This window comes from Bidens hawaiensis, unplaced genomic scaffold (assembly GCF_021521415.1).
Source record: "Bidens hawaiensis isolate Kalapana, Puna unplaced genomic scaffold, B.hawaiensis_p1.1 tig00037271_1, whole genome shotgun sequence".
Classification (NCBI taxonomy): Eukaryota; Viridiplantae; Streptophyta; class Magnoliopsida; order Asterales; family Asteraceae; genus Bidens; species Bidens hawaiensis.
The window spans coordinates 1,511-73,599 of record NW_027496508.1 but is presented as its reverse complement, the minus strand read 5'-3'; the positions used below and the strand labels follow the sequence as shown (position 1 = coordinate 73,599).

Genomic DNA, 72,089 nt, shown 5'->3' with positions numbered 1-72,089 from the left:
TTTGAATCGTGACGTTGTCCCCCTTTCGGTCACCACATGTCCGTCACGTTGAACTTAAACTTTGATGATATGAAAAAAAAACCCTGAAAATACCATATCTTAAAAATATATAAAAAAACAAGGTTTAGCTTGAAAAAATATATAGTTTTAGGTGTGATTTGATATTTATGAAAGTATAGGGTTTAAAGTGAAAATATTATAGTTTAGGATGTTTATTGACATTTCCTAAAGTATATGGTTTAAAGTGTAAATATTATAGTTTAGAATGTTTATTGACATTTTTGAAAGTATGAGGACCAATTATGTAAATATTATAATTTTTAGTTACGATAACATTATGAGTTTTTGAAATAGGAAAAGTGAATACGGTGCTGTTAACCCCCTAATCTTACACAGAAAACACAACAAAACTATGTAGTGTTGATTAAAACTTAAATAATCCATGTTTAACAAAACCTTAAAAAAATGAAATACATAATAATAAAAAAAAAAAAACAAAACCCAAAAAGAAAGCATTAACTGATTCATCGTTAATTCTTTCATCTTAAATCAATTAATATTAATTGCTTTCTGTCATAACTCTCCCCAATTTCATTTTTATTGCATAACCAATTTGCTGAACTCATCTATTAATTTAAAGAGAAGGCTAATCGTGATTTAGGTATGTCGTTTTTTAGAGATTTGTTAAACATGAGATGAGTGTACAGGGGCGAAGGAAGATACAGAACTTGATTTTTTTTAACAATATAAACTTGATTTAGGTATTTCAGTGTTTTTAGGGATTTGTTAAACATGAATTATTTAAGTTTTAATCAAAACTACGTAGTTTTGGTGTGATTTCTGTGCAAGGTTAGGCAGCTAGCAGTACCGTATTCACTTTCCTCTTTTGAAAATCATAAAAATATTCATAGTTGTTTATAGAAAAATTATATTTTTTTATCCAAGATCTTGAGAAAATAATTGCAATTTATTTGAATAGCATGATCATAATAATCCTTTAAAGCAAAAAAGTAAGATTTTTGTTAACAATTTATGATAATTATGATCAGAGTATATGAATAACTATAAAAATTCAAACGAAAACTCAAAAACATAGGAAAAAATAGGAAAAAAAATTCATAATAGAAAGCAAAAATGTATAACGAACAATGAAAAGCAAAATAATTATAAAGACTTATTTATTTATGCTTAAAAAGTAAAGAAAGAATGAGAATAAGAGGATCTAGTTATATACCAAAAGTTGATGTTTGAATACGATTTAGATAGAGATAAAACTTGTTTAAAAGTTAGATGATAATTATAATGATAAAAGAAAATCAAAGGAAAATGGTGAAAAATGTGGCTCACGGCCAAAAATTTTCAAATATTTTTTTTTCTTTTTCAAATTAAAAGAATAAGATAAACTAACTTGAGGAACAATGTTAACTTGTTAAGTTAGAATGTTTTAGAATATTCTTTTATCTAAATTTCAAGATTAATTAAAATACTTAGGATAAAATTAATAATAGCAAAATATTTTTGTTACATGTTATAAAATATTAATCTAGGCATTCTGGTTCAACGTGTCATATTACGATTTACACATGTTTATGATGAAATGAACATAGGATCATAATTATGCACACAAAGATAATGTCATTCAAGAAATAGCTTATGATTCAATATAATTAAATGTAGATGATGAAATATATATGATATCTTCATTAAATACGAGTATAAAAGACTAACGTTTTTGCAAGAAAAATCCATAGATGTTACAAATGGCGTAGTGTAGAAAGTAGATCATAGAGCATATACTCAGCTATGATGTGGCTAGAATTTATCACCTTTCTTCACTTGCAACATGGGATAAAAGTTCACATTTTTCTCATGTTAACAAGTTATCAACAATGCTTTGGTTAATCTCTAAAAACACTTTCAATAGTACCATCTTACTTCCAGAACCCACTTTAGATACAAGTCACATTCTATGTGAAATTTGTAATTTGGTTTACTCACTAATTTTACACATCGAATACCCGCTATCGGTTTTATATAATGTTCAAAGGAACACTACAGCTTTTGAAAATATGTGTTATTCTCAATTTCATAATGTAATTCTATGTTATATATTTGGTCTAATTAGATTGACTTGTCTACCAATATAAACCGTAATATACATTAAACAAGTCATGAGGTGCGGAGTGCACATTTATTTTGGTTTATTACGATGTGTTTCACCCCTAATGAACAGGGGTTCCAAAGGGACGACACCCCTCGTAGCTGTAACATTCGTTAAATTTCAAACCCGATTCGTTTTAAACTTTCGGATTTTCGTATTTAGTAAACTCTATTATTAACTCATAATAATATTATTCCATCTTTACGAGTTTAATCCTAAACTGCATCTTATGTATTTTATACGTTAATTGCCTTTTATTCAAGTCTATGGTTATGCTACATGTTTTCATGTTTGAACTTCCGTTAACTTGTTTTAACACCATTTTAAATTATTTCAAAATGTTTCAACTCATTTATGATAATAAACTTATTTGAATATATTCCTTATGTTTCAACTCAACTTTTATGATAATTTTAAAGGTTTTGAATGTTATTCAAGTCCAAACAAGTCTTGATCAAATTTAATTATTTGTTATCGTCATCTTTGGCCATGCTTACCTATAAATAGTGCTTCATTTCTCTAACCTTTTCACAACTTAATTTATGAAATTTCTTTGTTATTCTTGCATTTTGAAGAGTTTTTACTTATTGTAACTATCCAAAATCAAACCGATCAAGTTCAAGTTTTCATCTTTTATTCTTGTGTTCAATCATCGTGTATGTTTGAGTTATTTGTTTGCATGTTTTTATCGTTTAGAAGTTAATACTATGTTTAAATAATTTAATAACAATGTTAGTTTATAAAAAATGAACCCGACTCGCTTATATATTTAATCGGTTCAGTTTAGTTATTTTATTATGCAACATCTAAAAACTAATTCTTTTCATCACATCAACTAAAAATAATATTTTTAACAAGTTAGAAACGAACCCAACATAAAAATTGAGTTCGGACCAGACCAAAAATGAACCACTCGTTTTGGGTCCGTTTAAGATTCTTCTCGAAACGAACCCGACTTAATAACATGACTGATGTGCTAAAAGTAGTTATAAATTTATTAACTAAAATTACGCTAATCTAGACACTAAGTAATAATTCTAGACTCTTAACTCGACTAAACCTACTAACCGGCAAGTGAACCGGTCGACTCTAGTACAGCTAAGTAAGTCAGGATATCGAACCCACGAGACTTTTTAAATTACGTAAACTGGCTAAATTAGACTTAACTAGAGACGCGACTATTAATTTATTGTTATTGGGGGGGGGGGGGGGTTATTGAAGACTAGTTTTAAACTAATTAAGAAAAACAATTAAAATAAACAAAAGAAAATTAAAGTGATTTGAAAACAGATGACGATGAAAAACCACCTAGGCTAGAATCCCCAAAGTTCCGTTATTAAATAATCAAAAAATGCTTCGTTATGGAACCGGGATCATAAAATAATCATGTCAGGACCGTCTATCGGGTGCAACCTTAGCAAAGGTTTGACAAGAACACACCGACTTAATTACTCAAAGACTGATTGAGTATCCCGGCGGAATCAGGATATTCAATGATTGAGAATGAAAGCTTGTGGAGAATTATCAAACACAAAACAATAAATGATAATCGGTAAAGACTATTTTAACGACAAAGATTCACTATATTAAATGATACGTCAATGATAAAGTGAATGGAATGTCTAGGGTTTTGTGTGACGGCGGCTTTTGATATTCGTCTGCAAAGATTGTCCATATGCGTGCCCAAAAACCATAAAAAAAACCTCTTCTAGTCGTACCCTAGGATTTCTATATATAGACCCTAATATTCCATGTATACGTCCTAGACATTACATAATGAAAGATAAATCTAATACAAGTGTTTCAGACCTCGAGCAAGGTATATACCTTGCTCGAGCAAGCTTCCTATACAAGGTGTGCTCGGAGAGTGTCCTCGAGCATACTTTACTTAGAATATATTCTCTTTCGGAGAATACATATTCTCTTCGAGTAAGCTTCATTCCTCTTGACTTGTTCAAACTTTGCTCGAATAAGTCAATCGAGCAAGCTCATTCTTCTTGATGTCTTCAGCTTTTCTTATTCAGCAATCTTTATCATGCTCGGATGTAAAGCTTGCTCGGTAACTGAACTGTGCTCGAAGTCTTTGCTTTGATTCACATGACATCCTTTTATTGCATCCATGCTCGTCCCCATGTGCTCGATCATCCTGTGCTCGTAACACTTGGCTGGAACTTGTATGATCAAGCTGTTTGCTCGATTGGCAATCCATGCTCGATAGAAGAATACCCTTGCTCGTTGAAGTGTGGCTTGCTCGAAGCCTTCAACACCTAGAAGAATCAACCCTTTAAGATTCAGAACCTTGCTCGAAGTAGTAAAAACCATGCTCGATCGTCTGGGCTTGCTCGTATTCCATACTTAGCCGTTTCTGAGGAGGTTGAGAAGATTCCAATCTTCCTTATCAAGAAATCCGACCCAACAATCTCCCCCTAGATTGGAACAAGCTCAGATGCACCAAAACATACCTGCACAGAGTTACACATGTATCAAATTTCTAGATAAATCATTTAAGAACGTGTAATTTCATTACATAATTGGAATTTTTGCCACATAGGCATTTCACACTAAATTTTTACAACTCAAACAAAATATAAAGATAAACAGAATTAAAAATCAATCATCCATTAGCTCCATTTTGTTATCTTCTTCCTCTGTTCTTGGCTTCAGCCCTTTCTTTTAGTTTCTTCACATATGCAGCTCTTTGCTTCAGCATGTTAAGTTCAGAGGAGTCAGAGGCATCACTTGGGAATCTTGCATCAATCAAATCTTGTAAATCTTGTGGATGCATATAATGCAGATCACCATCCTCTCTTATGACTGCAATAGGTATACCTGACTCATTTCTCAAAGTGGTCGAATCATCATTTTGATTGTACATTATGTATGTGATTCTTCCAAATTATTTCACTATTGAGTTGGGTTCCTTCATCTCTTCTCTCATAGCCAAGCACTCTTTTAAGGTCTTCCTTTTCTGATAAGAGCTGCTTGCTAGAGTTCCCCTTTTCTTTGATTCAGAGAGAGAAAACTCAGATATGTGAACTTCACTTATTCTCTTCCTCCTATTCTCTTTTTCTGCTTGGCTCCTGATTTCTCTCTTCTTCTGCTGCAGAAATGGGAATCCCTTTTCTGCTTGATCTTTTAAAAACTTTGAGAGATCATTCCTTAGTTGACCAGATGGCTGACTCCTTACCTGATTGTCATATAAAGTCAGCTCAGTCATCTTGGTCAGTTGTTATGTTGTAAAGTTTCTCAAATCATCTCTGAAGATGATGAGATGTTCTGCTTCATCTTCAATGACAACCCTTAAGGTCTTCGATCTTTTGTCAAAGTAGAGATGTGTGGGAAAATTCAAATTTCTTGGCTGCACAGTCCTCACACTCCCTGACCTATAGGTTCCACTTGAGCTCCCCTTTTCAACTTTCTTAATCTTATCAAAACCCTCTTCAACATACCATCTCTTTATCGTTTCATCTGTTTGTACCAACAACTTTGACATTCTTACTCCCTTTTTGTGGAGAGTACCCATCATTTCAGCACGTACCTCCTCTTCAACTCTCCTCCTTTCCTCCTGTAATTTTCTTTGGGTTTCAAGATACAGTTTCTGCTCTCTATTATATATCTCCTTTAATTGTTCAAGAGGCATGTTTTGAAACTGTTCTTCTGACACACCCTTTTCCATCACAATTCCTTTTAACAACTCTACCCTCCGAGGGTCCTCAAACCACTTCTTTAATTCTTGATTTTTCTTTTCAGCTTCATCATTTTCCCTTTGTAACCTCATTTTCAACTCCTGCTCTCTTTCAAATTTTTCTCGACTTGCTTGATCTTTGTGAGAGTCTTTAATTTGTTGAATTTTTCTTTTCAATTCTCCATGAGAAAGATTTATCAAAAAGTTGTAGCTATAGCCATACAGCTAAAGGAATTTGATATCCTTGTGTTTGGCTTTCAAAGATTCATAATATTCTTCATTTTTCTGTTTCCTTTCAGTCTTCTTCAATTTTTCCTCTTCTTCATTTTCCTTTTCGGCTCTCTTCAATTTTTCTTCATTTTCACTTTCACATCCAATTCAATTACTTCTTCAAGGTCATGAAGAGCCTCAATCATTGGTGCATCAGTTTGTTTGGATTGATCTCTTCTACCTTCTTCAAGTTTGTCTAACCTCAATTTGTACACCATTTTCTTCACAGACTTTTGTCTTTTGGATTTTGGTGTCTCAATCTCAGTTATGTCTTTTCTTTTTAAACTTGATTGAGTTGGAGTGGATGTATCGGGCTGCTCCATTTCTGTTTCTGGTTCTTCAATAACTATCTCCTCATCCACAGACTCGGATTCTTCAACAACATCTTCATTTCTATGAGTCTCTTCAGTTTCTTTAGTGGCCTCTTGAATGATGGGTTCACTTGGTTCAACATGTTCTTTAGGTCTTGATTCTCCTTTGCTCAGATTTATAAATTCTAATTGAGCCTTTCTTGCTGCCATCACAATCTCTGGATGATGTCTCTCTGGATTATTCAGAATCAGTGTAAGATCCTTCAATATAATCAACTTAACCATAGTGCTTGCTGAGACTTCAATGGTTTCATCTTCTTCATGAATACTGGTCCCAACCCAAGTTCTTGTTCTTTTTCAAGATTTTCAGGTTCAGTCACTGATTGTTCTGGTTCATTGGTTGTTGGCTCTTCAGTCTCAATTGTTGTGGTTCTGCAGCCTTTCCTTGATCATTATTCAGACTTTCATTGAAGGCATCAATTGTAGCCTTGATTGCTGCATCAACTTCCCTTAACCTCCTCTCATCTTCTTCATCTTTGTCTTTCATGTTTATCAATGCTTCAATTACCTCTTGAGGAATTTCCTCCGCTTCTTCCACCATTTGTTCCCTCTCCAGAGCTTCCAGCTTTTCATTCATTAAATTAATTGCAGTCTTTACAGACTCAGCTTCAGCTACATCCGGATCAACAACATTTTCTTTAAACAAGATATCTTCTGATTGGATTGGGTGCTTAGGCAAGGGATGTAGATCATATTCAGTAATTGCAACCCCTTTGCCTTTTGCTTTTCTTTTTAAACTTTCTTCCTCAGTTTCTTTATCTTCCATATTCTCCCCCTCAACTTCTGACTCATCATCATATAGCTGATTGATCATGTTTAGTGCATCAGATGGTCCAACCTCCTGTTCAACATTAATATTCTCCCCCTGTTTTGGTGCATCTGAGGTCTTCTCAACCTCAGACTGACCCTCAAGGGTTTGAATTTTCAATAAAGCCTCCTTCAGTGCAGCTTCCAATGCCGAGTTCTTTGTAGCCAAAATGGCATTTTTCTCTCTTAACATTATGTTTTCAAACTCCAGTTTGGCATTTTCACATACAGTATCATAGAGGTTTGGAGTTGATGGTAGGGTTTCAGCGGTTGGTTTTGGAACTGGGTCAGTGGATGGTTCAGATTGAGCGGTAGTGTCATGAAAAGTGGAGTCTTGCGTTGGTGAAGTAGGAATAGGTTCAACAAGCACATCTTCATCCATAGGCTCAGTTAACTCTCCCTGTTCATGAATATCATTAGTAACCCCCTCATCTTCAGCTTGTTGAATCAACGGTCTCTCATCACAACCAATCAACGTTTTAGGACCACCATCATCATTATCATTATCATCAGTACCATCCTCTTCATTATCATCACCATCATCATCTTCCTCATCACTATTACCGGGGGTCCTTGGAACATCAATCGCACCCAGTGCAAGTAGGAGTAACCATGGGAGTACATCCCAGTCATCATTTTCAATGAACTTACTTTGAGCATCCTTCATCCGTTTGCGTATATTTGTGTCTTGTAATTTCAAAATCTGCCATGTCCTCTGAATTTCTGGTAAGTCTCTGTTTATTAAGATCTGCAGAAAACGTGGGTACATTAAGAATCTTTGAGCGAGTGGCCTTTCAGCATTTGAAATCAACCCTTGAAAGATGAGTCTCGAAACATTGAAGGGTTGCTGGTAAAGAATTGCGACTGTGAGTGTCCCTAGCTCTCTGCTCAACAAAGTCCAAGTCCCTCTCCGAGGAGATAAGGATTGGATGACATGATGAATCAAAAACCTGTATAATAAAGGAAAACTTCCTTTTTGAAACTGACCCTCCTTTACTCCTCCCTGATAGCCCATTGTTTCTTGAAATACTCTTAGTAACCTGGGGACAGAGTAGGACAGTTGAGCCACAAAATTGTCATCAAGATTCAGTGCAGCTCTGATTGAGGCTCTGTTATCTCAATGTCATGATTTAGTATTGATGCCTCAATTATTTCCCCATTGACATCATTCACATATTTTGCAAACCCCCAAAAATCCGTAATATGATTCCTGTATATTGTGGGGTCATTGGTTAAAGCCACCCGTAGATTGGAGTTTCTCAAAAAATTTATCATTGGCTCTAACTCTCTGTTGTCATCGTCTATCTCCAATCGAGCAAACATATTATGCCGTTTTTCGAATTTGAATGCCATCAGTTCTGCAAGAACAAGAAGAGTTGTCAGTACACAAAGTTGCAGAACTAATATATATGAGAAAAGATAGATGATGAATGGCGTCTTCAATTAACCTGTTTCGTAGTAATATGCGTACCTGCAAAACAAGTAAACAGTTAAGTCAGTTTGTTCAATTGGAAACCCTAATTTCAAAAACGGTGCGATGATTATCGAACAACAATGTCTTACCGAAATCGAAACAGAGCTAATGTCAATTATCGAAGTGAAATTGAGTGTAAAAGATCAGCGAGCAAGAGGACTACAGGACGAGCAAGAGGGTTTTCATTTAGGTTTAATTAGAGAAGTGTGAAAAACTTTCTTAGTCCCCTTTTTATACCTAATGAGTTGGTGGTATAGTACGTTGTTTTGTCGTCTAGCACACGACAGTAGTATTTAATTTCAAATTCACATTTACTACACTTGCTCGAGTATACAGCCAAAATAAAGGTTGGGTCCCCCTGTACACAATGCTTGCTTGAGTATACTTAAAAATCAGTTCCCTATGCTCGAGATGCATTTCTGTGTGCTCGAAGAACATTGTGCTCGAATACCTTAAATAAAACTAAGTCATTACATTTCCCATACTCGAGCACAGTAATCTGGTACCCTAATGTGCTCGAAACACTAAATAATCACCTAGCACATACTTTGCTCGAAACACTTAGATGTTTCCTATCATTCAGTTGTCGTGCTCGTAGACTTGAAATCATACTTATGCACTCATGCTCGAAGATACTTAGTAAAACAACAAAGTATATCTTCGTGCTCGAAGATCAAAAATAACAAAATACATCAAAAACAAGCTCGAAGTACAGTCTAATTCCTAGATCATACTCGAAAATACTTAGAACAAACACAGATAACAATGATTAAGTCAAAATCATTTGCCTAGAAGTGAAGACAAAATCACACTCAAACTTCGCAATAATTAAGATTACAATTCCGTTTGCTCAAGTTTGGGTTTAAGGTGAACAAGAGATCAAAATCCAGTTCAAAAAGTTATGTCAATTCATTGGAAAGATCTCAACATGGGATCAGATTGTCCAATAACTTTCACACCACTTCATTTTCAACCGTATTATAACTTAAGTCAGGCTGACATTAGGTGTATGCTCTTAGCATGATTTTTATGACTTTTGTGATATTCTTAAGGTTCAATTAGTTGCTTGAGCAAGAATGGTCACATTTTAGACTTTAGTTGCTCCTTATCTCTTCTCAAAGCTTATTTAGCTTTCTCCAAATCACCCCGAATTGACTTCGACCCCCTGATGCGTTGGTCAAAAAATTTCAATTTTTCGAGCAGTTTATTGAAAATAAGATACTTAGTTATCAGACCATAAGGTTGAACGTTGGACTTTCAAGCCATCCGGACTTACATGCCTTTCATTCAGAGTGTTTAGGACTTATTTGGATGCCCCACTCTTGTAGTTCGTTTAGTGCCCCTTTAGGTCATGATAATTTATTTATTATTAATAATTTTGAAGCATATTTCATTTTCTTTTTCATTTTTTTTTGCTTCATTATCGTTTGATTATAAACTTTCAAATATATATATATATAGCTATTTAGTAGCTGCTCATAATTTGACAAACTGTTTTTGGTAGACCAAAACATCAACAGGCTCGTGTGGATAATTGCCTTTCTGCCTATCATTCGGAGAGATGTGCAAGGAAACATACCTTAGTTTTCAAATGAATCACCACATCAAACTTAGCATGATTATTGTACTTGTATCACATAGTTCACTGCACTCATGAGAAGAAGCTACACAAATTGTCAGTTTACTGAACAGAAATCTTTTAAGCCTATAATCCATGAGTTAGGTGATTAGAAAATATACTATCATTTCTCATATTAGTTGGATTCAATCTCCACCTGAATAACAATATTCATTCTGAATATGAACTTGGATAATATTATCATCTCTCAATGTTTGATCACCAAAACAGTGTTGCTTATCATAAAACATGTTACATTTTCAAAATCATTTATTTGATAGGTCATTTTTAAGGTTAGATTCTGAAAATAGTATATTCTTGTAGTCACATTTGACAAGCAGACACTTCACAAGTGTCACACACATAATACATCACACATTTCAATCAGCAAAGCACACAATACCGTGGAACATGCTTAGAAATCCATCGAGCATACTCGGAAGTCTGTAGCAACCTTAAGATGTATCATTACAGAGTTTGTGCTCGACAGAGTTGTACATTGTGCTCGAGCAAGAAACTTGTGCTATGAATAAAAGTTTTCCATAGTACATGTCCATGCTCGAACATCGAAACATATCATTTGTGCTCGAAATATGGTTTGTTTGTGCTCGAAAAACAACAGACACACCATAAGTACAGAACCATGCTCGGAATACTTAGAAAAGTTTTCCAAAGCAAGTCTGTGCTCGAGCAACTAAACAACTGACATCTGTGCTCGAATGAGTTAGAATTGTCTTTGAGAAGCCTATGCTTGTGCTCGAAGAGCAATAAGCACAACATCGAGCACAGATTCATGCTCGAAGTACTTAGAATCATAAAAATTTATCATGCAAGCACAGATCAAAGTACTAACAGCTGTAAATATCAGATTTAACAGAAATTCGACATACACACATTCACAAACATGATTATGACACCTAGAACAGTCACACACATGATGAAGGCAAACAGAAAATTCAGATTAGCACAACTATCAATCATGCAAACATTCACAGTGAGAAACATGGATCATCAGTAAGCACCTCACTGAAGCACACATCCTAAATCATACTTCATCAGCATTAATCATTCCTAGACAGTTTAACAGAAAATGAAATCTGGTCTTATCTAAAGGTTTGGTGAACAAATCAGCCAAATTATCAGATGTATCTACCCTTTTCATTTCTATAAGCCCTTTTTCCTGACAATCCCTAATGAAATGATGTCTAATTTCAATGTGCTTTGTTTCAGAATGTTGAACTGGATTCTTAACAATGAACATAGCAGCCGTATTATCAATTAAAATAGGTGTGAGTAAGAAATTCAGACCATAATCTAGCAGTTGGTTTTGAATCCACAGAACCTGTGCACAGTAGGCAGATGCAGCAATGTACTCCGCTTCAGCAGTAGAGATTGACACTGTGGTTTGCTTCTTGCATTGCCATGACACCAATCTGTTTCCAAGAAACTGACATCCTCCTGAGGTTGATTTTTGACTCATGTTGCATCCATCATAATAACTGTCAGTGTAAGCCATCAAATCAAAGGAAGAGTTCTTTGGATACCAAATTCCCAGGTCTGGTTTTCCTCTCAAGTATCTGAATATTCTTTTCACTGCTAGCATATGTGACACCTTTGGATTAGCTTGAAACCTTGCACAAACACACACAGCAAACATAATATCTGGCCTAGATGCTGTAAGATACATCAATGATCCTATCTTGGCCCTATATTCATGCTGATCAACTGGCTCCCTCTTTTCATCAGGTACCATTTTCTCATGTGTGTCCATTGGTGTTGACACTGTCTTGAAGTCTTGACACTTGAACTTGGTGAGAATCTCTTGAACATATTTTGATTGATTAATGAAAATTCCATCTGGCTTCTGTTGCACTTGCAATCCAAGGAAGAAATTCATTTTTCCCATTGAACTCATTTGGTATTTGGACTTCATCACTTGCTCAAATTCTTTGCACATTTGTTCATTTGTTGACCCAAAAATGATATCATCCACATATATTTGCAGCAGCAGCAGCAGATCCTTTCCTCTCCTTTTGTAAAACAAAGTCTTGTCTATGGCTCCTCTACAGAAACCATGTTCTAACAGATGGTTAGACAGCTCATCATACCAGGCTCTTGGTGCCTGATGTAATCCATACAATGCCTTGCTGAGCTTGTAGACTTTGTTTGGATGAATTGGATCTTCAAATCCAGGAGGTTGAGTGACATACACTTCTTCATCTATCTTTCCATTCAGAAATGCAGATTTTACATCAAGCTGATAGACTTTAATGTTCATTGATGCTGCATATGCCAGAAAAATCCTAATAGCCTCTAGTCTTGCAACAGGAGCAAATACCTCTTCAAAATCTACTCATTCTTCTTGTAAACATTCTAGAGCTACCAATCTAGCTTTGTTCTTTATCACTATCCCCCTTTCATCCTTCTTGTTTCTGAAGACCCATTTTGTACCAATTGCATACCTTCCTCTGGGCTTGTCCACCAAGTCCCACACATGTAAGTCTCTGAACTGAGCTAATTCCTCCTGCATAGCTTCCACCCAGCTATTGTCCTTCAAAGCTTGATTGATGTTCTTTGGTTCAACTTGGGATAGAAAACAGGCATACAGGCAGATATTTGCTTTTTCAGATGCACTTCTGGTAACTCTTTCATGTAGATCTCCAATAATGTTCTCTGTAGGATGATTTCTTTCATTTGAGGTACTTTGTAGAACTGGAGGTACACACACTTCTGCTTCTAGATTTGACAAATTTAACTCAAAAGATTCATCTTCAGATGTGACTTGAGTCTCAGTAGAAGTTTGAAAAAGATTGAGTTCTGATGTAGATGCCTCATTTCCTCCTAGCTTCAATGAGTCAAACAAGGATTGTAACTGACACATTTCTTCAGTTTGAGAAGGTTGTTGACTTTGGATGGGTTCATTTTCAATAACACTTGGACCTTCATTTGAGATTTCAACTTCAGCCTCTTGTCCAACTCTCTCTAGATCATCTTCTCCTTGGATAGTACCCCCAAAGGTAAATCCATTTGCTTCAGACGCAACTGAGGTCCAAAGTTTGTCCAGATCAACTTGCTTTGCTTTTCCTTGTTCTTCAAAGCTGAGTCTGTACATACTATCATCCATGTCTTCACTGTAGATTTTAAATGATTTTATCATTTTCTCAAGATCAAATAACCATTTAGGACCATCAGTATTGTTGAACTGGTTTTCATTGAAGATAATGTCAGACGATTCAATCACCACCATGTGCTCTTTCACATAGACTCTATAAGCTTTTGAGTGAGATGAGTAGCCCACAAAGAAACATTCCAGTGTTTTGGACTGGAATTTATTCAAGTAATCCTTTGTGTTCAAGAGTGAGCATTTGCATCCAAAAGGCTTCAAGAACTTCACATAAGGTTTTCTCTTGTAGAGAATTTCATATGGTGTCTTGTTTTGAGCCTTGTTGAGTAGAACCCTGTTCTGCACATAACATGCAGTGTTTATTGCTTCTGCCCAGAAAGTAACAGGCAGGTTGGCATCAGCAATCATGGTCCTTGCAGCTTCAATTAAAGTTCTATTTCTCCTTTCTGCAACACCATTTTGTTCAGGGGTTCTAGGAGCACTATACTGCTGGAAAATACCCTTAGAAGTGCAGAATTCACTCATAGTCTCATTCTTGAATTCTAACCCATTATCACTTCTAATCACTTTCACTCTCTTCTCAAGTTGATTTTCCATCTTCAAAACATAAGCCTTGAGTAACTCTGGAGTCTCATCCTTGCTTCCCATGAAAAATACCCATGTAAACCTTGAAAAATCATCAGTTATTACTAGGCAGTATCTCTTCTTTCCAACACTTGGAACACTCACTGGACCAAACAAGTCCACGTGAAGTAGTTCCAAAACCTCATCAATTGTGTTCAGCAGTTTGCTCTTGTGTGAGGATTTGTGTTGTTTTCCTTTAAGGCAAGATGTGCATTTGTCTTCCAGCTTGAACTCTCTTATGGGAAGACCAACAACATGTTCACCTTTCACTAGCTTGTTCATGTTCTTCAAATTTACATGACACATCTTCCTATGCCATAAAACAGATTCATTCTCAGTTGCCTTTGATACAAAGCATGAACCACCTCTTGAAGTTGCAGTATTCATTCTCAGTTCATAGAGATTGCCATTTCTTGGAGCCATCATCATAATCATTTCTGTTGGTATCACAAACTCTGGCTTCAAAATCAGGCAATGTTCATCATTAAAGGCAACCTTATATCCTTTGTCACAAACTTGAGAAATGCTCAGCAGATTGTACTGTAGTCCTTCAACATGTAGAACATTCTCAAAGAATACTTTGCCATTTGTGAGTGTTCCCTTGCCAACAAATTTTCCTCCATTTTCATCACTCCCAAATGCAACTGGTCCCTCATACTTCTTCACATAATCTATTAATGCAGACTTGTCACATGTCATGTGCCTTGAACATCCACTGTCCATATACCATAAATCATTTTTGCTCATGGACTGATCCTGCACACACACAGAAGAAATCAGTTTGATTCTGAGTTACAAACTCCATCAGTTTGTAATTCAGAGAAAGTGGAGGATGTATCAGAAGTTGGAATTGGAACTGGTGGTGGATCTTCATACACAACTTCACACTCATCATCAGTGTCTAATTCTGATCCAATGTGCACTGCAGACACTGTAAAGCCTCCATCAACTTCCTCCATCACCTTATCCTTCCCACCTTCTACTTCCTTCTTTACTTTCTAATGATATCCTCTTGGTTCAAATCTTTGTTTTAACAGAAACTTCTCATCACCATTAAGAACGCCTGATCTCTTCTTAGCCTTTTCTTCATTTGGAGATATTCTGTTCTTGTCTGTTGTTTTCAGGATTCTATCATCTTCTTTAAGCTTCAAATTTGCTTTGAGTCTTTGGTCCAACACAGACTGATAGTTCTTCTCTTCAGATGGATTTTTTATTTCCTTCAAGTATCTCTCATACATTTCTTTGTAGCTTTTCATATCATAGCCACTAACCACATCTGGAATTTCAAAACTATCCTCAAGAATCCAGCAAGAGTCAGTGTGATGCCCATATGCATCACATTTTGTGCAGAACACTTTAGCAAAGTTTCCCAAATCCTCAAGAAGTTTCTTGTCCTTGATCTTATCACTTGGTTTAGGGAAATTAATCCCTAAAGATGTTTTTGAGTACAAAGTGTTGGAAAAGTCCATCTTGATTGGCTTGCTGAGATCAATTGGTTGGGAACATTTTTCTTTAACAAAAACAATCTTCTTCAGCTTAGATGGCAATTGTGAAGAACTTTCCTCTTGTTCTTTTGAACATCTTCTTTTTGGAGCATAGTCCACATCACCCACATCAAATAATTCATGATTAGAGAAAACTGGGTAGATAGGTGGACGAATTTGATCATAAGAGAATTTGCTTTGTGTTTCTGTTCTCTTCTTGATGGCTGGTGGTGATCTAGCACATATATCAAATGACACATGCTCTCTTTTCATTTTCTCATGATGCTCTCTCACCTTTGATGTCATAGGTGGCAGAAGAGGAATTTTGTCACCTTTCTTCTTCTTTGCTCCTTTCTTCTTCTTCCTCTTTGATGACTGAGAGCTTCCACAGCTACAATTGCTTTCTTCACTGGAGTATTCACTCCACTTCTTTTTCTCTCCTTGAAGTTGTTCATCCATCACAGTTTCTTACTTGTCAGTCTTTTTCATTACAAATTCTCCATTCTGATCTACCATCACATCATCATATTTCTTGATAAATTCTGGCTTATCATCAAACACATTTTTGAACTATTTGAGATACTCATTTCTGCTCTCTTTATCAACTTTCAATGGGTAACTATCACAGAACGGGGGTGGAACCTTCTTGTACTTCTCTTCTTCAGTCATCTTTTCAACATGCCCAACAATGTTTCCAGTAGAGACTAGGTTTTTTAAAAACTCAATTTCAATTAACAAATCCGCATTCTTGAGTTTCTCTTCAGCAAACATCTTTTTCGGTCTTTCTATCTCAATTCTCATTCTGGATTGAGCTTGATATGCTACCATGCAATCATCCTCCAAACCTTTGATTTGACTTTCATATGTAGCCTCACTTTCAGCATACACATTTAGAAAGACATCCTTCTTACCACATTCAGTTTTCCATTTTCCAACCTCCTGATTTAATTCTTCAATTTAGCAAGAAGATCAGAAATAGAAATATTAGAATGTACCTGAGTGTTTGAAGATTCAGCCTTCTCATTAATTTTGGCCATGAATGCAACATTTGCTCTTTCCATCTCAGCAGCATGATTACTCCAGTCAAACTGTCCATCCTGAGCCACCCTTGAAACGGCCACATTCCCTTGATCTCTTTGCTGGTTCACACCATTTTGAGATGGTCTGCTTTGATTTGTATGAACCTGCATTTGATTAGTTCTCTGAGGTTGAAATGTTTGTTGCTGGGTTCTATTCTGATTTTGACAGGGATTTTGATTGGACATTTGAGTCCTTTGCTGCTGAAAGTTCTGATTCTGATTCTGATAGAACTGACTTTGATTGAGTTGATTTCCAGACTGTCTTGGCATGTTGCACTCTCTTGCAAAATGTCCAGGTTGTTGACAGTTATAACAGATGGCTTTGGATTTGTCAAATCCAATTCTTTCATTTGGTCCATTGAAACTACTTCTGCCAGTTATGTTATACCACCTTTTACTTCTTATTGCCAACATGGCCGCTTGCCATTTGATGTCCATATCTTCTAAATCATCAGCATCAATTTGTTCTAAATCTTCTTGCACGATGCTTGTGTTTATCAGATTCTTGGCCAGAAAGGCATGATAAGACTCAGTGAACATTGAGAACAAGGCCTGATAGTCTGTTCCTTGAGTCTGGTTGTGATTTGCAAAATTTGATTGCCCATTTCCAGTAGATGGGTGGTCATCTTCAATCAGTTGCACATTGAATCTTGACTGATTGTTACATGAGGAGTGTGCATCTGATGATTCCTCAACAATAGGCTGTTGATTCTTGACAGAGAGGTTGCCCATGGGTGCCACAAGTGCATTGTTCATTTGGAAGCTTGGCTTATCCTCTCGAATCATGTGATTCTCTATCATTTCATGTTCAACAGCCTTGAGGAAGGCAATCACATCATCTAGTTTGAAGGTAGGAAAACTTGCCTTTTCCTTTATGAACTTGCTTGCAGTATACCATTCCCAGATAGAGATGATAAAAGCTTCTTGTTAAGCTCAATGTCGGAAATCTGCAAATCAGTGTTCCTTATTTCATTTACAATGGTCATGAACCTTTGTAACACTGACTTTAGACTTTCTCCTTCCTTAAACTTGAACCTGTCCAACTGCTGCTTCAGTCGATCTTTCTTTATGTCTCTTAACTCAGTATTACCTTCAAACATTTCAATCACTGCGTCATACATATCCTTAGCATTCTTATGATGATTTACAGTGGTTAGAATCTCCAATGAAAGTCCCAACTTCAGCATGGACAGTGCTTTGTCATCCCTCTTTTTCATTCTTAGATCTACCGCAGCATTGTTATTTGGAGTGGCTGAAGGAGTGTAATTCCCTTCAGTAATAGCCATCCAAAGTTCTGGATCGTTGTAGTTCATAACAGTCTCAAACAACACCTTCCACTTTATGAAGTTCTCTTGTCCAAGTAATCTTGGAATCTTGTTGGTTGAAACTTCTTGATCTTCCATTTTATCAGATCTGATGTTATCAATAGCAATGCACAGTTAATCTTCACTTTTCCTCACAAACCTTCAGTCCCGTGGTCTTCAGTGAGCTTACTCAAGCTCTGATACCACTTGTCAGGACCGTCTATCGGGTGCAACCTTAGCAAAGGTTTGACAAGAACACACCGACTTAATTACTCAAAGACTGATTGAGTATCCCGGCGGAATCAAGATATTCAATGATTGAGAATGAAAGCTTGTGGAGAATTATCAAACACAAAACAATAAATGATAATCGGTAAGGACTATTTCAACGACAAAGATTCACTATATTAAATGATACGTCAATGATAAAGTGAATGGAATGTCTAGGGTTTTGTGTGACGGCGGCTTTTGATATTCGTCTGCAAAGATTGTCAGTATGCGTGCCCAAAAAACCTAAAAAAACCTCTTCTAGTCGTACCCTAGGATGTCTATATATAGACCCTAATATTCCATGTATACGTCCTAGACATTACATAATGAAAGATAAATCTAATACAAGTGTTTCAGACCTCGAGCAAGGTATATACCTTGCTCGAGCAAGCTTCCTATACAAGGTGTGCTCGGAGAATGTCCTTGAGCATACTTTACTTAGAATATATTCTCTTTCGGAGAATACATATTCTCTTCGAGTAAGCTTCATTCCTCTTGACTTGTTCAAACTTTGCTCGAATAAGTCCATCGAGCAAGCTCATTCTTCTTGATGTCTTCAGCTTTTCTTATTCAGCAATCTTTATCATACTCGGATGTAAAGCTTGCTCGGTAACTGAACTGTGCTCGAAGTCTTTGCTTTGATTCACGTGACATCCTTTTATTGCATCCATGCTCGTCCCCATGTGCTCGATCATCCTGTGCTCGTAACACTTGGCTGGAACTTGTATGATCAAGCTGTTTGCTCGATTGGCAATCCATGCTCGATAGAAGAATACCCTTGCTCGTTGAAGTGTGGCTTGCTCGAAGCCTTCAACACTTAGAAGAATCAACCCTTTAAGATTCAGAACCTTGCTCGAAGTAGTAAAAACCATGCTCGATCGTCTGGGCTTGCTCGTATTCCATACTTAGCCGTTTCTGAGGAGGTTGAGAAGATTCCAATCTTCCTTATCAAGAAATCCGACCCAACAAATCATTTAAAAGAAAACTCGAACAGGACCCCTGACCTTTCTCTAGAAGACACCTATGGATTTATAGTAAATTTTTAAGAACACCAGTTTTAATATTAAACTTCCTTACGATTATCTAATTAATTATGAACTAGTACCTTTATAAGAAATCCTACCTTAGAGTGCGGAAATCAAAGGCAGTTTAATAAATTCATTCGGCATTAATAGACAAAGTTGAAAAATCAAACCTAGTCTGACTCCTTACGAAGAACTAAATCTAGAAATCTTAATCAACCAAGACCTATCAAATAACCTATCACCTTACAGTTTTTTAGGTTAGCAGCACACTTTTTTTTATTTGATTAATAATATTGTTTCTATGATCTTATTATAAATCAATCACAAACTAGTCAATAACACACAGTAAATGACCTAACAGAATCCTATTATATGACAGGCAATCACCAAAGACTCTGTGAGACAATAAAACTCACCAAATAAAACCAAGCGCACATATGCGTCAAATAAATAATATTAAACTATGTACTAATTCATAAACCCATAATGAAAAGCAAATCCCAAATAAAATAAAACGTCAATCAAAGGTTCATCATAAGCCTAGACGGTCTAAGGGTTTAGCCAACAACCATACTCAAAAACAAAAGAAAATAAATAGTTTCAAATAATAAATTCATGACGAAAATAATAAATTCAAACCAAATAATAATGTTTGGATGAGTAGGTATTACACCTTGAATGCTTTCTATACTCGAACACCGTTGCTCGCTCCTCTCTTGCGGCTACTATTAAACCTTCCGTCCGAATCCAACTTGTCACAGCCCCCGACCCCTATACCTCAGGAAGGAAGCCGTGAACGTTGAGTGGTGGTATCGGTGTTTATTAAAATAATTTGCAGCGGAATATTTCATCAGAACCGTAGTTAGTAAAAATTTTCAGAGTTATAAAAACACCATAATTCTTATTTCATAAACTAGGATTAAACCCGCTTTTATACAAACATAGGTTTTATAGGGTAACCCTAATTTACAAAACACGTTTGTTTATTCTGGTGACAAGCCACTTATTTAAGCTGGAACCCCGCAGGCATCATTCCTTTGTCTCTAACAAGTCACCTGAAACATGTTTAAAAATATTTGATTAGCAGGAAATACTGATGAGTACATTCATTTATAAATGACACATTTTACAGTTGCAGCATTAAGATGTTTTTACATCTGTCTGCTTACAAATTACCGAAAGGTACTTGTCACTCGACCGTATCTGTGATTGTGGTCATATTACTTATTGGCTAACACTTGTCAAATAAGTAATGTGTAATAGCCCAGTAGGCAAGCCTTGTATACAAAACCCCACAATACCAGTAGTAACCATCCTGTAAGTCTACAGAGACTTAATCACTATAATGTAGTTTAAAACATTTGAAACATCCTGTAAGTCTCCAGATCCTTCTTGTGGTTCAAGAACATAGAAGCAATCTTTTCTCTTTCATGTGGTGGACAAAATTTCCTTTCTAACAATTCTTTGAATTCTCCCCAGGTCATGATGTAAACTATATTGCTTCCTTTTGCCTGGAGGACTGTATTCCACCATTCTAATGCTTCATTAATAAAGAGATTAGAAGCATACAATATTTTATCTTCTTCAGCACATTTACTGATTCTTATAACAGCTTCTGTCTTTTCTAACCAATGTAATGCTGAAATGGCTCATTCATTTCCAGAAAATTCGGTTGGCTTACAGGCCAAGAAATCCTTGTAACTACAACCATTAGTTTTTTAACTTTTTAGGTAGTTTATTTTTATTTCCTCCATTCACTCTGCTACTAGCTTCAGTGTTAGATTTTCGTTTGTTGCTCTCGGTCCTATCTCTAATGACAGTTACTGGTTGTCTAATGGCTTCAGCAATTTGAGGGATTGCTTCAGCAATTCTCTTAGCTATCATATTGTCAATAGCATTCATATTCAGAGCATTTTCTTGATTGGAATTTTCATGATTATTTTCACGGTTGTTAACAGAAACTTCATTTGACATCTGAATTCCAAACAATGAAGGAATATTAATATCGTAATTAGATAATAAAATAAGAAAGATATTAATAAACACAAACAATATTAACACATAAGCACAGAATATGTCAAAATCGTCGAGCTTTGCGACATATAATCTTTTATATATATATTTATACATATGCATCACTATATTCTACGCCTAATCTATATATGCATCACTATATTTTATACATACACACCATTATTTTTTTTACAAGAAGGAAATTACGATAATAAATATATATATATATATATATATATATATATATTAGTTATATTATATATATGGTTCTCTATCATAATATCTCCATGTCATGCTTTCCCCGATGTCTCTCAGTCGGTTGGCGGTTTCCACAAGCTCTTCCCCATAATGACGGAGTTGTGTGATCATCTCCAGTGTCATCGTGCGGTAGTTGGCAGTTTCGGGCTGGAACGGTAAGTACAGATTCGTTGTTATCGTGTGAAATTGCCAATCGGTCATCCACCAATTTTCAAACTGAGATTGGTTTATGAGGTCATCATGGGGAAGTGGGTTTTCCTGGTTTTGGGGGTATAGCTGGGTTGGTTAAGGTTCCTGCCCCCATGTTATTAACTACATGTTGGAAGAATTCACGTTTCTTTATTCTGGTGACAAGCCACTTATTTAAGTTGGAAGCCCGCAGGCATCATTCCTTTGTCTCTAAAAATTCACATGAAACATGTTTAAAATATTTAATCAGCAGGAAATACTGGTGAGTACATTCATTTATAAATGACACCATTTACAGTTACAGCATTAAGATGTTTTTACTTCTGACTACTTACAAATTACTGAAAGGTACTTGTCACTCGACCGCATCTGTAACTGTGGTCATATTACTTATTGGCTAATACTTGTCCAATAAGTAGCGTGTAATAGCCCAGTAGGCAAGCCTTGTATACAAAACCCCACAATACCAGTAGTAACCATCCCGTAAGTCTACAGAGACTTAATCATTGTAATGTAGTTTAAATCCTTTGGAAATACATTCGAAAATATTTAGACTATCTATCATGAGTTTAATGGGTTTAGAAAAGCATCATGACAGTATTGAAAATCAATTGTCTCACGCAAATGTGAGTTGTGCAAAAACTCGAATGTCTCACCTTGCAAGTTTATCTTTAACAATTCTTCTGGTGTCAAGCATCTAGATTAAACATAATGTAGTATATCTATATTAGTATAAACCCATAATCATAACGATAATCACGAGACATGGCACTTTACACGATGGCACAATGTCTTACCTAGTTAAGGTAGAGCTTTTGGATTCATGTATAAGTTTCTTTCGATCAGAGAGGTACCGTTACAACTACTTGGGTATAATATTAGCCTTATATAAGAAATTCTGAGAGAGAAAATTTGATTTAGGACGAAGAGTGAAGTCCAGAATTCCTCCCTATTTGAATTTGAAATTGAGCATCTTCGCGTCGCACAAATAAACCTTCGCATCGTGCGAAGTTGATGTAGGGTTGTCGAGTCAGCCCTAGCTATGCCACGTAGCACGACACGTGTCAGGTAACGTGTCACCGTTGCGTGACTTCCACGTTGCGTAGTGCGAAGAACATCTTTGCGTCGCGCGAAGGACAAAGAACTTTCTGGATAACTATTACAACTTCGCGTCGCGCGAAGAATTTTTAGCGTACTCCTTCGCGTCGCACGGAGGAGCAAAAATACTAAGGCGGCCCTTAAGCGGCTCGCGACGATGCGAGTGTGCAAAGTGCGCCATCAAAGCGCCACATTGCGCCCATCGCCCGAGCCCGAGCGCGTGCGTCGCACCCTCCGCTAGGACTACTGGTGTGATTTGGTACACAAGAATATTATCTTGTGAGCTCTCTTCCTTATAAAGATCTTACAAATTTTGTAATCTAGAGATGTGGGATAAGAATTAGTAATCCAATTTATACCATGGTAGAAGCCTTCCATTTTCTTTCCTCCACCATTGTGGGATGGAATTTTTCTTTCTTTACATTCTCCATTCTTCCTTTGTTTTATTTCTTCTTTTTTTTCTTCTAATTTCTTCACCTCTTCTTCTAGTTATTTTATTTCTTTTTTGATTGTTTTATGGTTTGTTATACAACTTCACTAAAAGAATGAATTGACGTGGTAACCAAAAAGGTGCGCCAACTTCTAGTAATAGTAATATACTGTTGCTGCTAGCATTGACTTCCGGCTCTCAATACCCTCCAAAATCCCCCATAATCATAAATTTATACATTGTTTGAGTCGGTTAATAATTTAAATATGGGCCTAACAATCTGACATCACGTGGCCTTTGCTAATAGACCCTCCATAAACATATTTCTTAAGAAAGTGAAGTAATTTCACATTTTCACAACAGCCCCTCCATGTTTCCTTTCTTATTTATTTGGTTCTCAAAGTAATTTCCATTAATAGTTTTGTTTAATGCACCATAACCTGAAATTCAAAAGCATGCTTAAAGTACCCACTTTCTTACTAATAAACTAAATAAAACTAATAAACTAAAAAAGCTAAATACAATAATTATACACCACTTATTCATTCGTTGGTCTCAATATAATTAAAGTACTTTATTTTAGCTTATAGTCTCATGAAACCTTAAAACTTAAATATGAACCAATTAAGAATAACATTCAATAAAAACATGGCCCAAAAGTATATAAAAGTGTAGGGAATGTTTATATAATAATATGTATATTTTAGACCTCATCAAATATCCCAACACTTAAACATTTTTCGTCCCTGAAAAAGTTTTTTGCAATGGGATCAGAATCGGAGAAATACGGTCTTAAAAACATATGGGTTATCTTAAAATTTAGAACAACGCAAAAACTGCGATCACCGATATTGTTGTACACTTAAACCCATGCATTTGTCTTTACTGGGACAAGTAAGATCCAACTATTATTTATTATTATTTTTAATCTAGTGGAACCCATAGTCAAGACCCGTTTTATTTTAGATTTTACCGGATCAAACCACCACAACTTGACTTAAACCTCATATTTTTCATGAATAGCTAAGACAATCAAGGATATAGTTTATCCACCTAAGTTTAAGCATCAGAGTCTACCAAGCAGCCATTAGATACGATTAAGGTTCAATTATTCAACTAACTAGCCAGTGTTCCCCACTACATGACATACCTCTGTTTTCAAGCAACACCCCAAAGTCCAATCTCCATAGGTGAGTATGCACGAATTCATCTATAGGGATTACATATGACGTGTCTCGTGTGGTCTGTTTCTTAATGGTAATGAGACGCGAGCATGGGGACCCCATATGACTAACAGCGTGTATGATCAAGTCAGCAGTGAATTTGTACTTTTAAAGCGCTTTGTAATCATGTTTAATGACTTATAATTTGGCAGATAAACTACGGGTTTGCTCTTTTTAGGCTTTTTGAAATATCCATAAATCAACTTAGGAAATATGAATACCCATATGAATAACTGCACACAGACCCATGGTTTCTGAACCCCGGAGCATCTCATCAATACAGGATTTAAGGCTATAAAACCATACGCCTATGAAGTGTTAACCACTAAAACTAGAAGTGCAAGTTTTAAGTTTATATCACCAGCTACACAGAATACTCTAACGTAAACCTACCCAAGCATCGTATGATAATGTATTCAGATTTCTATAAAATTTATAATTTTCTATAATCAAACTAAAAAATGAGGCTTGATTATAGCCCGACCTTTCATCTCGTATTTTATATAGACATAACATGTATCCCACTAAAAATCATATTATATCGTTTACAGCAACTATCAAACTGCACTTTCATTCTCAAGGCTGAACCTACCGACACATCCCAAGTTAAGTGCGTACTCTTTTAATTATATCTTATTATTAGTAGTTTGAAAAATCGATTCCCGATAAGTATCTTCATGTCCCATTAAAATGCAAAAAGAAACAAATTCAATTGACATTTTTCAAAACTTTTTTTTTCAATTTTTTTAATAAATAGTTAACAAAACAAATTAAAGACATGTGTTCCTATCCCCACACTTAAAATTTGCATTGTCCTCAATGCAGGGACGGAAACATGACTCAATAATTTAAAAACAAAACAAAACCTAAAAATACAAAAAATAAATAAAAACAAAACAAAGCTAAAAAATTAAAATTAAAAACATAAAAACAAAGTAAAAAGGAAGAGACTTAGCCGGTAGTATACGAGTGAAGTATAAAGCTAAAATCTTCTTCCATAAATGCCCTCCATCTCCGAACGTGCTCAACAACTAGTAGCTCATTTCCCTCGTACATGAACAGAAACAACAACAATACACCAATATCTAAACATTCATCTTATCAATTTAATAGATTTTAATCATTCAAAGTATGTAACTAGACCACCCATCCCATCCAATAATAATAAACATGAATAAAAACAGCAAATAAATAATCATAAAAGTATATGGCTCCTGCTGCTCCATTCCCACACTTGAATTTTTCATTCTACTCCAAGGGGATCTCCGTTATATCTTTCCTCAAAACTTACAAAAACTTAAAAATAAAGAACAACTACAAAAAACTACATTAGTGACTCAAGATAAAATAAAAAATAAAATAGAAATAAAAATAGAAAAGAATGTACAAACTCTACACTCGATTTTTCACTCAAGATCCACGTGTGACAATTCAGTGCGATGCATCGAGAGGAGTTTCCTCCATCTCGATTGATTCCTCTTGCCTTCAAGATAGTGCTTCAAATGATGACCGTTCACCTTCCAAGATGTTCCATTATCTGGATTCTCCAACTCCACCACTCCATAGGGGAAAACTTCTTTCATCAAGTATGGTCCCGTCCACTTTGATCTCAAATTTCCTTCAACCAACTTCAAACGAGAGTTAAATAATAATACCTAATCACCTTTCTTGAACTCCTTGCCGCCTTTCAACCATCGATCATGTAGAGCTTTCGTCTTCTCTTTAATATTCAATGATCGAGAATATGCCGCATCCCGAAGCTCCTCCAACTCATGAATTTGAAAGTACCTCTTCCTGGCAGCCTCGGTGAGATCGACATTAACCGTCTTTAACGCCCAATAAGCACGATGCTCTAATTCAACCGGTAGATGACAAGACTTACCGTAAACAAGCATAAACAGTGTAGTACCCAACGGAGTCTTGTATGCGATTTGGAATGCCCACAATGCATCATCTAACTTCTCCGACCAATATTTCCGACTAGCCCCAACTGTTTTCTCCAAAATCCTCTTCACCCCTCGATTTGCATTCTCGACTTGACTATTCGTCTGAGGGTGATAGGCAGTATAGGTATGATGAGTAACCCTGCATAACGAGCTAACGCTTTCTCCATGACGGTATTACAAAAACGGGTTCCCCGATCCCTAATAATAGCTCTCGGAGTACCGAAACGAGTAAACAACTTCTTAAGAAACTTCACAACCACTCGTGCATCATTCGTGTTGGTACATGATGTCAGTAGTTCAGTGTCTAGTGTCTGTAATCGAGTTAGTTGAATTTGTATTTGGATGTAAGCGAAGTTCTCACAAGTTCGCTGATATAGGCGAACTTGTGGAACAACCGAAGTTAGGAACAACTTCGCCTAAACATGCTAGGCGAAGTTGTCGTGTTATATAAACTGCTAGGTTACGGCTGTGTTTCAGAGAATTAGAGGTAACGAGTTTACGAGTTGTGTAATCGGTGATCAGTGAATCACGTGTTTCCAGTTGCAATACAACGTGTCTTTGTTTATTGTAACGTGTGTTTGATCGTGTTACGTGTATCGTCTTCTACGCTCGTATCGTCTTACGTAGGGATTCCGCACCTACGTAGAACGAGATATTCCGTGTAGATCCGGCTGGGAACCTACAATTGGTATCAGAGCTTTTGCTCGTGATTGTGTGGTTCGGGATTATCACGCGGGTGTAGAAATCGTTCCGTTCGACTATTCGCGGGACGAGTTTACCGAGTTTTTGTGTCCTACTCACCTCCCACCATCAAAAACAACCCATTACACCTTCGCATACCTCGCAAAACGTCAAAATCAAACCTGCAAAATCATCGTGTTCATCAGGCGAAGTTGCCGCTAATGTTTGTAGGGTTTAGGCGAAGATATAAGGTTAAGCGAAGTTATCCACAACTTCGCCTACATCACAAGTTCGCTTATCTCAAGCGAAGTTATCCACAACTTCGCCTACCTCACAACTTCGCCAAATCAGGCGAATTTAAAAAGGAAAGCGAAGTTAAGAATTCAAGCGAAGTTAAGTCTTAAGCGAAGTTATCCACAACTTCGCCTAAAGTACTGTTAAGAATAAAATTTTTATTTTTCGGGTTTCTTTGTATTTTCGTTTCGTAAAAGATGACTTCAATAAATATTACGGAACTGGTGAAGATGGAAGTGGAAGCGGGTTCAGCTACTAAGGCACCGAAGATGCTAAAGGGTACCGATTTTGTGGCTTGGAAGGATCGGTTTGAGCAGTATGTTAAATACCAAGATGCTAAGATGTGGGTGTGTATTCAAGATGGATACATTCCACCAACTGCTCTGTATGAGGGTCGTGAACAGATTAAGAAATACAACAAGACGGAAGAGGAAGAAAAGAAAATGTATGAGGCTGAAAGCAAAGCTCATGCAGCGATAACAATGGCTCTTCCACAAGAGATTCTTCACACCTTCAGGAAGTATTAAACCGCCAGAGAGCTTTGGGAAGCACTTGAAAACCGATTTGAATGTAATGTGGGGATTCGTGCATCCAAGATTAAACTACTCAAAACCCAATTCTCGGTGTTCAAGTATTTGAAGAATGAATCACTTGATGATATCATCACGAGATATTATCACCTGATGACCAAACTCAGTAATTATTTCATTGCTTACAAAGAAGAGGAGATCGTGGAAAAACTCCTTGATGCTCTCCCACCGAAATGGGAGATGTACACTGTCTTGATGAGAGAAGACAAAGAGTTTGCCGACTATGACTTGGAAACAGCAGTCAACAAACTACGAACTTTTGAACTTAACATGGTTCGAAAAGAGACACCAACTGATCAGGTTCAGGATCCGGGAATGTATGGTGCAAAGGTTAACTTAAGTTCAAGTTCGAAGTCTGAATCGTCTGCTTACTACTCAAAGGGAGACTAGGGCGCTAACTCAACACATGAAGGTCATGTAACTCTCAACATGGATGGTGATGTGTGTTTTGTAGCTGGAGGAACAAATGCTTCTAAACCTCAAGCAACCAAGGGTAGTTTCTCTTCAAGTGTTCCTAACAACAACTACTCTAAGATGCCCATGAGTGTTAAATCTGCTGAACAGCAGTTTGCTCTCTATGCATCTTTCATTGCTTCGTATGAAAATTACATTAAAGGCAAGATTGTTGATCCTGCAACGTTAGACGAAGACTATGATCAGATCGATACTGATGATCTGGAAGATATGGATCTGCAGTGGCAGATGGCGATGATTGTGAGAAGGGTTAAAAGGTTTATGAAGAAAACTGGTAGAAATTTGTTGGTGAAAGACCAGGTTTTGATAAGTCAAAGGTGCGGTGTTATAACTGTCAACAGAATGGACACTTTGCTAAAGAGTGCACAAATGAACGTGTAGAACGCAGTCAAAACAGGTCTACACAACAGAGTGGGGGTGGTAATGAGAATAGGGCTATGAGATCCAGACAGAACGAGGAGTACAACTGGAATCTGCATGTGGAGGAAGTGTTCGAACAGGCCAATTTGGTGACCATCGAAACTGCAGGAAGTGAGAAAGTGACCGGAGAAAATCAAGCTTACATGGCAGAAGTGACAGACCAGCTCTCCGAGGTAAGTACTAAACTCCCTTGTACGAAATGTGAAAATCTGTCTGAACAATTGAAAACAATAACTGATCAGTTTGTTAGTTTGGATGCTCAGTTTAAAACATTAAAAGAAGATCATCATTACACTAAAGCTAGAGAAAATAGTTACAAGGTAAAAATAAAACCTAGTGAGAAAGATATCAGAAGTCTTAAAGCCAGTCTAGCTGAAAAAATACAAGTAATTGATCTTAGCTATGAAGTGTTAGAAGAGAAAACCAAACTAATAGCTGAAAGGGATAACTGGAATCTGCATGTTGAAGAAGTCTTCGAACAGGCCAATTTGGCGAACATCGAAACTGCAGATACTGAGAAAGTGACTGGCGAAAGTGAAGCTTACATGGCAGAAGCTCAAAATGAAGCTTACATGGCAGATGTGAAAGACCAGCTCACCGAGGTAAGTACCAAACTCCCTTGTACTAAGTGTGAAAATCTGTCTGAACAATTGACAACTATAACTGATCAGTATGTTAGTTTGGATGCTCAATTTAAAACCTTAAAAGAAGATCATCATTTCACTAAAGCTAGAGAAAATAGTTACAAGGTAAAAATAAAAGCTAGTGAAAAAGATATTAGGAGTCTAAAAGCAAATCTAGCTGAAAAAATTCAAGTAATTGATCTTAGCTATGAAGTGTTAGAAGAGAAAACCAAACTAATAGCTGAAAGGGATAAACAGATAGCTGATCACCAGGTGAAAGTGGTGGAACTAAACAGCAAACTTGAGCAATTCAGAAATTCATCCGCTATACTTGATCACCTCGTAAGTGATCAACGTTCCCCAGTTAAAAGGGGAGGAATTGGATATAATGAAGTTCCACCACCTTATAATCATAACTACACTTATGATCCTAGTAATCAGAAATCCGTTGATGTTGAAATTGGCCAGACAGTTCCGGTTAAGGTTACGATTAAAGATCCAGAAGTTAGTAAAGGCGAAACGAGTAAGCCTGTTTCTAATATTAAGATTTCTGTTCCTAGTCCTGTCTCATCAAATTCGGAGAAGTCATCCGAGTCGAGTGAGACAAAACAAGAGGCTGTGTTACCAAAACGTGGAGAGGAAAATAAAACAACTTAAAAGAATTCTCCACTAAACCCGTATGTCCCACCATACGTTAGACAAACGGGCGGTAATGCAGCCTCAACATCTAAAACAACTATTGATACGAAAGTTGAACACAGGAGTTGTTTCAGATGCAATCAAATAGGACACCTGGTTGCTGATTGCCCTCTGAAGCAGAGATTTAGAGGTATGAGGCCTTCGAAAACTGAGAATAGAACTAACAGTAATCACTATAATGGTAAAAATGAAAACTCATCAAAGTTCAGACATTGGACTAATCCAGGTTTTCAAAGAAATCGATCTCAGTTTTTCCCTGTTAACAACCAAACCATTAGTAATAATTCATTTAATTCACGAAGGTTTGGATGACCTCATAGTCAATCTACAAGAAGGTATCCTTTTAGGACTTACAGATATCATTCTAATACTAACTTTGGACAGCCAAAGTACGGGATGTATCGACCCAAGACCAATAGGTCTTGGGTCCCCAGATTTTAATCCTCTGCTTTAATCGTGCAGAAACAGTTGAACAGGGCTGCAAACAATCTATATGTTGTGGATAGCGGCTGTTCCCGGCACATGACGGGTAACAAGAACTTGTTACACGAATGGAAACCTGTTCAGGGAGGAAGAGTGAGTTTTGCTGGAGAGAGTGGTGGAAGGATTATTGGAATTGGGACGGTGACTAACGGTAAAATGACGTTAGAGAAAGTGAATTTCGTTGAAGAACTGAAGCATAATCTGCTGAGTGTATCACAGATCTGTGACAAAGATTACACTGTGCACTTTACCAAGAATGAAGCGATCGTACTGTATCCTGGTTTCAAGATACCAGAGGATTGGATAGTAATGAAGGCTCCAAGGGAAAAGAATACGTATGTTATAGACATGAGGTCGACTGAGATGGCAACAGAAAAATCGTGTCTTCTGTCAAAAGCAACTGAATCGGAGTCCGTGTTATGGCATCAAAGAATGGGGCATATTCATCTTCGGAAAATGAACTACATTGTCAAGAATGGGCTGGTGCTGGGTGTTCCCTTGAAAAATTTCAACTTTGAAGACCAATGCTTATCGTGCAAAAAGGGAAAGCAACACAAGAAATCCCATCACACCAAGAAGGTTAATTCAATAGTCAGTACCCTAGACCTACTTCACATGGATCTCTTCGGTCCCGTGAATGTAAAAAGCCTAGGTGGAACATCATACTGTTTGGTGATCACTGATAATTTCTCTCGATATTCTTGGGTATATTTCCTAAAGACAAAGGATGAAACGGTTCAGATGGTAATAAATTTGATTACCAAGGTTGAAAATATTATGGGGAAAAAGGTTAAATACATCAGGAGTGACAATGGGAAAGAGTTCAAAAACTATCAGTTGGAGATCTTCTGCTTACAGAAAGGGATAGACCACCAGTACAGCGCCCCGTATACTCCGCAACAAAATGGGGTGGCTGAGAGGAAGAACAGAACGTTAGTTGAAGGAGCCAGAACCATGCTGGCTGATTCGAAACTTCCTGTGGTGTTCTGGGCTGAAGCTGTTGCAACAGCCTGTTATATCCTTAATAGAGTGTTAACTGTTAAAAGATTGAATAAAACATGTTATGAACTTATGCATGGGAGAAAGCCTAACTTGAGTGGTCTCGAATCATTCGGGTCCCCGTGTTCGATATTAAAGACGAACTCAAAATTTGGTGAAGTAGCCGACAAAGGTATTTTAGTCGGATATGTTGTTGGGACTCCCAACAGACGAGTCTTTAATCTATCGACCAGCAAGATTGAGGTGGTGTGTAACACTGACATCACAAATTACAAATCACCAATACCAAGCACGGGACCCGCTGGTGCTTTCGACTATGATATGCTTTTTAAATCTTTTAACATGCCTTACTTGGATTGTGCAGAAGTTGATAAGAGAATAGCTACGAAGATGCTTTATGACGAGGAAGACAATTTTGTGCAAAGACCGCTATACGATGAATGTCAACCTTCCTCGTCAAATGCTGTCGATACCCCTGCTGCCTCTACTGAAGAGGAATTCTTCAATCCGTTTCACTCTCAACAACAATCACCCATTGATGAGCTACCTTCGAACCTGGAAGACAATCTGCAAGTCAGTTCGGTTCCGACTACGAGAGCTCACAAAAATCACCCTTTGGAGAACGTGATAGGTGATCTGTCCGACGGTGTACAAACAAGACAAAGCTTGAATGAGCACACCTGTGTTTACACAAGCATTAAAGATACATACATCATTAACGATTGCTTGTACACCTGCTTCATCAGCCAGATTGAACCAAAGAACTATCAAATGGCTCTCAAGGACAGCTCGTGGGTTGAAGCCATGCAAGAAGAGTTAGCCCAGTTCAAGAAGATGGAGGTATGGAATTTGGTTGCAAAACCGAAAAATGTGCATGCGATTGGCACAAAATGGGTTTTCAAATGCAAGAGAGATGAAAAAGGGATAATTATCAGGAACAAGGCGAGGCTGGTTGTAAAGGGTTTTAATCAGCAAGAGGGGATCGACTACAATGAAGTGTTTGCTCCTGTGGCGAGATTGGAAGCGATTCGACTGTTTTTGGCATTTGCGGCACACAAGGAGATGAAGGTGTTCCAGTTAGACGTGAAGAGTGTGTTTCTTAACGGTAAAGTCGATGAGGTAGTGTACGTTGAGCAACCTCCGGGTTTTACTAGACCCAGACTTTCCTGATCACGTGTACAAGCTAAGTAAAGCGCTATATGGGCTACATCAGGCCCCTCGTGCCTGGTACTCAACTTTATCCGATTACTTGCTTGAGAATGAATTTGAAAGGGGAAGGATAGATAGTACACTGTTCGTTAAGAGAAATGGAAGAGACTTTCTTCTGGTTCAAGTCTACGTGGATGACATCATCTTCGCTGCATCAAAAGTCGCCATGTGTCAGGAGTTTGAAGCCATCATGAAACAGAGGTTTAAAATGAGTGCTATGGGTGAACTAACTTTCTTTTTAGGACTGCAGGTTGATCAGAAGAAAGATGGGATGTTCATTCATCAGACTAAGTATGTCCATGACGTTCTCAAACGCTTCAAGATGGAGGACAGCACTCCATTTGATACTCCAGTTTGCGTCAACCATAAATTGGGTGCTGATTCAGACAGTGATGCAGACTTGGACCCCACCCAATATCGGGCAATCATAGGTTCTTTAATGTACTTAACTGCTTCAAGACCTGATATTATGTTTGCAGTTTGTCTTTGTGCTCGCTTTCAGGCAAACTGTTGGTGCATGATGTCAGTAGTTCAGTGTCAAGTGTCTGTAATCGAGTTTGTTAGATTTGTGTTTTTGTATGTAAGCGAAGTTAGCTCACAAGTTCGCTGATACAGGCGAACTTGTGAACTAAGCGAAGTTAGGGACAACTTCGCCTGAACATGCCAGGCGAAGTTGTCGTGATTATATAAACATAAGTTACGGCTTATGTTTTCATTATTCAGTCAGTTTATTAGTTTACATGTTTACGAGTCCTGTAATCAGTGATTGATATCACGTGTTTAAGGTTGCAATATAACGAGTATTTGTTTATTGTAACGTGTGTTCGATCGTGTTAACTCGTATCGTCTTCTACGCTCGTAACGTCTTACGTAGGGATTCCGCACCTATGTAGAACGAGATATCTCGTGTAGATCCGGCTGGGAACCTACAATTGGTATAAGAGCTTTTGCTAGTGATTGTGGTTCGGGATTATCACGCGGGTGTAGAAATCGTTCCGTTCGACTATTCGCGGGACGTGTTTATCGAGTTTTTGTGTTATACTCACCTCCTACCATCATAAACTACCCATTACACCTTCACAAACCTCGTAAAATCCAGAAATCAAACCTGCAAAAACCTCGTGTTCATCAGGCGAAGTTGCCGTCACTGTTCGTAGGGTTTCGGCGAAGATATAAGGTTAAGCGAAGTTATCCACAACTTCGCCTACCTTCTCAAGTTCGCTTATCTCAAGCGAAGTTACCCACAACTTCGCCTACCTCACAACTTCGCTTACCTTAAGCGAAGTTATCTACAACTTCGCCGAATCAGGCGAATTTAAAAAGGAAGCGAAGTTCATAATCAGCGAAGTTCAGACTTAAGCGAAGTTATCCACAACTTCGCCTACAGTACTGTTAAAAATAAAATTTTTATTTTTTCGGGTTTCTTTGTGTTTCGTGAAAGATGACTTCAATAAATATTACGGAACTGGTGAAGATGGAAGTGGAAGCGGGTTCAGCTACAAAGGCACCGAAGATGCTTAAGAAAACCGATTATGTTGCGTGGAAGAATAGGTTTGAACAATATGTCAAGTATCAAGATGCTAAAATGTGGGTGTGCATTCAAGAGGGGTACATTCCACCAACTGCTGAGTATGAGGGTCATGATCAGATCAAGAAATACAAAGAGATGGAAGAAGAAGAAAAGAAAATGTATGAGGCTGAGAGCAAAGCTCATGCAGCGATTACTATGGCTCTTCCACAAGAGATTCTTCACACCTTCAGAAAGTATAAAACTGCTAGAGAGCTTTGGGAAGCACTTGAAAACCGTTTTGAGGGTAATGTGGGAATTCGTGCTTCAAAGATTAAACTACTTAAAACCCAATTCTCGGTATTCAAGTACTTGAAGAATGAATCACTTGATGATATCATTACTAGATATTATCATCTGATGACCGAACTCAACAACTACTCCATTACTTACAAAGAAGATGAAATTGTTGAAAAGCTTCTTGATGCTCTCCCACCGAAATGGGAGATGTACACTGTGTTGATGAGAGAAGACAAACACTTTGCCGACTATGACCTGGAAACAGCAGTTAACAAGCTACGAAATTTTGAACTAAACATGGTTCGAAAAGAGATACCTACTGATCAGGTTCAAGATCCAGGAATGTATGGTGCAAAGGTTAACTCAAGTTCAAGTTCGAAGTCTGATTCGTCTGCTTACTACTCAAAAGGAGAGTCGGGAGCTAACTCAACACATGAAGGTCATGTATCTCTCAACATGAATGGTGATGTGTGCTTTGTAGCTGGAGGATCAAATGCTTCTAAACCTCAAGCGACCAAGGGAAGTTTTTCCCCATGTGTTTCAAACAATAACTACTCGAAGATGCCCATGAGTGTTAAATCTGCTGAACAGCAGTTTGCTCTCTATGCATCTTTCATTGCTTCATATGAAAATTACATTCAGGGTAAGATTGTTGATCCTGCAACATTGGATGAAGATTATGATCAGATCGATGCTGATGATCTGGAAGAGATGGATCTGCAGTGGCAGATGGCGATGATTGTGAGAAGGGTTAAGAGGTTTATGAAGAAGACAGGTAGGAAGTTTGTTGGTGAGAGACCAGGTTTTGATAAGTCGAAGGTCAGGTGATACAACTGTCAACAGAATGGCCATTTTGCGAAGGAGTGCACAAATGAACGTGTAGAACGCAGTCAAAACAGGTCTACACAACAGAGTGGGGGTGGTAATGATAATAGAGCCATGATATCCAGACAGAATGGGGAGTATAACTGGAATCTGCATGTTGAAGAAGTCTTCGAACAGGCCAATTTGGCGAACATCGAAACTGCAGATACTGAGAAAGTGACTGGCGAAAGTGATGCTTACATGGCAGAAGCTCAAAATGAAGCTTACATGGCAGATGTGAAAGACCAGCTCACCGAGGTAAGTACCAAACTCCCTTGTACTAAGTGTGAAAATCTGTCTGAACAATTGACAACTATAACTGATCAGTATGTTAGTTTGGATGCTCAATTTAAAACCTTAAAAGAAGATCATCATTTCACTAAAGCTAGAGAAAATAGTTACAAGGTAAAAATAAAAGCTAGTGAAAAAGATATTAGGAGTCTAAAAGCAAATCTAGCTGAAAAAATTCAAGTAATTGATCTTAGCTATGAAGTGTTAGAAGAGAAAACCAAACTAATAGCTGAAAGGGATAAACAGATAGCTGATCACCAGGTGAAAGTGGTGGAACTAAACAGGAAACTTGAGAAATTCAGAAATTCCACCGCTATACTTGATCACCTCGTTAGTGATCAAGGTTCCCCAGTTAAAAGGGGAGGAATTGGTTATCATGAAGTTCCACCACCGTACAATCATAATTACACTTATGATCCTAGTAATCAGAAATCTGTTGATGTTGATTATAGTCAGACAGTTCCGGTTAAGGTAACTATTAAAGATCCAGAAGTTAGTAAAGGCGAAACGAGTAAGCCTGTGTCTAATGTGAAGATTTCTGTTCCTAGTCCTGTCTCATCAAACTCGGATAAGTCATCCGAGTCGAGTGAGACAAAAGAAAAGGCAGTGTTACCAAAAAGTGGAGAGAAACATAAAACAACTGAAAAGAAATCTCCACTAAACCCGTATGTCCCACCATATGTGAGACAAACGGGCAGTAATGCAGCCTCATCATCTAAAACAACTATTGAAAAGAAAGTTGAACACAGGAGTTGTTTCAGATGTAATCAATTAGGACACCTAATTGCTGATTGCCCTCTGAAGCAGAGATTCAGAGGGGTGAGGCCTTCAAAAACTGAAAACAGAACTAACAGTAACTACAATAGTGATAAAACTGAAAACTCATCAAAGTTCAGAAATTGGACTAATTCAGGTTTTCAAAGAAAAAGATCTCAGTTTTTCACTGCTAACAACCAAACCTTAAGTAATAATTCATTTAATTCACGAAGGTTTGGATGGCCTCATAGTCAATCTCCAAGAAGGTATCCTTTTAGGACTTACAGAAATTATTCTGATACTAACTTTGGACAGCCAAGGTACGGGATGTATTGACCCAAGACCAATAGGTCTTGGGTCCCCAGATTTTAATCATCTGCTTTAATCGTGCAGGAACAGTTGAACAGGGCTGCAAACAATCAATGGGTTGTAGACAGCGGCTGTTCCCGGCACATGACGGGTAACAAGAGTTTGTTACACGAATGGAAACCTGTTCAGGGAGGAAGAGTGAGTTTCGCTGGAGAGAGCGGTGGAAGGATCACTGGAATTGGGACGGTGACTAACGGAAAGATGACCTTAGAGAAAGCAAATTTTGTTGAAGAACTGAAGCACAATCTGCTGAGTGTTTCGCAGATCTGTGACAAAGATTACACCGTACATTTTACCAAGAATGAGGCAATCGTGCTATATCCTGGTTTCAAGATACCAGAGGATTGGATAGTTATGAAGGCTCCAAGAGAAAAGAATACGTATATAATGGACATGAGGTCGACTGAAATGGCAACAGAGGAATCTTGTCTTCTGTCAAAAGCAACTGAATCGGAGTCCGAGTTATGGCATAGGAGAATGGGGCATATTCATCTTCGGAAAATGAACTACATTGTCAAGAATGGGCTTGTGCTGGGTGTTCCCTTGAAGAATTTCAACTTTGAAGATCAATGCTTATCGTGCAAAAAGGGAAAGCAACACAAGAAATCCCATCGCACCAAGAAGGTTAACTCAATAGTCAGTACCCTAGACCTACTTCACATGGATCTCTTTGGTCCCGTGAATGTAAAAAGTCTAGGGGGAACATCGTACTGCTTGGTGATCACTGATGATTTCTCTCGATACTCTTGGGTATATTTCCTGAAGTCAAAGGATGAAACGGTTCAGATGGTAATAAATTTGATTACCAAAGTTGAGAACATTATGGGAAAAAGAGAAATACATCAGGAGTGACAATGGGACTGACTTCAAGAACTATCAGATGGAGCTCTTCTGCTTACAGAAAGGAATCGAACACCAGTACAGCGCTCCGTATACTCCACAACAAAATGGAGTGGCTGAGAGGAAGAATAGAACGTTAATTGAAGGAGCCAGAACCATGCTGGCTGATTCGAAACTTCCTGTGGTGTTCTGGGTTGAAGCTGTTGCAACAGCCTGTTATATCCTTAATCGAGTGTTAACCGTTAAAAGATTAAATAAAACATGTTATGAACTTATGCATGGGAGAAAGCCCAACTTGAGTGGTCTCGAACCATTCGGGTCCCCGTGTTCGATATTAAAGACAAATTCTAAATTTGGTGAAGTAGCCGACAAAGGAATTTTGGTCGGATACATTGTTGGGACTCCCAACAGACGAGTCTTTAATACATCGACCAGCAAGGTTGGGGTGGTCTGTAACACTGATATTACAAGTTACAAATCACCAAAACCAAGCACGGGACCCGCTGGGGTTTTTGACTATGATAGACTTTTCAAATATTTTAATATACCTTATTTGGATTGTGCAGAATTAGATGAAAGAATTGCTTCGAAGATGATTTATGATGAGGAAGACAATTATGTGCAACGACCGAAGTATGATGAATGTCAGCCTTCCTCGTCAAATACTGTCGATACCCCTGCTGCCGCTTCTGAAGAGGAATTCTTCAATCCATTTCACTCTCAACAACAATCATCCACTGATGAGCTATCTTCGAATCTGGAAGACAATCTGCAAGTCAGTGCGGTTCCGATTACGAGAGTTCACAAAAATCACCCATTGGAGAATGTGATAGGTAATTTGACCGACGGTGTACAAACAAGACAAAGCTTGAATGAGCACACCTGTGTTTATACAAGCATTAAAGATTCAGGCATAATCAATGAATGCTTGTACACCTGCTTCATCAGCCAGATTGAAACAAAGAACTATCAAATGGCTCTCAAGGACAACTCGTGGGTCGAAGCCATGCAAGAATAATTAGCCCAGTTTAAGAAGATGGAGGTATGGAACTTGGTTGCAAAACCAAAGAATGTGCATGCGATTGGCACAAATTGGGTCTTCAAATACAAGAGAGATGAGAAAGGGATTATTATCAGGAACAAGGCGAGGCTGGTTGTAAAAGGCTTTAATCAGCAAGAGGGGATCGATTACAATGAGGTGTTTGCTCCTGTGGCGAGATTGGAAGCCATCCGATTGTTTTTGGCATTTGCTGCACATAAGGAGTTGAAGGTATTTCAGTTGGATGTGAAGAGTGCGTTCCTAAACGGTAAAGTCGATGAGGTTGTGTACGTTGAGCAACCTCCGGGTTTTCCTGACCCAGACTTTCCTGATCACGTATACAAGCTAAGTAAAGCACTGTATGGGCTACATCAGGCCCCTCGGGCCTGGTATTCTACACTATCCGACTACTTGCTTGAAAATGGTTTTGAACGGGGAAAGATTGATAGCACTTTGTTCTTCAAGAGAAAAGGGAGCGACTTTCTACTGGTGCAAGTTTACGTGGACGACATCATCTTTGCTGCATCAAAAGTCGCCATGTGTCAGGAGTTTGAGGCCGTCATGAAGAAGAGATTTGAAATGAGTGCTATGGGTGAACTAACTTTCTTTTTAGGACTGCAGGTTGATCAAAAGAAAGATGGGATGTTCATTTATCAGACTAAGTATGTCCATGATGTTCTAAAACGCTTCAAGATGGAGGACATCACTCCATACGATACTCCAGTCTGCGTCAACCACAAATTGGGTGCTGATTCAGACAATGATGCGGACGTGGACCCAACCCAATATCGGGCAATAATAGGTTCTTTAATGTACTTAACTGCTTCTAGGCCTGATATAATGTTTGCAGTTTGTCTTTGTGCTCGCTTTCAGGCAAACCCAAAGGAATCTCACTTGAAGGGTGCGAAGAGGATTCTACGGTATCTCAAAGGCAAGCCTAAGCTGGGGTTGTGGTACACGAGAGGAGGAGACTTGGAGTTGGTCGCCTACACGGATTCTGATTATGGAGGGTGCAATCAGAGTCGGAAGTCAACAACAGGTGGTTGTCAGTTTCTCGGAGGCAGATTAGTGTCATGGCAATGCAAGAAGCAGACCTCAGTCGCCATTTCAACCTGTGAAGCAGAATACATGGCAGCATCCAACTGCTGCTCCCAGGTTCTTTGGATTCAACAGCAATTGCGCGATTATGGTCTGAATTTCACTCATACTCCTATTTGCATTGATAATACTGCTGCTATCTCAGTAACTAACAATCCCGTAAAGCACAACAAAACTAAACATATTGACATCCGTCATCATTTAATACGGGATTGTGCTGAGAAGAAACTGATTGTGCTCGAAAAGGTTGATACGCTAGATAATTTCGCTGACATGTTTACGAAAGCGTTTGACAAAACTAGATTTCAAAACCTTGTTGAGCTGAATGGGATGATCAATCCCAAGTAACCATGTTTTGTGACTTTGTTTAAAAAAAAAAAAAAAAAAAAAAAAAAAAAAAAAAACCACGTCACTATCGCTTAGAATTATGTCGGTTGCCTCAGTTTGAAGGACATGTCTTCGGATATGTTTGGTCCTCATTTCTACTTGTAGAATATGAGGATATCCATTAACCAGATGACTGAAAGTGACCGGGGCGGTTTATGATATGTTTTTATTCTTTCGCTGAAAATTAGTCGATCATACTTAGTTAGAAGGACACATACTCGTATGTGGTCGGTCCAGTTGATCCATTGGATCTTCAGGATAGCCGTTTACCTGAAGACTTTGACTTGATCTGGGCGATAGAAGTTAAAATTTTTTTTTGCGGGAGATGAAATTATTTTTCAAGTCTACTACTTCGCAAGAAGTTCCTTTACTATGTTTAACAGAATATTGATCCAACCTTGGAAAGTGATAGATATACTGATTCTGTGTGCTTAACTAGTGAAGTTATTAGGCCTAAAAGACTTTAGAACAGTCATTGTATGTCATGGTAACTTTTTATGGTGCGTAACAGTAGAAGTGATACTAACTAAACCTACTCGATGTTATGTGGAAACTCCTTATGAGTTGTGCATGTCTCCATATATATATTTCCGAATGATAGGCAGAAAAGCGATTACCCAGTCATACACGAGCCCGTGAGTGTTCTGATTCCCGTAAAGATAGCGTGTCAAGAAACTGCAGTGATCCAGATTAGGGACTTGCAGTAGTTTACTACTCTGAAGTCTGTGTAAATACTTAAAAAAAAAATGTGTGAGTTATTGAGACATTATAAAGTTCATAATGATAAGACTTCTCAATCAAGATGCAAGATAGAGAACGGGAAGAAGAGTCCAAAGATCGAAGAGTTCCTACTATTTAATCAGACACTACGGGTCGAGGTCAACTCGGGGTGACTTGGGGAAAGCCAAATACGCTTTGAGAATAGATAGGAGACATCATAATCTCTGAGTTGTTGCCCATTTAAATTTTGAGCTTAATTGAAATTAACCCGTATCACAGAAACGATGAAAACCATTCTAAGTTATTTTCCTGCTTACAACCTGTTTCTTTATGTCATAATACAGCTGAACACGGATCTGTGTGACAGTCACGTAGTTAATATGATTCCTGTTCGGATCTTTTCTAAAACATGGTAGTCCCTATCGAGACTGAAATTTGATCCCGTGTACTTTATTTTTAAAATTTTTTTTCTACTTATGTAGTTGTATGATTTTATACCTGGTTACTTGGTCTTGATCGTATCATTTAACTCTTTAAAGGATGTTTTAAAACTTAATTGTAAATTGTTCAAATTATAGGGTTTGTTTTGAAAATTTTAATCTCGGCGAAGTTGTGCCTAACTTCGCCTGCCATACGCGAAGTTATCCATAACTTCGCCTGTATAATTTTGACCCTATATAAAGGAAATTAAAGGTCAAACTGGTTTATTATTTTCAAAACCCAGCGAACTTATCCAGCGAACCTAACCTCTAAACCACAGCGAACTTATCGATTTTCTTCTGTGTTCTTATTTTCAAGTTCGAATCCGTATTATAGGTGTGTACGATTGTTGTATCGTATAATCACGTTCCTTAACGTTAATCAATGGGTATTTCGACCCGTTTTCGTGACCTCAGTTTTTCGAATCTTCATACCCGATTTTCAAACGTATTTTTACGTGGTCATAATCAGTCTAATCGTCTAAATCGTCAGTAAATCAAGTTTTACGGAGTCCGCAATCTCCAAATTGACCCGATTCACGTCGATTGAAAACCTAACTGATGCCGTTTCAGATTCGGCGAAGTTACAGTTTAGGCGAAGTTATCCGTAACTTCGCCTGAGGTTTAACTTCGCCTGATAATTATTTTTGAAACAGTTTATGAGGCGATGTTGTGGTTAGGCGAAGTTATCATTAACTTCGCCTGGACCTTTTTACTTAACTGTTAACCAGCGAAGTTCAAGTTGAGGCGATGTTGTTCCCAACTTCGCCCCACCTCTAACTTCACCTATGCAGAATAAATCACAACTTCGCTCATGGTAACAGACGAACTTGTGATTTGCTTTGACGTTTATCTAACTTATTCTGTTTGATGCAGATATGGCTGCTGTAGGTGGTGCAGGCGATGATAACGGTGGTGACAACCAAAGACAGTTCTTCCCGGGTCACAACATGTATATAACATTAGACCCGGAGGCGAGCGGAGTTGATGATTTCCGTGAAATCATCACGTTCCTATTACGCTCGCGTATATTCCACGCGATTACGACAACACTGCCAATATCCTTGCCAAACATTGAGGATTTTTGGCAGACCGTGGAATATGACTGTAGGGTCGAGCCCCCGGTGATGCGAGCAACAGTCAACAATCACATTGTTCAGTTCTCATTTGAACAGATCCGGGCGGCTTTACGATTTGGAGATGAGACGAGGGATGACCCGACAGATTTTGTGGCTCCTTTCCGTGATGGAGCGTTTCTGAGGATGGGATACTCTGGTCCCTTGGGAGATACTCAGAGAAGGAAGGGGTTTTTGCTTGACCAGTGGCGCTTTCTCATGCATGTCATGATAGTATGCATGTCAGGGAGAAAGGCGGGCACTGATGGCATGGGCGCGACCATGCAGTCGGCTATGACTGCTCTGACTTATAACAAGCGTTACAGCTTTAGTCAGATGGTCTTCTACGAGATCGATCGACAAAGAAGAGCGGTGGCGCGTGAGAGATTTATCATGTATCCAAGATTTCTCCAAATGATCTTGAATCATGTTGCTCCAACGCTACCTCAGCGCGGCCCAATCCGATACGTCGAAAGTGTGAGCAAAAGGATCTTTGCCCAATGCAGATCCTCCAGTGCAAGGAGCAAACCTGAGCTCCGTCCTCGACATACTCCACTATTCGGGTACTTGATCAACCCGGGGTATGTGCCTGCTCGAGGGGACGAGTTTAGGGACCCGGCACCACAACAGGCAGGAGCACCTCAAGCTATACCTGCTGCTCCTGTTGTGTCACCGGAGGAGAACGTTGACCTTGACGCAGAGTTTGGCGGTCAAGGATTTTTTGACATGGAGAGGGTTGATCCAGAGGAGAATGTACAGGTCTCGGTTGAACGAGTTTCAGGTGTGAATGTTACTAGGGCAGCTACAACGGTGGCTGGCTCAGATTCTGATGATGAAGTGGCCGAAGCAAGACGGATTTTGGTAACACATGAACGGGTTCATGGGAAAAGAAAAAGAACTGATGATGAAAGCGAGCAGACTATGAAGAAGAAGTTCAACAGTTGATCCGTAGATCAAGAAGGGAACGGGCAGGTGCAGGATCGGGAGCTGGTGAGAGCTCGAGGGTGGTACGTTTCACCCCACCCGCACTGTCCAGTATGACAATGGTTCCCTCAACATTACAAGTTACAAGGCCAAGCGCCACGGATGTTCCCGTGGTTGCTACCTCATCATCTTTTGGCCTCCCACCAACTACTTTCCAACTTTCGGCTCCATAAATCGTATTGTTGCCACCTACAACTCTTACTCCAACGGAGGTCATGGCACATTTTATTGAGTCGACGGTTATGGCCACTGCAGGGTTATCGGTGACGATACCACCTGCGGTTACGTCTATGCCTACTTCTGAGGTCCCGGTTACATCGGAAATCCCTCCTCAGTACACTCAAGATATATCCCATCTGAGGTTTGATTTCGATGCAACCTTATCAGACTCTGAACGAATAGCAGCACTTGAACGGGTCGTGGCAGAACAATCAAGGGTGAATCTTATCCAGACCCAGGCTATTCAGCGCCTAATTGCAGAGAATCAGTTGCAGTCGTCCCTGCTGGTAGAACATGGCAAAATCATAGATGCTTTGAAGGAGTTCTTGGCATCTCAGGAGGAGACGAGCTGTAAAGGCGATGAGTTGAGGACTAAGAAGAGAAATGATCGAGACGATGATCCCAATGCATCGAAAGGTGCAGGTGGTGAGTTGCCAAGAACTGTACAAGCTCTTGGGACTTCCACAACTCAGGGGGAGTCGACAAGTGCAGCTGGTGGTGATGATGTGGTGGTAGTGGAAGTTGAGGAGATGGATGATGACTTCATGTGTGATGATGATGTATTACCGAGTGATGAGATAGAGAAGATTGGTGTAGAGATTGTTATTGATGATGATATAGAAGAGGGAGAGATAGTAGAGGAGAATGTAGAGCATGAGATTCCGGAAGTCGATAACGCAGATATAGGTAAAGATATGGGAAACGATGAGACAGAATGGGAAGAGCAGCCTAGATGGAAAGAAGGCTATGCTCAGTGGTTCGTCAAAATGAAGAAACCAGCGGTCCCTACAATGTTCAAGAAGAGTTACAACATTAGAGGCTATGCTGAAGCGAGAAAGGGGATTATTTGCTGGATATACGATGAGCAGTTGAGGCTCTTCGTGATTAAAAGGTATGATGGCGTTCAGTACTTCAAAAGAATGTTGAGATCGTTGAACATATTGCCAGATTGTGAAGTGAAAGACTTAGCCAGATTAGGATTGATAAATCGAAGTGATGATAATATGGCTAGAGTCATCGGGAAGATAGTTTGGAAGGAGAGTATAAAGGAAAAGAAGTTCGAGCTGCTGAAACCACAGAAGGGAAAACTTATCAAAGACAAAGATAGAGGATTGAGAGCAGATGGCAAGCCTTGGATGATTATGAAGTATAAACCGATCCGGTGCTTGAAAGAAGTGCCGATGAAACAAATGCCCAAGGATGTGCTCAAAGAGTTGAAGTGGTGGTTTGTAGATTGTGAGACAGCTGAAGCAGTGATGGAAGACGAAGATGAACAAGAGCTGCTGAAAGTCTATGATCCGATGCATCTAGTGAACCTGTCTCGAGCTGATCTGCAGGTGCTGAATGAGAAGAAAATCTTTTATATTCCTGCTTGGAAAGACGAAGCGAGGAAATATCAAAGAGTTGTTTCGGTATGTGTACGAGAAGGAGTGAATGCTAAAAGATGAAGATACAAGATTGTTGAAGATTACAAGACACGTGCTTGAAGATAAAGAGATGAAGCTACTGCCAAGGGGGAGTCTGTTGGTGCATGATGTCAGTAGTTCAGTGTCAAGTGTCTGTAATCGAGTTTGTTAGATTTGTGTTTTTGTATGTAAGCGAAGTTAGCTCACAAGTTCGTTGATACAGGCGAACTTGTGAACTAAGCGAAGTTAGGAACAAATTCGCCTGAACATGCCAGGCGAAGTTGTCGTGATTATATAAACATAAGTTACGGCTTATGTTTTCATTATTCAGTCAGTTTATTAGTTTACATGTTTACGAGTCCTGTAATCAGTGATTGATATCACGTGTTTAAGGTTGCAATATAACGAGTATTTGTTTATTGTAACGTGTGTTCGATCGTGTTAACTCGTATCGTCTTCTACGCTCGTAACGTCTTACGTAGGGATTCCGCACCTACGTAGAACGAGATATCTCGTGTAGATCCGGCTGGGAACCTACACAAACCCAAAGGAATCTCACTTGAAGGGTGTGAAGAGGATATTGCGATATCTCAAAGGCAAGCCTAAGCTAGGGTTGTGGTACACTAAAGGAGGAGACTTGGAGTTAGTCGCCTACACAGATTCTGATTATGGAGGGTGCAATCAGAATCGGAAGTCAACAACAGGTGGATGTCAGTTTCTTGGAGGCAGATTAGTGTCATAGCAGTGCAAGAAGCAGACCTCAGTCGCCATTTCAACCTGTGAAGCAGAATACATGGCAGCATCGAACTGCTGCTCCCAGGTTCTTTGGATACAACAGCAATTGTGCGATTATGGTCTGAATTTCACTCATACTCCTATTTGCATTGATAACACTGTTGCTATCTCAGTAACTAACAATCCCGTAAAGCATAGCAAAACTAAACACATTGACATCCGTCATCATTTTATACGGGATTGTGCTGAGAAGAAATTGATTGTGCTCCAAAAGGTTGATTCATTAGATAATTTAGCTGATTTATTTACTAAAGCGTTTGACAAAACTCGTTTTCAAAACCTTGTTGAGCTAAATGGGATGATCAATCCCGAGTAACCGTGCTTTTCGTCTTTGTTTAAAAAAAAAAAAATTAATCACTATCGCTTAGAATTATGTCGGTTGCCTCAGTTTGAAGGACATATCTTCGGATATGTTTGGTCCTCATTTCTACGTGTAGAATATGAGGATAGCCATTAACCAGATGTCTGAAAGTGACCGGGGCGGTTTATTATGTGTTTTTATTCTTTCGCTGAAAATTAGTCGTTCATACTTAGTTAGAAGGACACATACTCGTATGTGGTCGGTCCAGTTGATCCATTGGATCTTCAGGATAGCCGTTTACCTGAAGACTTCGACTTGATCGGGGCGATAGAAGTTAAAAATTTTTTTTGGGAGATGAAATTATTTTTCAAGTCTACTACTTCGCAAGAAGTTCCTTTACTATGTTTAACAGAAAATTGATCCAAACTTGGAAAGTGATAGATATACTGATTCTGTGTGCCTAACTAGTGAAGTTATTAGGCCTAAAAGACTTTAGAACAGTCATCGTATGTCATGGTAGCTTTTTATGGTGCGTAAAAGTAGAAGTGATACTAACTAAATCTACTCGATTTTACGTGGAAACTCCTTTAGAAGTGTGCATGTCTCCATATATATCTTTCCGAATGATAGGCAGAAAAGCGATTACCCAGTCATATACGAGCCCGTGAGTGTTCTGATTCCCGTGAAGATAGCGTGTCAAGAAACTGAAGTGATCCAGATTCGGGACTTGCAGTTGTTTACGACTCTGAAACTGAGTAAGTACTTAAAAAAAAAAAAGTGTTACTGAGACATTCTAGAGCTTATAAGGTTAATACTTCTCAATCAAGATGTGAGAAAGAGAATGGGAAGAAGAGTCTAAAGATCGAAGAGTACTTACTATTTAATCAGACACTACGGGTCGAGGTCAACTCGGGGTGACTTGGGGAAGGCCAAATACGCTTTGAGAATAGATAGGAGACATCACAATCTCTGAGGTGTTGCCCATTTAAGTTTTGAGCTTAATTGAACCTAACCCGTATCACAGAAACAATGAAAACCATTCTAAGTTATTTACCTGCTTACAACCTGTTTCTTTATGTCATAATACAGCTGAACATGGATCTATGTGACAGTCACTTAATTAGTATGATTCCTGTTCGGATCTTTTCTAAAACATGGTAGTCCCTGTCGAGACTGAAATTTGATCCCATGTACTTTATTTTAAAATTTTTTCTACTTATGTAGTTGTATGATTTAATACCTGGTTACTTGGTCTTGACCGTATCATTTAATGCTTTAAAGGATGTTTTAAAACTTAATTGCAAATTGTTCAAATTATAGGGGTTTGTTTGGTAAAGTTTAATACTGGCGAAGTTATCCATAACTTCGCCTGTATAACTTTGACCCTATATAAAGGAAATTTTTGGTCAAAATCATTATTATTTTCTAAAACCAGCAAACTTATCTTCCAGTAACCTAGGCGAAGTTATATCTCGAATCACATCTTGTTGTTTTTTCTCAGTGTCTAATCCGATTTAAAGGTGTGTAGTGTCATCATATCGTATAATCACTGACAATGGTGTTTATCGAGGTCGTTTTGGTCCGTTTAGTGACCTCGTTCTTTCAAACATCCAACACCCGATTTTCAAACTTATTTTCACGTGGTCGTAATCATATTGATCGTCTAGATCGTCTAAAAAACATGTTTTACGAGATCCGCAATCTCCAAATTGACCGAAATCACTTCGTATTGAACGTCTAACTGTTGCCGATTCATATTCAGGCGAACTTACAGTTTAGGCGAAGTTATCCTTAACTTCGCCTGAGGTTTAACTTCGCCTGATAATTAATTATGTAACAGTATATGAGGCGAAGTTGTGGTCAGGCGAAGTTATCATTAACTTCGCCTTGCCCTTTTTATTTAACATTTATTACGCGAAGTTCAAGTTGAGGCGAAGTTGTTCCCAACTTCGCCCCACCTCTAACTTCGCCTTTACAGAATAAATCATAACTTCGCTCATGGTAACAGGCGAACTTGTGATTTGCCTCGACGATTCTCTAACTTAGACTGTTTGTTGCAGAAATGGCAGCTGTTGCTGGAGCAGGTGGTGCAGGTGGTGATGAAGGTGGAGACAACAACCGACAGTTTTTCCCGGGGCATAACATGTACATCACATTGGACCCGGATGCGAGTGGTGTTGATGATTTCTGCGAGATCATCACATTTCTACTTTGTTCGCGTATATTCCACGCTATTACCACAACACTGCCTATATCTTTGCCAAACATCGAAGATTTCTGGCAAACAGTAGAATATGACTGTCGAGTCGAGCCCCCGGTTATGCGTGCAACGGTCAATAATCAGATAGTTCAGTTCTCGTCTGAACAGATCAGGGTGGCGTTACAGTTTGGGGATGAAACGAGAGACGATCCTACAGACTTTGTGGCTCCATTCCGAGATGGTGCGTTTCTGAGGATGGGATATTCTGGTCCTTTGGGGGATACTCAGAGACGCAACCGGTTCTTGCTAGACCAGTGGCGCTTCCTCATGCACGTGATGATCGTGTGTATGTCGGGGAGAAAGGCTGGTACACTCAAGATATTGGAAATCCCTCCTCAGTACACTCAAGATATATCACATCTGAGGTTTGATTTCGATGCAACCTTATCCGACTCGGAACGAATAGCAGCGCTTGAAAGGGTCGTGGCAGAACAATCAAGGGTAAATCTTATCCAGACCCATGCTATTCAGCGCCTCGTTGCAGAGAATCAGATTCAGTCGTCCCTGCTGATCGAACATGGCAAAATAATTGACGCCTTGAAGCAGTTCTTGGCATCTCAGGGGGAGACGAGCTGTAAAGGTGATGAGCTGAGGACGAAGAAGCGTAATGATCGAGACGATGATCCCAATGCATCGAAAGGTGCAGGTGGGGAGTTGCCAAGAACTGAACAAGCTCTTGGGACTTCCACATCTCAGGGGGAGTCAACGAGTGCAGTTGGCTGTTCGGGTGATGATGTGGTGGTCGTGGATGCTGAAGAGGTGTATGATGATATTGTAGGTGATGAGGATGTGTTACCGGTTGAAGAGATAGAGAAGATTGGGGCAGAGATTGTCATAGATAGTGAGATTGAAGAGGGAGAGATTGTAGAGGAGAATGTTGAGCACGAGATTCCGGAAGTTCATAAGTCAGATATAGGTCAAGATATGGGAAGCGATGAGACAGAATGGGAAGAGCAGCCAAGATGGAAAGAAGGCTATGCTCAGTGGTTCGTAAAAACTAAGAAACCGGCGGTCCCTACTATGTTCAAGAAAAGTTACAACATCAGGGGTTATGCTGAATCGTAAAAGGGGATTATATGCTGGTTATATGATGAGCAGTTGAGGCTCTTTGTGATTAAAAGGTATGATGGGGTTCAGTACTTCAAGAGACTGTTGAGATCGTTGAATACGTTGCCTGAGTGTGAAGTGAAGGACTTAGCCAGGTTGGGGTTGATAAACAGGAGTGATGATAACATGGCTAGGGTTATTGGAAAGATTGTTTGGAAGGAAAGTATAAAGGAGAAAAAGTTTGAGCTGTTGAAACCACAGTAAGGAAAACTTATTGAAGATAAAGATAGAGGGATGAGAGCAGATGGCAAGCCTTGGATGATCATGAAGTATAAGCCGATCCGGTGTTTAAGAGAAGTGCCGATGAAACAAATGCCCAAGGATGTTCTCAAGGACCTGAAGTGGTGGTATGTTGATTGTGAAACAGCTGAAGCAGTAATGGAGAATGAAGATGAACAAGAGCTGCTGAGAGTGTATGATCCAATGCACTTGGTGAATTTGTCTCAAGCTGATCTGCAGGTGCTGAAAGAGAAGAAAATATTTTATATTCCTGCTTGGAAAGAAGAAGCGAAGAAATATCAAAGAGTTGTTTCGGTTTGTGTACGAGAAGGAGTTCATGCTTGAAGATGAAAGATACAAGATTGTTAAAGATTACAAGACACGTGCTTGAAGATAGAGATATGAAGCTACTGCCAAGGGGGAGTCTGTTGGTACATGATGTCAGTAGTTCAGTGTCTAGTGTCTGTAATCGAGTTAGTTGGATTTGTATTTGGATGTAAGCGAAGTTCTCACAAGTTCGCTGATATAGGCGAACTTGTGGAACAAGCGAAGTTAGGAACAACTTCGCCTAAACATGCTAGGCGAAGTTGTCGTGTTATATAAACTGCTAGGTTACGGCTGTGTTTCAGAGAATTAGAGGTAACGAGTTTACGAGTTGTGTAATCGGTGATCAGTGAATCACGTGTTTCCAGTTGCAATACAACGTGTCTTTGTTTATTGTAACGTGTGTTTGATCGTGTTACGTGTATCGTCTTCTACGCTCGTATCGTCTTACGTAGGGATTCCGCACCTACGTAGAACGAGATATTCCGTGTAGATCCGGCTGGGAACCTACAATTCGTAGCCAATGCTTGGGCTTCTAACCACTTCGACACATAATTAATTGCCACTAAAATATAATTATTACTGTTCGACATAGGAAATGGTCCCATGAAGTCGATACCCCAAACATCAAAGATTTCAAGAATTTGTATGGGGTTTTGAGGCATCTCATTCTTGGAAGAAATATTACCTGTTCGTTGGCATGCATCACAAAGCTTCACAAACTCCTCAGCATCTTTAACAATTGTCGGCCAATAGAAATCACTATCAAACACCTTCTGCGCGGTACCATGCACGGTCAACCCTTCATGAACATGCTTGGGAATTTCCCAACCTTCCTCTTTCGTCACACATCTTCGCAAAATCTAATCACCACCAATCTTAAACAAAAATGGGTCATCCCACACATACCTATTCACATCCCAGAAAAACTTTCTCTTTTGTTGCATAGTCATACCCTCCAACATAAAACCATTAGCCAAATAATTAGCAAATTCAGTGAACCATGGCATACCTTGCTTCTCAGCCGCAACAAAATCGATCGACTCATGAGGGAATGTATCTCCAATCTCCTCCTCACGCAACTCTTCTCTCTTAGGATCTTCTAGACAGGATAAATGATCGACCGCTACGTTTTCCGCACCCCTCATATCTTTGATCTTGATGTCAAACTCAGAAAGTAGGAGAATCCACCGTATAAGACGAGGCTTCGCTTCTTTCTTCTGAAAGAGGAAACGCAAAGACGCATGATCGGTAAAAACAGTGATCTTTGAAAGTACGAGATTCAAGCGGAACTTGTCAAATGCAAACACAGCAGCTAAAAGTTCCTTCTCGGTGGTGGTGTAGTTCTCTTGAGCATCGTTCAACGTATTGCTAGCATAATAGATGGGGTGAAATTGTTTATCTCGTCTTTGCCCCAAAACATCTCCAACCGCATATTTGCTAGCATCAATGAGCTCCAATCGGGAGAATAAAGAAAGGGAGAACTTACGAGCTTTTCTTTCAAATACGTGAACGCCTTCAAACGCTCCTCGTCAAAGACAAACGGTACATCTTTCTTGAGGAGTCGGGTCATCCGGCGGGTGATTTTTGAAAAGTCATTGATAAACCGCCGATAGAATCCTGCATGAACCAAGAAACTCCTAATCGTCTTAACATTCGTCGGTAGAGGAAGTCTACTTATAGTATCAATATTTTCCTGATCCACCTCTATACCATCTCTCGAGATCTTATGTCCCAACACGATCCCTTCCGTCACCATAAAATGGGATTTTCCCCAATTCAACATCAACTTTGTTTCAATACACCTCTTCAACATCTTCTCAAGATTATCCAAACAATGATCGAAAGAATTACCGTAAACCAAAAAATCGTCCGTAAATACCTCCATGGACGTCTCAATCATATCCTGAAAGATGGCCACCATACAACGCTGAAAGGTAGCCGAAGCGTTACATAGTCCAAACGGCATGCGCTGGTACGCAACCGTGCCATAGGGACATGTAAAAGTCGTCTTCTCTTAGTCTTCCGGTGCAGTGGGGATTTTGAAAATAACCCGAAAAACCGTCAAGAAAACAATAAAACTGCTGACCTACCAAACGCTCCAACATCTGATCAATAAACGGAAATGGGAAGCGGTCTTTCCTGGTGGCATCGTTCAATCTCCGATATTTAATACACACACGCCAACCGGTAACCGTACGCAAAGGGGTAAGCTAATTCTTCTCATTCATCAACACAGTCATGCCTCCCTTCTTCGGAACAACTTGGGTTAGGCTCACCCAGGAAGAGTCAGAAATCGGTTAGATCATCCCAGCGTCCATCAATTTCAATACCTCCTTTTTCACCACCTCTTGCATATTTGGATTAAGATGTCTTTGTGGTTACACCACCGGTTTGTACTCATCCTCCATTAAAATCCGATGCGTGCAAAAAGTGGTGCTAATACCTTGATTATCGGAAAGTCTCCATGCAATCGCCCCCTTATACAACTTCAATACGTCTATCAACTTCAAACTCTCCTATTACGTCAATTTGGATGACACAATAATGGGCAAGTTCGAGCCCTCATCAAGATAAGCATACTCCAAGTGTGACAGGAGTACTTTCAATTCCAGCGGAACCCGCCTCACTCTCACAACTAATCTCATTCACCTCTATCATCTCGGGCAAACCCAAAATCTCAACCAACTCATCACAAACCGAATCGTTCTCATAATCTACTATACCACTACCTCCCACGAGATCCGCACCACAAATATGATCGAAACAGCTATCCACACATGCAATAAAATAGTTAATCAAATAAATCGAATGGCATGGACCATTGAAATCATCTTGATCACCCGGATGCTTCATCGACCTCGCGACATTATAAGTTGCATTCACATCACCAACCCGAAGTGTGATCCTCCCATCATACACATCGATTAGTGCCTTTTCGGTACGTAGGAACGGACGACCAAGAATGATGGGGACCTTCTCGTCGGCTTCCATGTCGGGCACCACAAAATTCACCGGGAACACAAACTTATCAACCTTCACTAGCAAATTCTCGATAATACCCCCCGGATACTTAACCGAACGATCGGCCAATGACAACGACATGCGAGTCGGTGTAAGCTCGCCCAACTCCAACTTCTAGTACAAAGAATACGGCATCAAATTAATACTCACCCCTAAATCTGCCAATGCATGCATCATCACATCACTACCAAACAAGCAAGGAATCGTAAACACTCCCGGATCCGACAACTTCTTGGGTACGCGGTTCAACACTACCGCCGAACAATCTCCCATAAGGGGAATTGATGAAACCTCCCCCAACCTATCCGTCCTCTTCAAAAGGTCCTCCAAAAACTTCACGTATTTCGGCACGTGTTGGAGAGTTTCAATGAAAGGAAGATTAATCTTCAACTGTCGGAACATGTCGAGAAAGTGGTCGTACTTTCGCGTGTATTTTTGATGTTTTATGCGAGCGGGATACGGGACACGAGAGTGATCAATCACATGTGATGGCCGGACTTCAACCGGCTTCTTCTATACTTGCGGTGCAACTGGTGCAGTGTTCTGCACTTTGCCCAACACTTCCATCTCGATCTCTTCATCCATCGCCTCCTCATCTTCTGCTTCAACCTCACCTCTTATTAACTCGGGACCCAAAAACCTGCCGCTACGAGTAGTAATCGCCTTTAGTTGAGCGGCTGCATTCTGCTGAGTAGAACCTGAAAACTATCCTGGGGGTCTCTCATCCAATCATCGAGCGATATCGCCAATGGACCTTTGCATGTCGAGTAAAACGGTTGATGTGTGCCGGGGCATTTTCATTTTCACGGCCATGGAATTGGTGTTGTTGGGTGATGTTGGCCATGATGTAGGATAGAATCTACCATGAGTTAGGGTTATCAATCTCTGGGGATGATAATGGGTGAGTGATCTCCATGAAACCTGTAACACCCGTTAGCTCCGGTTTGAAGAACTAAAGCTTGTAGAGTATGTATAACTCTCGGGACTTAACCGACGTTTCTCGGAAGCCTTCACGTCATCCCGGTACATTAAAGAACCTAAATTTTCCTCCCTTTTTGCCTTACACCTCAATCTGGAGGGACTAGAGTGTAACATCTTATATAATAACACAACAAACCCTAGCCCCCCTAAAGCTCTTTGCGATCGGCAGCTTCATCAAGGCCAAGACCCATATTTTTTTTCTTTTTCAGCCAATTCTAAGCCTTAGAACTTCAATTCAAGGTACGTACTACGATTCCCCAAATCTTTTTCACGTTAATTGACCCTCATATTGCGCGTATTGATCGAAAAACGTCTTGTTGTAGGCTAACCGGGTGGCTGCCCAATTGAGTGTTTCCGAGGCTGTTTCGAGTGAGGTTTTCACATCAAAATCCCACTAGGTATGTCATGTACATCATATTAAAATTTTGTGGTCATTGGAGGTTTTTAGGTCGGTCAATCAATTTTTGTTCAAAAACTAGGGTTTATCGGGTGTGGAATTGCAAATTGTTAAGCTTGATGCGTTAGTTGATCGGGTGACCAACCGATTCAGTTTGTGCAGCCCTAGGGGAGTTTAAGGGCTGTGGAAAAATTATCTTTTTGGTGCTCGGGGCTGTCGTGGTTAATGCTTCGTCAATCGAGTCGGCGGTGCGCGAATTTTCGTTTAAATGTTTAAGTAAGTGTTGTAAAAAGGAACCGTTAACCCTATCGACTCGGGTGACATAATTATGATGAATTAAAAGAGTTAAAATGGAGTTTGGTCCATTCGGGGCTGGTTCGTTAATAAATGGTTTTAAGGTTTATTGCACGCGCATTCGACCCGATTTGACTATCTTTGGGCCTTGGGCCAAGTATTGGGCCTTGGGCCAAGTATTGGGCCTTGGGCCAAGTATTGGGCCTTGGGCCAGGTGTTGGGCCTTGGGCCATGGTGTTGGGCCTTGGGCCAGGTGTTGGGCCTTGGGCCAAGTTGTTGGGCCTTGGGCCAAGTTGTTGGGCCTTGGGCCAAAGTGTTGGGCCTTGAGCCAAAGTGTTGGGCTTGTACGGCGCTTTAGGCTAGAGTGTTCCTACAGCCTAGTTTAGTAACGCGTTATGTATAATTTACAGGCCCTTGCTTGTGATTTTTCCCTTAGGAACTTCCTAGCTTGTTGCAAGTATTTGATCGATCTCAGGTGAGTTCTTAATGCCCCGTTTAACTCTTTTTAAGTTTTGGGCTAGCATGCACACCTAAGTGTTTTTCTTACTTGATGAAATGTTTTGAATGGTTTTACATAGGCTTGCTAGTATTGGTAGGCCTTGGAATGTTATAGAATGTGTATGTATATATATATATATATATATATATATTTAGAATGGCCAATATTTGGCGAATGTTGTAGTCGTCTCGACTACTGAATGTTGCGTATGCCTACATTGTGTTTGTATGCGCCGAATGTTACGTGTTTGGGTTGTACGTTTGCTCGACCCTGAATGTTTGTAGTCGTTTCGACTACTGAATGTTGCGTATGCCTACTTTGTGTTTGCATGCGCTGAATGTTACGTGTTTGGGTTGTACGTTTTCTCAGCCCTGAATGTTATTTATTGAATGTTATATATATATATATATATATATATATATATATATATATATATATATATATATATATATATAGGAATGCACGTATAGAGATGCTTATACGTAAGAATGACCATTTATCGAATGTGGTGACCTAACCGATGTATTTCCATTTACCGTTTTAAAACCGTTTGAAGGATTATTTACAAATTTTGTTACTTATTTAAAACTTGAACTCACTCAGCTTAAGCTGACTTTGTGTGCATGTTAGTGTAAGTTTCAGGATTTGGAAGAGGATGCCTTATCGCTTGGACGTGCACGGAGCTACTGGGATGGTGAAGGGCATACTGGACGGAAGAATTGTTATGAATATTTTATTTCAAGGAAACTTATAAAAGTTATATTTACTTTGGATTTTGGGCAAAATTCCCGGGTTTCGGGAACTTATTTCATAATTCATGTTTTTCGCAAAATTGATACTCTGATACGTTGTTTTTAATGGAAGAAACGGTTTTTAAGTTTATTTAATTTTACGAGTGTTATGAATGATTACCAACTGTGGGGTTCCCGGGGTTTGGGGCCTTACAAGTTGGTATCAGAGCCATGGTTCGAGGGATCCGAGCATCCCCGAATGCTTGGACTCGAACTGTAAGAAAAGAGACCAGTATGCCCACCGCGAGTAGCTGCACGCCAAGAGGTAACTTTAAATTATTTAGTCATTCCTTTGAATTTGAAAGTTTCCAGTATGTGATTAATTGTAAAGTATTAGATAGAATGCTAATGTGGGTAGGGGCAGGGGGTGCTTAGAACGAGACGGTGAAGTAAACGACTAATAACACTTGATCAACGTTATTAGCAGTTTACTCTTACCTTCCATGTTTTAAATACCACTTGTGTCTGACTATGTTAGGGTTCCGTCTTTGTAGGGATAGGATTTGGCTAACTCTCGAGTCGTTAGCGTTAAAGTTTATCTTATTCCCTAAATTCTCCTGTTCGTTTCTCATCCTCTCGAACGCTTTGCGCATAATTGTTTAGCTGAGGCGTAGCATACTGTCACTCTGGGTTCCTTGGTACTTGACCGCTTAAATTCCTCGCTCCTTCAAGAATGTATGAGCAACTGTTTAGCTAAGTAGGAGCGTGATGTTGTATCCCAGATACCTTTCTACTTGATGAATTACCAGCGTCAGTCTTATTTAATTCGGGCGCCAGTAGAAGTTTTGTGTCTACCGCTTTCTGTTCCTCGTTGAATAAATCACCCGAGCGCGTAGTCGATGTGTTTGAGGTTGAGGTCGCCGTAAGAAAATCCGTGTCCGTGTCTAGGGCTATTCAGGGTTGTTCCATCGAGTTGTCTGGGAATAGGTTTCCGGTGCGGTAGTATTTGATGCGCTTGGTTGCTTCAATGTGGTGCTCGGGATGGATTGGCTCGCGAGTGTTGATGCTCAAATCATTTGTGGTCAGAAGCTTGTTCGTCTGAGGGCCCCGGATGGGACCCAAATCACTGTCTTCGGTGATCAGAATGGTGCGACGCCACTCATCATATCTATGCTTAAAGCGGGGAGGTTGATGCGGCGGGGTTGCGGGGCGTATCTGGCGTAATGCTATAAATATGAAAACCGAGGTGGCTACCCGGATGTATTTTCAGATAATTTGTCAGATGTGCCGCCAGACCGCGAGGTCGAGTTCCAGATAGACCTTGTGCCGGGCGCAAAACCCGTTGCTCGAGCCCTTATCGTCTAGCACCAAATGAGATGAAAGAACTTATGGCCTAGTTGGAAGACTTGCTCGTAAAGAGCTTCATTCGACCAAGCATCTTGCCTTGGGGTGCCCAGGTCTTGTTCGTTAAAAAGAAGGACGGTAGCATGCGGATGTGCATTGACTACCGTGAGTTGATTAAGCTCACCGTTAAAAATCGGTACCCACTCCCAAGGATTGACGACTTATCTGATCAACTCCAAGGGGCTAATTGGTTCTCGAAGATCGACCTTAGGTCCGGGTATCATCAGCTGAAGATTCAGGAAGAAGATATTCCTAAGACTGCCTTCCCCACTCATTATGGACATTATGAATTTTTGGTGATGTCTTTCGGTTTGACCAACGCACCGGCTGCGTTCATGGATCTTATGAACCAGGTGTGTAGACCGATGCTCGATCGTTCGGTTATTGTGTTCATCGACGACATTCTTGTGTGCTCAAAAAGTGAATCCGATCACGCCGGTCATCTCATGGAAGTTTCTGAAGCTCTCGACAGAACAAGTTATATGCGAAGTTTTCTAAGTGTTCTTTTTGGTTGCGCGAGGTTCAGTTCTTGGGGCACGTTGTTAACCCGAGTGGGATTTTGGTTGATCCTGCAAAGGTGGAAGCCATGAATGAATGGGAGTCTCCAAAGTCTCCATCTGAAATTCGTAGCTTTCTGGGTTTAGCGGGGTATAACCGCCGCTTTATTCCCAACTTTTCGAAAATTGCTTCTTCGCTGACCAGGTTGACTAAGAAGAGTGTTAAGTTCGTTTGTGGTACTGAGCAGGAGGAGGCTTTTCTCGAGTTGAAGAACAGGTTGACGCATGCCCCGATTTTAGCTCTACCTGATGGCACCGACGATTTGTTGGTTTATTCTGATGCCTCTTACCAGGGGCTTGGGTGTGTTCTGATGCAGCGAGGTCGAGTCATCGCGTATGCCTCGCGGCAGTTGAAGCCTCATGAGGCGAATTATCCTACACACGATTTAGAGCTAGCGGCGGTTGTGTTTGCGCTTAAGTTGTGGAGACATTATTTGTACGGTGTTCCTTGCATTATTTATACCGATCATAAGAGCTTAAAGTATTTCTTCGAGCAAAAGGAACTGAATATGCGGCAGCGTCGATGGTTGGAGTTGATTAAGGACTACGACCTGGAGATCATGTACCATCCGGGTAAGGCTAACGTGGTGGCCGACGCGTTAAGCCGGAAGGAGAGACCAAAACCTATTCGTGTGAAATCCTACCAGCTTATTCTCAAACCCGACATTTTGAAACAAATAGCCAACGTACAGAATGAAGCATTGCAGGTGGAATGGATTATGTCAGAGCGTATTTGGGGTCAGGAAAAGTTGTTGGAAGACGTAGGTGATGGGGTGAAATATAAGGATGGTCGTTTATGGGTACCGAGGTATGGAGGATTCAGAGATAAAATTTCGGATGAGGCACACAAGTCGCGCTATTCTATTCACCCGGGCGCGACCAAGATGTACCAAGACTTGAAGAAAACTTATTGGTGGCCTGCAATGAAATTTGAGGTGGCTCAGTACGTGAGTAAGTGTTTGACGTGTCTACAGGTTAAGGCCGAGCATCAGAAGCTATTTGGGAAACCTCAACCGTTGGAAATAACTGAGTGGAAATGGGAACATCTTACCATGGATTTCGTGACTAAACTGCCTCGTACTCATAGGGGCAATTATGACACCATTTGGGTAATTGTGGATAGACTGACCAAGAGCGCTCATTTCTTGCCAATTCGAGAGACTTCTAACTCAGAGCAGCTGGCCGATGTGTTTATTCGTGAGATCGTCTCTAGGCACGGGGTGCCGGTGTCTATTGTTTCGGATAGGGATACACGTTTCACCTCCAGGTTTTGGAAACGGTTTCACGAGGAGATGGGCACCAAACTCCTCATCAGTACTGCCTATCACCCGCAGACGGATGGTCAGTCCGAGAGGACCATTCAGACTCTCGAGGATATGTTGCGGGCTTGTGTTATCGACTTTGGTGGTAGTTGGGACCGTCACTTACCGTTGGTGGAGTTTTCGTATAATAACAGTTATCACGCCACGATTGGGATGCCACCGTTTGAGATGTTGTGTGGTAGGAGGTGTAGGACTCCTGTCTGTTGGGGTTCCATTGGTCAAAAGCAGTTAGGTAGTTTAGAGGTGGTCGAGGCTGCGACTGAGAAACTCGACAAGATTAAAGCATTTATGAAGGCCGCGCAGGATCGTCAAAAATCTTATGCCGATAAAAGGCGAAGGCCTATCGTGTTTGAGGTTGGGGATCGGGTTATGTTAAAAGTTTCTCCCTAGAAGGGCATTATTCGTTTTCGTAAGAGGGGGAAGCTCAATCCGAGGTTTATTGGCCCGTTCCGTATTTTGGCCCGAGTTGGTGAGGTAGCTTATAGACTGGATTTACCCGAGGAGCTCGCGGGAATTCATCCTACTTTTCACGTGTCTCATCTGAGGAAATGCTTAGCGGATGAGGAGGCCCATGTGCCTCTTGACGATATTGAGCTCGATCGTAAGCAGAATTACGTTGAGCAACCGATTGCTATCCTTGAGCGTCAAGAGAGGCGCTTGAGAAATAAGGTGGTTAGGCAGGTGAAGGTGCAGTGGAAGCACCGTAGGGGTTCCGAGGCCACTTGGGAGTCCGAAGATGAAATGATGAGACTTTATCCGCAGTTGTTCCTGTCGCATCGGGATTCGGGGACGAATCCCATTGTAAGGGGGTGGACTTGTAACACCCGTTAGCTCTGGTTTGAAGAACTAAAGCGTGTAGAGTATGTATTACTCTCGGGACTTAACCGACATTTCTCGGAAGCCTTCATGTCATCCCGGTACATTAAAGAACCTAACTTTTCCTCCCATTTTGCCTTACACCTCAATCTGGAGGGACTAGAGTGTAACATCTTATGTTATAACACAACAAACCCTAGCCCCCCTAAAGCTGTTTGCGATCGGCAGCTTCATCAAGGCCAAGACCCACATTTTTTTTCTTTTGAAGCCAATTCTAAGCCTTAGAACTTCAATTCAAGGTATGTACTATGATTCCCCAAATCTTTTTCACGTTAATTGACCCTCATATTGCGCGTATTGATCGAAAAACGTCTTGTTGTAGGCTAACCGGGTGGCTGCCCAATTGAGCGTTTCCGGGGCTGTTTCGAGTGAGGTTTTTGCATAAAAATCCCACTAGGTATGTCATGTACATCATATTAAAATTTCGTGGTCATTGGAGGTGTTTAGGTCGGTCAATCGATTTTAGTTCGAAAACTAGGGTTTATCGGGTGTAGAATTGCAAATTGTTGAGCTTGATGCGTTAGTTGATCGGGTGACCGACCGATTCAGTTTGTGCAGCCCTAGGGGGGTTTAAGGGCTGTGGAAAAATTATCTTTTTGGTGCTCGGGCTTGTCGTGGTTAATGCTTCGTCAATCGAGTCGGCAGTGCGCGAATTTTCGTTTAAATGTTTAAGTAAGTGTTGTAAAAAGGAACCGTCAACCCTATCGACTCGGGTGACATAATTATGATGAATTAAAAGAGTTAAAATGGAGTTTGGTCAATTCGGGGCTGGTTCGTTAATAAATGGTTTTAAGGTTTATTGCACGCGCATTCGACCCGATTTGACTATCTTTGGGCCTTGGGCCAAGTGTTGGGCCTTGGGCCAAGTGTTGAGCCTTGGGCCAGTTTTATGGCCTTGGGCCAGGTATTGGGCCTTGGGCCAAGGTGTTAGGCCTTGGGCCAAGGTGTTGGGCCTTGGGCCAGGTGTTGGGCCTTAGGCCAAGTTGTTGGGCCTTGGCCAAGTTGTTGGGCCTTGGCCTAAGTGTTGGGCCTTGGGCCAAAATGTTGAGCTTGTACGGCCCATTAGGCTAGAGTGTTCCTACAGTCTAGTTTAGTAACGCGCTATGTATAATTTACAGGCCCTTGCTTGTGATTTTGCCTTTAGGAACTTCCTAGCTTGTTGCAAGTATTCGATCGATCTCAGGTGAGTTCTTGATGCCCCGTTTAACTCTTTTTAAGTGTTTTTCTTACTTGATGAAATGTTTTGAATGGTTTTACATAGGCTTGCTAGTATTGGTAGGCCTTGGAATGTTATAGAATGTGTATGTATATATATATTTATATATATTTAGAATGGCCAATATTTGGCGAATGTTGTAGTCGTCTCGACTACTGAATGTTGCGTATGCCTACCTTGTGTTTGTATGCGCCGAATGTTACGTGTTTGGGTTGTACGTTTGCTCGACCCTGAATGTTTGTAGTCGTTTCGACTACTGAATGTTGCATATGCCTACTTTGTGTTTGCATGCACTGAATGTTACGTGTTTGGGTTGTACGTTTTCTCAGCCCTGAATGTTATTTATTGAATGTTATATATATATATATATATACACATTGATATATATAGGAATGCACGTATAGAGATGCTTATACGTAAGAATGACCATTTATCGAATGTGGTGACCTAACCGATGTATTTCCATTTACCGTTTTAAAACCGTTGGAAGGATTATTTACAAATTTTTTTACTTATTTAAAACTTGAACTGATGTGTTGTAAAACACACGTAATTTCCGCACCTTTTATCTACGTAATATATTATATTTTATGTGTTTTTACTCGTTTTAGACAGGTTTTACGTAAGTTTAATAACCTTGTAGGTTTTGGGTGAAAGAAAGAAGAAAACCGGGACTTTTCGAGCATTCTACGAGCCTTTTACGCATATAAGTTCAAGACAAAGCTCAAGGCCCGACCCGTATGCTTCATGGAGGCCCAAATACTATTATAATATTATAATATAAAAAATTAAAAAAAACCCTAGCTGCTGAATAGTGGCAGCGATCGCAGCAAGCAGCCAAGGGAGAAAAGAAAAGGAAAAAGTTTTTTCGGCTTAGGGTTTGAAGGTTTTGTCGGCTAGGGAAGGAAGAAGGAAGCAAGTGCAAGCCTCGGGATCATTCTCCATTGCTTATTACAGCCAAGGAGCAGCCCGGAACATCTCCATATCCTTTCATTCATTACTTTGTTCATCAAACTTTTAGTTTCTTGCTTAATTGTTAATTTGTTTGGCAATTGTGTTAGAGATTGAAGTGTTTATGATTATTGTTGATCGTTGGACAATTGTTAAGATGATTGGTATGAGTTTATTAATGGTTTTATTAAGTGTTTGCTGCTGTCCAAAAATTATGTTCGGCTAATCTTGTTAGTTCTACCTAGGAATGATGATTCTTGTTAGTGTTTGATGAGCTTTTTGGATTGTTTGATTGGTAGACTTGAATTGCTATTGTAAAGTTTGATTTAGACATGAAATAGGTTGTGTTTAAGGGCTGGAAATTTTGGTGATTCATTGCATAAACCTCGTGTGTTGATTGATTAGTTTTGTATTGATTGATCGGTGCATTGTTTGATTCTAGACTTTGTGTTTAGGGTTTGTTTGCGGTAGGAACAACCGTAGGGTTTTGTTGCATGATTAATTGATTTAAGTACAGCGGTTAAACACCTTCCTTGAGACCGAGAGGTGATAGGAAGTTAGGGTTGTCTCATTGCCTTTGCATGCTAGAATAAGGATTGCGCGAGAGCGAGTTCGTTTCTTGTCAGGTTTAGGTGTTTGAGCGACTAGTTGATCTATTTTGGTTTAAGTTGAATTGTTCCTCTATCCTTGGTTGTGTAGTATTCATTACCATTTGGGTCGAGTGTTGGTGAGACCGAGAGGTGATCCTTCATTAGAACACATTAGCAATTATTTCCCGGTTTGGTCGTTTTAAGCGATTTTGAGTAGTTTAGGCTTGTTGAGTGAGACCGAGAGGTAATCCAGTGAGCCCAAGCGATCCTTAGTCGTGTCATCTTTAGGGACCGGTGTCTTGAAGTCATCCAATCCATTAGTTTGTTAGGCCTACAATTTGATTCAGACCTAGGTAGACGTTTTCTCCATCCTAAGTTAACTCAGTTAGTTTTCCGTTAAGTTTTCTATTTTTTGTAAGTTTTGTCAGTCAGTCTAGTTAGTTCAGTTAAGTATTTAAAAATCAAAAATCAATATAATTATTATTCTAAGGTAGGTCTTGTCTAGGGTTAGTGATCTTTAGCGTTCTGACGTGTCCACGTGTTCGATACTCGGACTTCCTAAGTCTATACTACTTGCGATCGGTACACTTGCCGGTTGTGTGTGGTTTTAGGATTTTCGTTTTAATATTAAAGCTTAGTTGTGAGGGTCATATTTATAGGGTTATTAGACACACATCAAGTTTTTGGCGCCGTTGCCGGGGACACGGTTTTAGGCGTTTTGAGAGCAATCCGAGTTAGGACTTATCTTTTGTGCTACTTGTAATTATTTTTTGTTTTATTTTTACTTATTTGTTAGAATAGTTTAGATAATCTTATTTCTAATTATAGTATTTATGCGACAGACTCGATCTCGTGGACCACCCGACACTGAAGCATTTCCCGAGCCAGAGAGAGAGTTTCGTGAGAGACATCGTCCCGTTTCACCCTCGTCCACTTCTTCATCCGTTGACCCAGACGATAGGGATAGGATCATGGGCGACATTCCACCACCGAGAAGGACAGTTGCAGACCGGGCCCGACCGGCCAATGCTGGCGCGAGATCCAGCATCGCACCACCCGCCATTAGAGTTGCGACAAATTGGCAGATCCCGTCGAATATTCTGAATACCATTGCTCATTCTGCTCAGTTTCACGGGTTGCTTCATGAGAACCCGCACTCCCATCTCACTCGCATCGTGCGTATTTGCGACACTTTCCATCTTGCGGGCGTTTCCGAAGATGCCGTTAAGCTCCGCATCTTTCCGTTTTCACTCGCTGATCAAGCGAGTCTATGGCTCGAGTCCCTCCCACAGGGCTCTATAGCTACTTGGGCTGCCATGCAGACCCAATTTCTTGAGAAATACGATCCTCCAGCTAAGGCCGCTCGTTTGCGTAACCAGATACATTCTTTCCAGATGGAGGACACAGAGAGTTTTTACGAGACCTGGGAGCGGTTCAAGAATCTATTAGCGTTGTGCCCCAACCACGGCTTGCAAGATTGGGCGGTCGTCGAAAAGTTCTACAATGGAGTGATGTACGCGACGCAGAGTATGCTCGACACGGCGGCGGGAGGATATCTGTTGACAACAAAGGACCCCGATGAGTGTATCGCTTTATTCAATGGGTTAGCTATGAGTGGGTACCAAAGACCACCCACCAGAGGAGGTAAGACTGTCGATTCCATCTCACGAGGCATGCATTCGGTGGACACAACCACCGCACTGATGGCACATGTCGAGGCGTTAGCGAAGATGGTGAAGGATATGCAGACGAAGAGCAAGTTGTGTGAGATCTGCAGAGGGGGGCACGATACCGTTCAGTGCCCAGTCAGTTCCCAAAAGGAGGCCGTAGACTTCGTAGGAAATCCAAACAAAATCCAAATTCTTTCAATTCGTATAATTCGGGATGGAGGGGAAATCAGAACTCCAACTGGAGGAGCGGCAACCAGTCCGGTTTTCAGCAACGTCAGAGCCTATTTCAGGATGCCGGTGAGGGAGCTAGCAGTGGGGAGAAGAATCCCACTTTGGAGGAGATGATGGCGCAACAAACACAGATGCTGTCACAGCTTATGTCACGAGAGGATTCCCGGCACAAGGAGACGCAGGAGAAGCTTCGAGAGCACGAGCAGTTCATGAGGAATCAGGGAGCATCGATTCAAAGTCTCGAGCGGCAGATGGGAGAGATAGCGAGTAGGTTGAACGAGAGGCCGCAGGGTTCACTACCAAGTAACACCGAGTAGAACCCAAAGGGATTCGCTAAAGCTGTGACAACGAGGAGCGGTGCAGGGGCACGAGAGGAGCCCGGGATTCAGCAGAGAGGCGTAGTCGAGGAGCCTGCAGTAGTTGTAGAGGAGCAGGTGGATGAGGAGATTCAGATGGAGTCTCCACCGGCCCAGGTGCATCGGAGAAGCAGCCCAGGGAGTTCAGCACAGGCCGAGAGACAGCAGCTACCGAGTGAGCCGCCGAGAGTCTACAAGCCCAGAGTACCATACCCCGGAAGACTCCGCCGAGACAGAGATGAGGAGCAGAGTTCCAAATTTCTTGATCTTTTGAAGCAGCTTCACCTTAACATTCCTTTCCTTGAGGCACTGACTCAGATGCCTAAACACGCAAAATTCCTCAAGGATATTCTTTCAAATAAGGAAAAGCTTGCAGAGGTCGCTTCCATCCCATTGAGTGCTAGCTGTTCTGCTGTCTTACAGCGAAAATTACCGGAAAAGATGGCCGATCCAGGGAGTTTCACGATTCCCTGCATCTTGAGTGATGATACGGTTATTCATACGCTGGCCGATCTCGGTGCCAGCATTAATCTCATGCCGTATTCTGTGTATCGCAAGTTGGGACTAGGCGAACCGAGGCCTACCAGGATGAGTATCCAGCTTGCTGATCGTTCTGTGAAATACCCTCGAGGGGTGGTCGAGAACATGCTGGTTTGTGTCGAGAAGTTCATCTTCCCGGTAGACTTTGTCATTCTGGACATGAACGATGATGATAGCGTACCACTTATTTTAGGCCGACCATTCCTTGCCACTGCACAGGCGTTGATCGACGTCTGCGAGGGTAAGTTGATTTTGAGAGTTGGGGATGAGAACGTCACCTTTGACGTTCGACAGTCACTGAAACACCCCAAGTCTGCTGATGACTCCCTGTACTTTATTGATACCATCATGGAGCATGTTGGTGAGTTTTTCAGCGAGATCTGTGGAGGATCTTCCTCCAACACTTAGATTCTCGATAGGGACATTCCGGAGATTGAGATGGTTGCCATGACCGACCAGTCAACGGAAGATGACGCCGAGTCACATCACCCTGAGTCTGAAGTGTCTGCTGAGATTGTACGTGACGATCCGATGGACCGACCTTTTGTCGAGAGCCCCCCTCCTTCCTTAGAGCTTAAGGAGTTACCTGCCCATCTGGGGTACGCGTTTTTGGATGAAGAGAGGAAGTTACCGGTTATTGTCGCATCTGCTTTGACGGAGGTCGAGAGAGAGAGATTGTTGAGGGTGCTTCGAGAGCACAAGGAGGCCATTGCATGGAAGATTATCGACATCAAGGGTATCAACCCTTCGTTTTACACGCATAAAATCCTCATGGAGGATAATTATAGGACTGTCGTTCAGCCGCAGCAGCGGCTTAATCCGAAGATGCAGGAGGTCGTGAAGAAGGAGATCATCAAACTCCTTGATGCGGGGATCATTTTCCCCATTTCCGATAGTTCGTGGGTTAGTCCAGTCCAAGTGGTTCCTAAAAAGGGTGGCATGACTGTCGTCACCAATGAAAGGAACGAGCTCATTCCCACTAGGACTGTGACCGGTTGGAGAGTCTGCATCGATTACCGCAGACTGAATGATGCCACGAGGAAAGACCACTTTCCTCTACTCTTCATTGATCAGATGTTGGAGCGTTTAGCAGGTCAGCAGTACTACTGCTTCTTAGATGGTTCATCAGGGTACTTTCAGATTCCTATTGCTCCCGATGACCAGGAGGAAAACCACGTTCACCTGCCCGTACGGTACGTTTGCCTATCGACGTATGCCGTTCGGACTGTGTAACGCTCCAGCCACATTTCAGAGGTGCATGGTGGCTATATTTCATGACATGATCGAAGACTCCATGGAGGTGCTCATGGACGATTTTTCTGTGTTTGGGAGTTCTTTCGATCAGTGTCTCTCCAACCTTGAGAGGATGTTGGCCCGATGCGTTGACACCAACCTAGTTCTTAACTGGGAGAAATGTCACTTCATGGTACGCGAGGGAATCGTTTTGGGGCATCGTATTTCGAGTGCGGGGATAGAGGTCGACCGAGCGAAGGTCGATACCATCTCTAATCTTCCCCCGCCCACTTCCGTGAGATCCATCCGGAGTTTTCTGGGTCATGCTGGGTTCTATCGCCGGTTCATTAAAGATTTCTCTAAGATTGCGAGACCCATGACCAAACTCTTGGAGAAGGATGCCCCATTCGTGTTTTCTGAGTAGTGTATCGAGGCGTTTGATCTTTTAAAAGACAAACTCGTTAATGCCCCGATCATGATTGCTCCCGACTGGTCGCTTCCCTTTGAGTTGATGTGTGATGCAAGCGACTTCGCAGTCGGAGCGGTTCTTGGACAGCGGAAGGATAAACACTTCCATCCGATTTACTATGCTAGCCGGACCCTGAATGGTGCACAGGAGAGTTACACCACCACCGAGAAAGAGCTTTTAGCTGTGGTGTTTGCATTCGACAAAATTCAGGTCCTATCTTGTTTTGTCCAAGACGATTGTGTACACGGATCATTCTGCCATTCGTTCTCTCTTTAGCAAACAGGATGCTAAACCCACGCCTTATCCGATGGATTCTGTTGCTTCAAGAGTTCGATATTGAAATCCGTGATAAGAAGGGGGCCGAGAATGTGGCGGCCGATCATCTTTCGCGTCTTGAGGGAGCTGAGTTAGGAGAGCCGGGGGTCAGGATTAATGACCACTTTCCGACAGAGAGTCTTATGTTTGTTTCGGCTCAGGATGAGGGTTTCCCATTGTTCGCCGACTTTGCGAACTATCTTGCTGACGGGGACTATCCGAAGATGTCTTACCAGCAAAAGAAGAAATTCTTTGCTGATGTCAAGTTTTACCTGTGGGACGACCCGTATCTTTTTCGTATAGGTGCTGACCAGTTGATCAGGAGGTGTGTTGACGTTAAGGAGGGATGGCAGATTCTGAGCCATTGCCATGTTGGACCGACAGGAGGTCACCACGGTGCGAGTTTGACGGCGAAGAAGGTGTTTGATTGTGGTTTTTATTGGCCTTCGATTTTTAAAGATGCGCTCGCGTTTGTGAGGAGTTGTGATCGTTGCCAGTGGGTCGGCAACATTTCTTCGCAAAATGAAATGCCCCAGAATACTATTCAGGTTTGTGAGGTTTTTGATGTTTGGGGCATTGATTTCATGGGGACCGTTTCCATCTTCGCGTGGGAACAAGTATATACTCGTGGCGGGTTAATTATGTCTCGAAGTGGGTTGAGGCCAAGGCCTTACCCACGAATGATGCCCGAGTTGTACTCCGTTTTCTCAAGAGCATTTTTGCTCGTTTTGGTGGGCCTTCCGTACAGCCTACAAGACTCCTACCGGTTCCACACTGTTTCGGATGATTTATGGGAAGGCCTGCCACCTACCTGTCGAGTTGGAGCACCGTGCTTCTTGGGCCCTACAGAGGGTCAACTTCGATATGTCTGCCGCAGAGAGCACTCGTTTCCACCAGTTGCACGAGTTAGAAGAGCTGAGAGATCACGCTTACGCGCAGTCATTTAGGTATAAGGAGCGGACGAAGGAACTGCACGATAGGAAGTTGAAGGGTAGTAAGCAGTTCAAGTGTGGGGATTCGGCTTTATTGTATAACTCCCGGTTGAGGTTATTCCCGGGAAAGTTGAGATCCCGATGGTCGGGACCGTTTACGGTCACTGAGGTCTTCCCGTACAGCACTGTCGAGATAGAGGATAAAGGCGGGAAGTTTAAGGTGAACGGTCACAAACTGAAGCACTACATTGGAGAGCCGGTGACTGATCAGACGGTCTAGGTATTCTACCTTGACGAGCTCTCCAAGACTTAGACGCGATGGATGCACACTCGGGAGACTACCCGAGTTGTAGAGTTTGTATTTATGTATTTGTGTGATGCTATCTGTTTTCTTTGTTTTTTTCTATTTCAGGTTGTTCCAAGATGAACCGCTCGTACTCAATCTTCATTCGAGTCGGTTGATTTAAGGAGTATCCTATATTTATATATAAAAAAATAAAATAAAATAAAAAATAAAAAAAAAATAAAAAAAACTATGTTTATTTCTTTATGTTTTTGTTTTCCGTATTGTACGCCGCTACATGCGAGCGAGTTTGAGTTTTGCAGGTTATATTATGCGCATGGTAGCTATGGTGGCGTTTTGGAACAGGTTCTCCCGAGGTTGCGGTCTCGCGAATGAAATGCTATACGGTCGTTTGGACACTACTTAGCTGTTGAAGATTCTGCACACAAATCAGGGGAGTAACCCGTTCTTTGTTTATACTTTTGTATACTTTAATTTTATTTTCTGGTTTATTTTTATTTTATTTTATTTCTTTTCCTTATACTCATCGAGGACGATTTCGTTCTAAGTGTGGGGATAGGGTTTATTTTACTTAGTTGTAGGAAAATTTTTGAAAAAAAAAAATTTGTAAAATTGTCCCTTGAAATATGTTTTCTCTACGTTAAACAGGAAATGATATTATTACCGAGTAGTGTTTGTTTCTTAATCTCTTGGTGTCTTTTAATATATATATAATAAATAATAATAGCGCCCATTAAACCCGCACGTAATGTATGGTAACCGAACGGTTTAGACTCAGTAATCGTGTGTCGGTAGGCTCAGCCTTTAAGAATGAAAGGGCGGTTTGGTTGTTGACCTAATTGAACTCCTTAAATGGCCTGACTATAGTGGGAAACATCTTAGGGGTTTTGTTTGTTTAACTAAGCTCGTGACAGGACTGGAATGAAAAGCCGGGTCATACTCAAGCCTCGAGTCGCATGATCGTCTGTATATTATAATCTTTTGTATATGTGTCTATTCCTGTGAAGCTCCGTACTTTGTTGCGCGGGTGGCGCAGACCTGAACGTTGATGCTAGCAGAAGACAGTTTTGCTCGGCTCTCTGTTGCGCGGTGGCGCAGATCTGAGCCTTGATGCATTACTGTAGTTTCGTCCAACATGGTATTATTAAAAAAAAAATGCAAAAAGCCAAAGGCAGAAAAAAAATTATTTTAAATCAAAACCACCATGAAGGAAACTACTGTCGGTCGATCTTGACCAAGCTAGAGTTTATAGGTTGTATTTGAGTCGAAATGTTTTAATCATGTGGCAAAAGGTTTAAGTCAAGTTGGGGTGGCTCGGCTCGGTAAAACCATAATGGAATTGGTGAAGTGGCAGCAGGGCTTTTAGGTGTGGGTTCCACTTAGTCATTACAAATTAATAGAATTGTCACGCCTTATTTGCCTCGGTAAGTATTAGGGGCATGGGTTTAAAGTGGACAGCAATACCGGTAATCGACCTGATCTGGCTAATTAGGTGAAAGTTGGAAGGGGTAACGGGTCACTTGTTATAATACTTTAAAAAAAAAATTAATAATAATAGTAAATAAATAAAACCAAGAGTTGTCGGTTGAACTCGGATATGATCCTGTGTAGTATGCTTTTTCAGGGACAAAAAAGTCTTAAGTGTGGGGATATTTGATGTGTTGTAAAACACACGTAATTTCCGCACCTTTTATCTACGTAATATATTATATTTTATGTGTTTTTACTCGTTTTAGATAGGTTTTACGTAAGTTTAATAACCTTGTAGGTTTTGGGTGAAAGAAAGAAGAAAACCGGGATTTTTCGAGCATTCTACGAGCCTTTTACGCATATAAGTTCAAGACAAAGCTCAAGGCCCGACCCGTATGCTTCATGGAGGCCCAAATACTATTATAATATTATAATATAAAAAATTAAAAAAAACCCTAGCTGCTGAATAGTGGCAGCGATCGCAGCAAGCAGCCAAGGGAGAAAAGAAAAGGAAAAAGTTTTTTCGGCTTAGGGTTTGAAGGTTTTGTCGGCTAGGGAAGGAAGAAGGAAGCAAGTGCAAGCCTCGGGATCATTCTCCATTGATTATTACTGCCAAGGAGCAGCCCGGAACATCTCCATATCCTTTCATTCATTACTTTGTTCATCAAACTTTTAGTTTCTTGCTTAATTGTTAATTTGTTTGGCAATTGTGTTAGAGATTGAAGTGTTTACGATTATTGTTTATCGTTGGACAATTGTTAAGATGATTGGTATGAGTTTATTAATGGTTTTATTAAGTGTTTGCTGCTGTCCAAAAATTATGTTCGGCTAATCTTGTTAGTTCTACCTAGGAATGATGATTCTTGTTAGTGTTTGATGAGCTTTTTGGATTGTTTGATTGATAGACTTGAATTGCTATTGTAAAGTTTGATTTAGACATGAAATAGGTTGTGTTTAAGGGCTGGAAATTTTGGTGATTCATTGCATAAACCTCGTGTGTTGATTGATTAGTTTTTGTATTGATTGATCGGTGCATTGTTTGATTCTAGACTTTGTGTTTAGGGTTTGTTTGCGGTAGGAACAACCGTAGGGTTTTGTTGCATGATTAATTGATTTAAGTACAGCGGTTAAACACCTTCCTTGAGACCGAGAGGTGATAGGAAGTTAGGGGTTGTCTCATTGCCTTTGCATGCTAGAATAAGGATTGCGCGAGAGCGAGTTCGTTTCTTGTCAGGTTTAGGTGTTTGAGCGACTAGTTGATCTATTTTGGTTTAAGTTGAATTGTTCCTCTATCCTTGGTTGTGTAGTATTCATTACCATTTGGGTCGAGTGTTGGCGAGACCGAGAGGTGATCCTTCATTAGAACACGTTAGCAATTCTTTCCCGGTTTGGTCGTTTTAAGCGATTTTGAGTAGTTTAGGC

General features: G+C 40.2%; 1 protein-coding gene across 1 annotated transcript; it reads right to left on the bottom strand.

Moving 5' to 3' along the window:
- Positions 1-21,006: 21,006 nt before the first annotated feature.
- Positions 21,007-53,914, bottom strand: LOC143589197 (uncharacterized). The gene is made up of 10 exons (XM_077070030.1): positions 53,849-53,914; positions 52,889-53,443; positions 52,752-52,824; positions 51,814-51,925; positions 51,318-51,745; positions 51,236-51,261; positions 50,994-51,168; positions 26,171-26,359; positions 26,025-26,125; positions 21,007-21,270 (listed from the first exon to the last, which is right to left on the bottom strand). The coding sequence occupies exons 1-10, from the start codon at positions 53,912-53,914 to the stop codon at positions 21,007-21,009; spliced, it is 1,989 nt and encodes a 662-aa protein (XP_076926145.1).
- Positions 53,915-72,089: the final 18,175 nt, after the last annotated feature.

What these genes read in the sequence shown, in the direction of transcription:
- LOC143589197 (XM_077070030.1), bottom strand. Translation starts at nt 53,914, where the DNA reads ATGGATGAAGAGATCGAGATGGAAGTGTTGGGCAAAGTGCAGAACACT. An exon ending in TGATGCATGCCAACGAACAG is followed by an intron (nt 26,360 to 50,993) that starts GTAATATTTCTT and finishes CGGTTGAATTAG; the next exon opens with AGCATCGTGCTTATTGGGCG. An exon ending in CGGCAAGGAGTTCAAGAAAG is followed by an intron (nt 26,126 to 26,170) that starts GTGATTAGGTAT and finishes AGTTGGTTGAAG; the next exon opens with GAAATTTGAGATCAAAGTGG.